The following is a 72089-nucleotide window of genomic DNA, read 5'->3' on the forward strand; positions in this document are numbered from 1 at the left end:
TTTATAAAAAAAACAAAAATTATAACTTGGTTAAGTTTCAAATACTTGATTAAATTTTTCTAGTGTTTAAAACTTAAAAAAAAATCTACTAATTTCTATAATATATTGTTGTTACAAATAAAAACACAAATCAGTTGAACGATTTAATTTTATTGTGTCAATGGTGTGAAGTGAGGTTGTGCCGTACAAATATAAAAATACAGTAGATTAAAATGAAGGTCAGTAACAGTGAAATGGTTAAAAATGTTTAAAATAGGTAAAAACAAACTTTCAGTAAACACATAAGCCATGGCAACGTCATTAATTTGTCACATAAGAAAAGGTAAAATCGAAATTTAGACACATTTATTTGAAGATGGAATTTTAAATATGAAACGAAACGAATTGATTATAAAAAATTAAATAATAAAACTAATAGTCATGAGTTTCTACCAAAAACTGGTAGACAAAAAAAAATTAAAGAAAATGACATGATATTGTTGTATAAAAGAGCAGTTGTTGTCATCGAAACTTTAAATAGATAATTAACTGTTCATCACTTTTACTAAAAGTTCATAAAACTTATTTAAATTTCAGAGCAGTTTCATTCAAACAAACTACTTAAAACAATCTTTACAGAGAATAAATTGACATACAAAAAAATAAACAAAATAACGACGCTAGTGTTCTTTTTTGTGAACGGTTTGCAGCACAGCCTTCTTGGCTATGAAGTCAACTTGCTTGAATACGTCGTCTGCCAGCTTGCTAGCGACATCCAGTGGCTGGAGCGTGGTGAAGTTCTTCATGCCGATGGAAGTGCAGGAGCAAATCTTCATTTTGGCACTTTGGCAGGAAATTTTGGTGTGAGGTTCGGCTGGTTGCTGATGCTCGAAGGCTTGCAAGAATGACGAGGTGGCGTTGATGGGCAGAATGTTGTTGCTCGGGTTGACAACGCGCAACTGTTTCAAAGTTTTAGTATTTTCAGTATGAAAAACTATAAATTTTTAAACTTAACTAACTTAAATGTTAAATCGTAAACTTTAACGTTTAAACTTGTTTAAACGTTCTAAACCTTATGCTCTGTCCAGAAATATTTTAGTTTCATAAAAACAATCTAAATTTGAAAGTTTTAACTTTTAATTATTGGTGACTCTTTGCCGCTCCATGATTGATAAAAGAACTGGCTGATTTTTTTAAGAACAAGTTGCTTTTGCACACATTGTTTAGAAAAAAGCCCTCGCGGGCAGCAGTAATAGATCAAAATGTAGTAATCAATATAAAAAAAAATTTCTAAACATAAAAATGATAAAGTACTAGTAATTACTAATTATTAAATGGAGAGCTTAATTGAAATCTTGAAAAAAGATTCTATTATCTTTAAAACTTTTAAACTTGTAAAATGTTCTATTTTGTTTAAAAATATTATTCATTTTTTCTATAATTTTGATACATAAACACTTTTATACAGAAAAAGTTATTTGAAATATACAAAATTTATAATTAAGCATTTATAAAAAGTTTTTCAAGGAATAAACTTTAAAGTATATTTAAAAAGATTTAATAATATATTTACTTCAAAAAAATCTGTAACTAATAAGAAACTCAGAGTAAAACGTAAAACGTTAAAGATACGAAAACAAATATGTTTTACACATGTGGGAACAAAGCTTACCGAATTTTAAGCGGGTTTAAATTGTTTCAAAAGTTATTTTTAGTCCAAAAAAATACTTCAACCGACAAAACAATTAGATCACGAAATAAGAATTCGGCGCATTTTTAAAACACGCGAAAGTATGTAACCTCTCTGCCGCTTTACAACAAAATAATACGGCGCAGTTGAAACACGCAAAGTACTTATATCCAGGGAAACACTAGACAGTTATTACGGCGTAAGGACAACAAAGGGTGCCGTGCTTCTATGTAGTTTCTCTGCTGTGGAGATGAAATAATCGCGAAAAGTCACCGATTTGCCGCTTGTTATTAAGATAACCGCGCCCAATTGGTGGTTAAATAAATTATGGATTTGTTATTTTTTAAAATTGTTAAATGACTAATATATTGAGTTGACGTAAAATATAACGCGTTTACAAAAAGCACTCAAAAACAGTAGCGAACACTTAACGACTTACTTGTTTTAACTTTACATTTCATTTTACTAAAAAACTAAAAAGTTTTAAAATTATTGCTTTATAATTACGTTTTTAGTAGGAATAACACAAAAATTAATTCAGGATTAAAAACACGCATGGTGAAAAAACAAGAAAATAATATATTTAAATCAATAAAAATAAAAAAATAAAAAACTCCCCACTTTAAACTAGCTAATAACTAAAAACCTTCAAAAATGCTAAGAGCATAACTGAGGCAAACTTAGATAAAATTATATACATCCGGTAAAGTTGCGACTGATAGTGAAATGAATTTTTAAGGTGGCGTATCATGAATTTGAAGTCGTTCAAACTCAGCTTGTTTGAAGTACATTACAAATTTTGTAGTAATTTTGTTAAAAACAAGCTTTTGTTCATTCGTAACAAACTTATGAAAATGCTGACCGTAAATATTATTGACACGGTTATAACTTGAGTTTAACATAAATGTTTTTTATCAAATACAGTAAAATTTTAAACTAATGGAAAGCAGTTAGTTTTTAAGTACATAAATTCTTGATTTAAACAGATAAAAAAGACTATTTGAAGACCAACAAAAAACAAAAAGTCAAAGGTTTCAGCAATAATAGCTGCAGCATAACAACTATTTTATTTTAGTTATACGTAACGTTAGTTTATAAACATTTTCTCCAAAAAATCAAATAGTAATCTTTACATATTTTAATTACATAGTGGTTAATAACAACAAAATAAATACATATATAAGTAGTTTAACTATAAACTTATTTTAAAACTTGCTTAGTTTTTAGCAAAAACATTTAATATTATACTTAAAACAACAAAATTTGAAATTATTGTTATTTATAATAAAAAATAAATAAATAAATAGTTACCAACAGACTTTAGAGTTTAAAAACTTAGTTCTATAAATAAATTTAAAATTTAACAATTACCTTGTAAAACAAAGTTTATTATAGTTTTTTGAAATGTCATAAAATATAGTTTAAATGTATTTTAAGTCTATAAAAACTTTATTAACATAAAAATATATATGTTATAAAAAGCATAACAAAAATTAATTAGTTTAAAAATATGTAGGTAACTTGCAAACTATCTATAAAATTTCATAAAGTTTTAGTTTTGAAAATGTTAGTACTATTTATTAATACAGTGCTCAGTATGTAAAAAACTAGAGTAAAACAAACTACATCAAACAAAAATAAATTTTGTTAAAGATTAAATAAGTTATGTAAAATTCAAAAAATATAAATAGTTTATATGCGAACAATAACTTTATAAACAACTTAATTGATCTTTTTGATTAATTTTTTGAAATAAGAAATGTACGGTCGAATCTTACCTAATTATTAGAAAAATAATAGGGGTATAGTAACAATTTAACAACTTACAATAAAGAAGAAAGGTGCAACAAAGATCATCAAGAACCAGAAAGGAAGAAATGCAGTCATCAGGTTTGTTATAACCGTTCCCGGGTCAACAACAATGCTAAAATGTAAAGAGTTGAAAAATACATATAACAGTTTTTAGATAAATTATAGAGATTTTTCATTAAATTTTTAGTTATAAAAAATTATTAAAACTAATGTTTAGTTTTTTATATGAGTTAATTATAATTTGTTTTTAAAAGCTAAAACTAAAAAATGTTATGAATTAAAAAAAATAAAACTAGTTCAATTAGATTTTTGTTTTGATTACAGTTGAGTATTGACTAGCAATACTTAAAGCATTATAAATATAATAACATGCGTTTATGCAAAATTAAGAAGAAAATAATTTGTATGTAAAACTAAAAAAATATTAAGATTATATGATTTTTTATAGAAAAAAAAGTAAAAGAGCTAAAATCAACATAACTATCTTGTATTATAATGTTTAAGAAAATATAGAATAGCTGGGTATAAAAAGTTTCAATAAAAACAAAGTGAAGTTACCTCACTAGGATCTTTTGTTAACAAAAGATTAAAACTATATTTTGAACAGTTATAAAAAGTTTCCACATTTTACTTAATAAAAGTAAAATTAACTTGGATGTCGAAAATATAACTGGAAATAAAAGAAAATATTTTTGATTAGTATTAGATAAAACACTAATATACTAGAGAGCGTATTAGGTATGCACATTGAACATTAGAAAAAATATAAAAGCTCAACTGTTGAAAAAAAAAGAGTTAAACTATTGTTAGGCCCCATTGTTGCCAATTTATTTCAATTAATAAAAATCGTTAGGAGTTAAAATTGATTCTTTTAAACATTAGTAAACAATTTTGTAGTAAAAAATATGATACTTTGCTTTTAGTAAAATAAGTTGGAATAAATTCAACTTTTAAGTTCTTGAAACTACAAATATTATACTTATAAACTTATTGACTAAAAATAATTTAAGGAGTGTAAACTTCCTATCTAGATTAGATTTATTAAGCTTCATTTGTTATGATTTTATTTCTATAAATTAGACATGTATTTTTTTTAACAAAAGATTACCAAAAATCATAAAAAAATGTTATATCATAATAAGAAAGATTAAAACATCTTAAATTTGAAACAAAAAATTCTAACTTTTGTTTACTTTTAACATATTTTTTTAAATTAATTTTTTGGGCTGAGGATATTTTATAGCTAAACAATTAACATTAATGCTGAAATATAAAAATGGTATAAGAAATTTTGATGAAGTGAAAAATATCTTTTAAGCTTTTTTTACTATTGAAACAAAGTATTAAATTTACTTAAAATTTGCTACTCTATTTTTTTAAAACTAAACAAAGCTGTATTTAGTACACGTTTATATATTTAGCTAAATTATTAATGGTGGTGGAATTAACTTGAGAAAAAAATATTTAAACTATAACTTATTTTTAAATTAACTATATTAAAGTTTTAAATAAAAACAATGTTTCCATGAAAAACTATATACCTTTTTCTAGTGTAAATAGGTCTACAAACCCATTATGAATGTGAAATGCACATGCACGACAAAAACTCAATTAAATAACAATCAGTAACCTATTTATAGAACTGTGATTGTTTCGATTTTCCTGCTTAATTATCTTGTTGTTCCATCCACAAGCAACTGCGTCAACCACGTATTTTGAGCTTGCATAAGGTTCAGAACTGAAAGTAAAATGTCAAATAAAAAGCTATCATTATAACTTTTTATAAATTTGCTAAAAACGAAAGCAAAGTTCATGAACTCAAGTAACATACTTGTGTTAAATATGTTTTAAACGTATGCTTCGGAGCGTAACCTTTTTTTAGCCATGACGTCTAGAGAAGTGAAGTATTTTTTGTTGGAACTCATGCTCGAGGTCCAAATAACTCTGGCTCGCTCTTCATTCACAGATCTGTTGACGAGAAGTTTTTCCAGCTGTCGTACCTGAACGAAAACACGCTTTGGTTTTTTTAAAGTTTTTTATAAAAAACAAGTTGAAACATCTAAAATTCACAAATAGACACCAAATAAAAATGAAACATGATTAAGGTTTGTAATAATAACAAAAAAGTCATCACCAAAGTAAAGTGTACTACAAAGTGATAAAATATAAGCGTATATGCTTGTGTTATCTAAATTTACAACTTTATCGTTTGAACAAACTGCAATATCATGATTTGTTTACTAAACATATACAATACAACTTTTTATTACCTTGAAGTTTATGTATTTTTATACAATAAAACAAAAACTTGTGAAAGAACATGTTTGAAACTAATTTTACATTTTAGAAAATAATCTGTTACATTACTTAAAATTTTTTTAATTTTATTTTTTGTTTGTCAAAGCTTTATAAACGTAATTTAAGTCATTACTACTTTTTATAATAAAAACAACTATCTTAAATAATTGTTTATTGAATTTAAATAAAAATTAAATTTTCTAACAAATAAAAATGATAGAAAGTTACTGTAATATTTGACACACAACACTAATAAGCCATTAAAACATTACATTCACATAAAATTCACATCATTAACATAAAATGCAACTTCTTTTAAAGATTGAACTAAATAAACACACTTTTTTACATAACTTTTCCTTTTATAGTTTACAAAAACAATTTTATTTGTAACTACAACCGTTTAGCTAACATTTAAGATTTTACACCAATTGTAATTTACAAACTTTTAATATTTTAAACATATTATGTTTTAGATTTCTTGAGTATGACCGCTTTAAATTTCTGCATTTAAGTAAAAATAATTTATTTTATTTAAGTTCATAATAAGCAGTGTACCTTTGAATAATTATTTAGCCTTTTTGAGCTTAAAAAAATATATGTCTATTGAAACTGAAAAAAGTAAATTGTTTGCTTTTAAATTTTAACTTTTGAAAGTTATAAAATTTTAAAGATTTAAATGTATTATTACATGAAATAGTACTGGTAAGCTACAGAGTATGCTAAAAACTACCTAGCTAACTTTTTAAACCTTGAACTTAAAATAATTAATAAGACTTAATACTATAAAATAAACAATAAATCAAGAAAATTAAAACAGCTATTTAGTTTAAATAATTTTCTATTATGTTAAATCAAGATTAGGGAAAGAAAAATTTTAATGACTTTGTTTAAACTAATAAAAACTTTTTAAATTTAACATAAACGAAAACTGTATATTTTCACAAATGTTTTACAATTCAACCATAAAAATTTGTTTTTGTTTTTAAATTAGTTCGTCCTGATTATTACAGATCAAAAATGAAAACATTTTGTGATTAATAAAAAAGCAAAAAATTTATAAAAAACAAAATTTACTAGTAAATGGTGTCCAAGAACATTAGTTGTAAAAATTATAGGTAAACCAGAGTCTTCAACAGCACAATCATTTAACTCAAATAATCCTTCGCCATTGTTCATAACTTTCAATATATCTCTAATAAAATTATAAAATATTTATATATATAGGGTTAGAATAGTTGAAAAAATCAAATAAAAGATGTAAGTATTATACACTAAACTTTTTGTCTTAAATTCTAAAAAAAAAAATTATCACTAGTTTCACTTAGGTAGAAAAAGAAAAAAAAAAAAACCTTAAATCAGTATGTTAAAAAACATAAAAAGTATTTCAATAAATATTCAAAACGATTATAATGATTACATTCTTTAAATTATAATATTTAAAGCTATGCCTTAGAATAACATTAGGTTAAAAATAACACTTTAAACATTGATTTTAAGAACAGAAAAATAGTTTAATAACAAGACTAATTTTTCCGGAGCAATTAAATTTAAATAATTACATCTAAATATATGTTAACTATTGATAATAAATTCTAAAAAATTCTAAATGTTAGTTTAGTGCAATAATATTTATTGAATTAGGAGACTCGTATTACAGATGTTACGGTGATTATTTAAAATATTCAAAATTAAAACTGTACATTAAAAAAAGTATTTAAAGTTTTGTTATAAAACTTTTATAACAAGCAAGACAATAAACTTACCCATTGAATAAGCCCTTCATTACATATGTCCATCTCAGACTAGATACTGGCATGATTCCAGCGTTTAAATAAATTGCATCAATTTTTGAAAACCTACATTAAATTAAAGATTGCTTTTTTGTTTGTCTTTCTTTTATTATTTGGTAAAAGTATCTTATTACAAATTATTGTATATTTTGTTTTTGATTAAATTTTATAGCTAGCTTCTTAGGCCATAAAACTCTTATAGTAATGCTTAGAAAAGACTAGCATTAAAATTCTAGTTTTGTTTTAAATAGACACTCTGTACTTACTTAAAAATAAATCTTAACTATTACACAAATATTAAAACAAAAAAAAATATTTATGTTGACTAACTGCTTTTTCATGTTTAGTTGTTTAAAAAATTATTGTTAATAAACGATCTTAGTAAATCTTAGGAGCAATATATATTTTAATAGAGGAATTAAAGTTTCTAATTAAAAATGATTAATTATAAATTTTATTTATTAAAATTAGTTAAAAGTTTTAATAAGAAAATAATGTGATTAAAAAGTTAGAAAAATATTTAAAAATTTAAAAAATGTTTACTGTTTAACTTAATAACTTGTTTATCAAGTTTATAACTATATTTATCAAACACTAAACTAAACTTCAAACTCATGTTGGAAAATATAGATTAAAAAATAATTATTTATTGATGACAAACTTTTTAAGTATTGTTTCTGAGCAACTCACAACCGAAGGAATGTCACCAAGATCAACATAAATTAGTGTGCACTCTATATTAGTAAAGCTTTTTAAAATAACTTGCTCCAGTTTGCCACCTCTTTTCATACATCGACACAGTATTATGAAATGCATAAAATACTTTTGTGCATATTTCCTTGCTAATTCCTGAATCATTGAATAGCCAATCCCACTGTTGACCAGTTATTTATTTCAGAACTACAAACATTAATTGGTACGTAAAAAGAAGAAAAATCTTTGAAAAAATTAAGTCATACCAAAGTATATTAAATTGAGTCTAAAAAACACTAAACTTAAGAATTGTATAACTTCAAATACTGATTATTTATCTTCTATTTAAAGAAAAAGTAAAAATATTTTAAAACTTTAGTGAAACTAAATACTTTTTTTATCATACTCACCTAGTAACTCCAGTGAAAACAACATACTTTTTAGGAAGAGCTGTATGCATTTTAACAATTAGTATATGTAAATCTAAAAAATATGTATATTTATTATGTAAAATCTATTTGAAATGAATTTATCAATGAAAAACTGACTAAAAAATTAATTATACAATTAAAGTCTAAAATTTAATGTAAAAAGTTTTAGTTTACATTTTGTAAATGTTTTTATAAATTTTTACAATTAAACAGAGTATTAAAAAAACATTATGTTTTCTATAGAAGGATAGATTGTAAAAACACATATAAGTTTTATTACATTATAAACTATTAATCAAACTTTATATTTTCACACGTATTTTGATAAAAACTTTGATAACAACTAGGAAAAAAAATCTTTCACTTTAAAAAATGTTAAAGATTTTTATTGTAACAAATACAATCAAACATGATGAATAAAATCTGTATAAAAGTAGTAAAGTTCACCTAAATTACAACAAATGTAACTAAAAAAATTAAAATAAAACTTGTCGTTTAATTAATTTGAAAGAATTTTAGTTCTTGTTTGTTAGCATTTATTTCTTAAGTAGAAACTTGGTAAAACAAAAAAATACATAGAATCACAAAAAAAAAGTTATATTTAGTTTTTGCTTCTGTGTTGTGGTTATCAGAGTGAAACAAAATATGACAGTATGTTTTGGATTAAATTTTATTTAAATAGTAAAACACATTTAAAAAATTAAAGTTTTAAGGTTCTCTAATTACTTTAATTTTATTAGATTAATTTTAGACCATGAAAAAGTATACTTAAACTTTTTGTTTAATTAGTGATTTACTTAACAAGCTGGATAATTGATATTTATAAATATTTTATTTTGTGTTTCAATTAGATATATTTTATATAAAATAATAAACAGTAAAGTAATTATTTTGTTTTTTTTTTCATTTAATACTTTGTATTTCAAAGGATGAACATTTTCGCTTAATTTATTTTGCATGAGTTTGTTTAATTTTTAAAATCATTACATGAAATTGATACTTAAAAGTTTTCTAAATAAACAAAAACTTTTTCAGAAAATCATTAAAGTTTTACTTTTACTTTCTTTAATCTTCTATAGAAAAAAAAACATATCAAAAAACCACTAAAGAATTTCAGACTAATATTTGAAAACATACCTAATAAAAAAAATTAACTACCGATGTCTGTAAAAAAACATAAAAATACAAATTAAAGTGTACATGATTTTTAAAAAATATTATCTTTACTTCCAAAAAGCTATTATTTTTGAGAAAAAAAGTCCTTATTATTTAATAATTATGAAATTAAAGCAAAAAAACAGTTTATAATTTAGAGCATTTGGTAACAACAACAGAATAATAATTAGTATCCTATCTTATCCCTGAACTTTTTATTATCTTATAAAAAAATGTATAGCTCATATGATAAAAAATATTTATATTCAATAAATTATTGTATTTATAACTACATGGTTGGTTGTAAACACAAAAAAAAATTATTAACTTATTGTTTAAATAAATCAATATAGCTTAATAATACTTTTTTGTTAATTAACAGTAGTGATATAATAGTATATAAGTCCCTAAATCGTCCTAGTATTATGAAAGTACTTCAAGCAAAAGTTATAAATATGTGATGATTCTTTTGAAGTATGATTTTTCTATGTTTAGTTAATGAACTAAAAACTGGGTCTAAAAGTATGCTCCTATCTAAAAAAAGATGATCGAAATGTCAACAATAAGTTAAATTACAAACATAATTGAGTTTCAGAGACTAGTAGTTTTTTTTTCTTAATTTACAGACATTTGTAACTTAATTGTAGATAATGTTATCTACTTCCTTTATGATTTACCATTTGAACTAATCATCAAAAAACATATGAATACTGACAAAAATGGTAAATAGATTGGTGTGGAGAAAGACCTTTAGGTAATTGAGCTGCACACCCATTGGCTTGTAAATTCTGTTTTGAGCTAACTTTAAAACAATAAAAATAAAAGTTTTATGATAAATTGTATATACATTTAAAATAATAAAAAATAAAGTAGTACAATTAAAATATGTTTTAAAGCATTTTTTTAAACCCATTATTGCCAACATTGGCCATAGAAACCATAGTCTACCATAAGAACTACACCTTCTCCTCCCTTAGACTTAGATTTTTTTGATCATTTACATTCAAACTTTTCTTGTTGTCCTTGCTTCAAGAGAAACCACAAAAATGCAAAAACAACTTGATAAAAAAGAAGAGAGAAATAATAATATCACTATAAAAAAAATTTAAATATAAAAATTTAAAAGCATAATGTAAGTCTTATAAAAAGTTTATAAAAAGTTACTATATGTGCTTGTAAGAAGATAAAAAAATATTAATTGCTTGCTTGGTTTTTATATTGAAATGTAAATAATTAAGTTTTAATTAATGAAAACTAATTCTAGCAACTGATTAAACTTGTTTGAACCTACACAAAGAATAAATACACTCACACTTATAAATGTACAACTAGACTTTAAAATTGACTTAACAAACAATCTGAAAATAGTGAGTTTAATAAAGCTCATACACATAGTAAATTAATAAATTAAGAAGACTAAATAAATAAAAAAAACAAAACAACTATAAAATTTGATGTTCTCACACCTTTATTTATGGTCTCTATCTCCTAAAATAAATATAAAACTTAAAATCCATTAAAATAAGGAACTAAATATGCCTACTCATTTGATCACACTGTCATTCAAGATGAAACAGCACTATTAAATTTAAATACCAACCAAGCTCTGCTCATACCCAGTCAATGAGACCACCAGCAATTATCCCAGAGAAAAAGAAAAGTACACAACTATTAAACATTGAAATATTTTTATCTAATAGTATGTAAAAATTAAACTTTAAGATTATCTAGTTTTTATTTAAGCAAAACATCTCAAGTCCAAAATTAAATACTTCAGACATTAAGCAAAATGAGTTAAAAAAATATAATTTAAAAATATATCCAAATAAAAATATTCTTCTATAGTTATTTGTAAAATAAATTTTCAAATCATGGAATTAGTATCTGATCAAAGAGAAAAGAATTGTAACTATTAGAAGTCATTACAGAAAAATATATCTTTTTAAAAAACAAATTTTAGAGCATTTTAAAACTCATTAGCAATAAGAATTATTTGCTATTAAATAAAAAACTTAATAAAAAGTTGAACAGAAAAACTAAATAAAATTTTTCAAACTATATGATTTTTAGATTAGTGTTTTATATATAAACTGTATAGTTTTGTCCTGGACATGACTTTAAACTGTATTCTGGTGTATGACTCGATAACCGAAAGGTTTTTTTTGTACACCAGGTCCTTTGACCAAATATTTGAGCGCTTTTTTTGTTCAATAAACAATCTATTTTTCTATATAATTACTTTTATTATTTATTTTTTTATAGTAGAAAAAACATCAGTCTTACTCTTCACTTTACAACAACAAACATTTCTTAAAGATCAAGTAAGTAAGTTACATCATGTGTTAAACTACCCCCCCCCCCCCCCCCTTTTAAATTAACATTAATCTAACAAAAATAGTATCTTAACTGAAAAAAATCCTTTTGTGACACACTATTTGGCAAACACTTGAGGTTAAAATCTCAACATTAAAATCTATTAAGTATAGGAAAGTCATGAAGCTCAAATCCCCAAGCAAGTATCTGCTGACTTTGCTATTAATGTATTATGTTTTAAGTATTTAAAACATAGCTATAAACTTGACTATTTTTATGTATATTAATAATTTATTATTTTTGAGAATAAACAATTACTCAGAGCGGATTTTCAAATTGTAAATCTGTAGTAAAATAATTAAAAACACGCTCTGTGGTGAAACTGAGTAATTGTTTATAAAAGTAATAAATTATTAATTATCAATCTCCAATTAGTGGATAGATTACTGTGTCCTCTTTATTTGATCTAAACTCTATAGTTATATTTTTATGTATATACATATTTTCATCAACATCATACAACAATCAGTCTCAATTTTCCTTTCATACTTATAACATATTAAAATCCCTTCAAAAGAAGTTCAGTGGTTTAAAGGGCTTTCAATTTTTCAAAAAGCCAAGTATAAAAATATACAAAAGCAAACAATATAAATATTTTGGTTTTATCTGAGACAATGTATTTTATATTTATTAGCATACTTAACATGTGTTTTTATATATTTCAAATTCTCCCCTAAAGCATAATTACATCACAACTTGTTCTAAAGTGGCACTTATTTTATTTTTAAGCAATACAAAAAACGTATTTCAAAGTTGTTCAAGTGCTAACTATTTCTGTAAATGTATGTTTGTTTGAAAGGAGTTTTCGATTATAAGTAACAAGTTTGCTAATTTAAAATACATTTGTTAAGCAAGCATATTGTTAAGATTTTTTAAATCTTCTTTAATTATTTAAAATTTCTAAATAAAAACATTATTTTATAAACAGTTTTATAATTTCAACACAAACAATAGTTTTTTTATAAACCTAATTTTTTTTTAGTTTCCAGAACAAGCTATTGTACTTTATATTTTTAAATTCAACTAATAAAGATTATATATATTTTTTTATAATTTTAGAATTCGTTTAATCGCATAGTACTTTTTGAGCTATTTGAAAACTATAGCAATATAAATATATTTAAGTTTTTTAGAAAGAAAGTTTTTTGTCTGTTTTCACCATAATAAATAAATTTACAATTGAATTTCTGATGTTTGTAGTTTTAGTTTTTTAAATAAAGTAATACAATTCTTGTACAAGATTTAAAATGGTAGCCGAATATTACTAACTTGCGATTATTTCAAGTTTGATTTTTTTAAACACTTAATTTTTTAGCTCGATCATGTTTTAAAACACTAAATTAAACTACTAATTCTAAATAGTTAATGAACAAATTTTTGGGGTTATGTTGGATAACCTTTTATCGTGTCTTACTTATAGTGTTAAAAAATTTTACTACCTATAAAATAAAAACATGATTGTAGAGAATGTGTAAAAAAATGTACTTATATGTTTGAAAAATGAATAACAAAGTTGTAAAAGTTCATTAACGTACGATTAAAGTTTATTTTGAAGCTGGAATTTCTTTAATATATTTATTTAAGCGCCTTGTAAGTACACCTAGCTACTTAAATGTCATTAATTTTTTTATTAAAAATATACTCTTAAAATATTTTAAACTTTTTAATCCAAAATAATCAAATCAAAATTATCTTTGAAGTTTAATATATAATTAAGTCTTTTTTTAGAAACATATATAAGGTTCTTTCTGAGACTAATAATTAATTTTAAGATGTATTGAATAAAGATTTAATTGTAATCGTTTGAACTATATCGAGTATTAAGGTTCAATTATTCCATTCTAAACTATTTAATGTCTTACAACAAATTATTACGAATAGCATGAAAGTTATAATTTTTTTTGTATATTCTTAACGTATTAAAGCTTCTAGAGCTAGACTATTGACAACATTGTTTGTATTTCTTTTTTAAGTTTCATTCCCTTTTTAATTACTGTATATTTTTTAAGTGTTTCTTCAGCTAATTAATTTTGCTTTCTCTTTCGCTTTCTCTTTCAGTTTTAATCATTTCAACACTGTTTGATTTCTTGTTTTTATCAACCTCTGTATCTAAAACTAGTTTGTAAAAGTTATAGTTTTCCGGAGACTGGCATTTCGAATCTTTAGCTTTGTAAACATATGCTGTGCAGAGCAGTGTGTTGTCCGTCGATTCATCTTTTATTGTCTAGAAATTGAGGTTTTTAAATAACAAAAACGAAATATCATACGAGATATGTTTTGTTTTTATAAATTTAGTTTTTGTAATTTTGTAATAAAACTACAGCTTTTACTAATATACAGAGTTTAGGCCTTTTGTTTTCTTATCGTACTTTAATAGAAATTACCTGTAAAATAGAAAAACCATTCAGTTTAAATTCATTTTCTTCATATTTTGGTCCCTGAAACAACAGCAAAAAACTGTTCCAATACTCTCCAATAATAGAGCTAGCTGGAAGGGGTTTTCTTGAACATTTTTCATGTTTTGATTCCTGAAAAAAGCTTGAAATAAAATTGTTCCAGTAGTCACTGAAAGTCCATGTAGTTTGAAGCTGCTCTTTTGAACATTCGTTATTGCACAGCTTATATCTGTACTTTTCATTCACTTTACAGCTTTGTAACACCTGTAAGTTTAAGTTTTAGAAGTTCTAGGTATGTCGTACTTTATTGGAAATATATTAACACCTTAATATAAAAAAAAAAGCTTTAATTTAGTTTTAATGCGGTATAAGTTACTTGTGTAAAGTTTTTTTTTGTAAGGTTTCTTTTACCTTATACTTAGTAATTAATTGTTTTAAAACTATTGTATATTAGCTATCATATTGCCATTTTCAATTTCACCTTTTTATTTAAGAAAACTTTAAAAGCACCAATTATTATTATTTTTTTAATACAAAGAAATTTTAAGTTTTTATAAATTACAAGACAAAGTATAACTATTTTGTTTTTAAAAATGTTTTGTAACAAACTAGTTTTGTATACTTTGATATTTATTAGAACGATTGAAATATATTACAGATTGTTTGTATATTTTTTATTAAATTTAAACTTTTACCTCGGTATTTTCTAGTTCTTTTATTCCAGACGAGTATATTTCAGTTGTAACTTTCAACGGCACGTCATTTGAACTTTCAAACTCACCTGCAAGTGTGTAGCTTTTGTCACACAAACATATTGACTCAATTGAATTTTCGTCAAGAACTCCCTTGATTATTTTAATGTAAAATTAATATTTCTTAGAATTCAAACAGTTAGAGATTAGCTAATACTTCTATGATATTAAATTACAAAAGTGGTCCTAATTATTTTTAATGACAAAGTTGTCTTTTTAAATCTAATCAAACAGCTTTAAATTTTCCTTATTTTGTTCTTGGAGAAATGTGGAACAATCTTTTTAGTATAGATACCCTAATACTAATTCTCCTTAATGTTTGGTGTCGTTTAAAGGTGTTTACTTTTTATCTTATGTTTTTTATAAGGTAAATCAAACAAGTCTTTCGGTGAAGCTTAATATAAGCGATATTTTTTTTAATGAAAATTTGTAGCGAACATTAAAATTTATTCGATTTTGGTAAAGTAAACAAGTTCATTTTTCCAATTTTGCGTTTATTCTTTTCTTTTTGTTTATAGTTCGAAAGATCAAAATCCGGAGCTATATGTTATTGTACGAGCAAAAGTAGAAGATCTCCCTGAACTTGCTTTGGAAATAGATATTTTTAGGCTTTCTACTTGAATGTAATTATAACAAGTTTAATAAAAAATTAGTACTTTAAATATTATGGAACATGTATACAACTCAAACCTGGAAATTAAACAAAAGCCTTTTGATTTTAGGGTATGTTTAAGATGGTAAGTTATAAATAATTCGTAATTATTGCAAAAACACTTTAGTATAAAGGATAAATTATAACTAAAATATGTAGTGAAAAAAAACTTTTTTAAATTGCCAGTAAATCACTTTTTTCTTTTTGTTTAGTGTCATAATAAATAGTACTTTTTGTATTTTTTTTTTAAAGTTTACTTTGTTACTATAAAATTTTCGTTACCTCAACTACAAAAAATGCATCATCTGGTCCTTTAGCAGCTAGCTCATTCAATCCCTCAAAATTTTCAACTATATTTGAAATAGGTAATTCCTTAAAATACGGCTTATTTTCTGCGTTTACATTTATCAAAACTTGATTTTTGTTCTGAAAATTTAATGCTGTTGTTAGATACTTCTAATTAACACTATTTTAGTTTCTACTGGTATACTTTAGATTTTTTGTTAGCAATCAAAGCAGTTTAATAATTAAAATAAACGAGTAAAAACTATTTTAGTTCATACTTTTTAAATTTTAAGTGCGTAGTTACTAAAAGTTAACAAAAAACTTATGCCTGAAAGGTGTATATTTTTATATAAATTTATTATCTTTACATTAAAAAAAAGTTTCAATTTAAATTAAATTTATTAAACTGTGTCCTCTTAATAAAGAATTAAGAGTTAGCATCAAACTTTAAAATAAGGAATTGTTTATAGTTATTTAGCAGAAACAGAGTGTATCTAAAATATCGTATCTATTTACTTTAAATCTAACGTTTTTTATTTGATTGTCATATTTTTAGACACAAATTTTGAAAATGCTCTTTTTATAATACAACTATCGAATATTTAAAAGGTGTAAACAAACAATAAAACAGCCAATACTTAATTAGTATCTTTGTATATAGTAAAGCTGAGTTTTTTAAACTCACACTGTCAAGTTTTTGAGAAGCTTTAAAATTGATAAGTTTAATCGAGTTACTTTCTATGAATTTGTCACGACTAAGTGGTGTTTCATCACATTCACAATCACATTCATCTTCTGTAAAAAGTATGAAAATTTTTATAAACAAAATGAAACTATTTAAACAACAGCAACTTACTTTTCAAAACTTTTGTACAATTGTTCCTGAAAAACTTAGAAATTATTCCATCTTTGTTTTCTTTCACTAAAATTACATCCTGTTAATTTTAAAATCATTTACTAAAGAATCTTTTTTATTTTAGTTTAGTTTTGTTTTATTATGTCTACTGTTCCTTGTAGGTTTAGTCTAACTGTCTTTATTCTATATTTTGTTTATGTTAAAGTTTCAGCTTTTCTTTTCAGTTAGAACATGGTCATCGTAAAAAGTTGAATATTTAAACCAAACTGCTATTTGAATAGTTTTATTTTTCTTAAATCAAATCCAAACATAACAATCGTTTTTAAACATAAGAAAGTAAAGGTTTTGTACGAAATTGTGGAATTCTTATAAATCTAACAAGTATAGTTTTTCTTCAACTATAAGAACTTACAAACGAACTCAGCCTACATATGGCAAAGTTATAGTAAAATTAAAAATACAATAACATCTGAAACATGCAATTGATTAAAAGTTTACTTACAAATCTTTGTTTTATAAATAAAACAATTTAGTTCAAATAAATAATTACGTCTATAACAAAAATTTTAAAACATTTTGTTGATATAATTTTTTTTTAAACACTTATTGTGAGAACTAATGACTTGAAATAACTTTGATTGTTAATATGATGTAATCCAATAGTAGATTTAAAAACTATAAGTATTTTTTTAAATTACTTAACTACTTTTTCTTAGTTTAGTAACATTTGGTCGAACAGAAAGTAAAGCATTTAAGTTTTTTTTGGCGACACAGATAAAACCGTTACGATAAAAATTACTAACTTTATAAGGTACTTTAAAATATCTTTCTAGATACAAATTACGTGTTTAAGTAAAGTTTTGATACAAATATAAACAAAACTATGACTTGCTTTCTAAAAAAGTAGTTTAGTACAATTTTAAATAAAAACTATTTGTTAAATTGTTTAGAAATTTATTAACAAGGTAATTAAAACTTGTCGCTAAACATCTACAAATTTATCTTAAAACGCAATACTTCTTTGGTTTTGTATCATGTTTGAAGAAAGTTAACAAATATTTGAATCGGAGAAGCACATTAGACATGTTTAATATTCTTTATAATGAAAGTTTAATATTTTTTTTGAATTTAGCTTAGTTATAAAGTGTTTCTGAACAGTAGTATCAAAGTTTGTTATGGACATCCATGTTTATCATTTTTGAACTGTCGTTTTAAAACTGTGTACCGTACATTGTGTAGATTAAATAAACTACACTAGTACTTTTAATTCGATAACCAAAAGGTTTTTTCGTTCACTAAGTCGTAGGATCAAATATTTTGAGTATTATTTTTTTGTGCATTTTTTTGTGCACAATAAACAATATTTTTAACATTAAAACAAAATAAGTAGGATATAAAATTTCTATTTTCAACTGAGAAGCAATATTTTTTTATACATCCACAAACATGTAAGAAAACTGGTATAAACTAGTTTAAAAGCTTGCTATACAAAACCTAAAAAATTACTATGCTTCTGAAATCAATTTATCTAGTGAATGACAAAAAAGGTGTCCATGGTTTTTTAATGATCGTTTTTTTGATGCTTGTAAAAAGCATATTTCAATTTCAAGTCTCTGAATCAATTTAAGTGACTATTAAAAAGTAAGTTTAAATCTAGTTATATCGATTATCTATTACCCTTATATGATTAAAGTTTTGTTTTTGTCTTATGTATTCGAGTTATAGCTTTTTCTTTACACTTGTTTTTGTTATTAGATAGCTTTATTATATTCTACTAAGCATTATTCTATATAGACAAGCGAATTTTGGTAGTTGTTTACCTGTATTGAAGTTGTTGGATATTGGTACAGAAAAAAAAAAACTTTTAAAATATTCAATGCAACTACAAAAAGCTTTTATTGGAAAATAAATAAAGATTTCTTGTAATTTTCAGTACTAAAGCCTTAAAATTTTTTATATCTGTCGCTTTGTAGTGTTTTAAATATATACATTTTGGGAAGCTAAAGTAAGTGTTACAAAGTTATAATAAAACATTACTCACCCCAAGAAAAATAAAACCCGCACAAAAAACTCCAGTAATAGTGCCTTCATTTTTAGCTTTGATAGCATCAAAAGTATTTAGATTGTAGTACGTGTATTGAGCTTTTGCTTTAGACGGAATTGTTTCGACATTTTTCCATTTAAAAAAACTGAAACCTGTTTGTAAATTTGGTTAGGCTTTTTAAACTATTTATTTAACTAAAGATAATCTAGTTGATTTTAATTTTTCTGAAAGTAAGTACGACATAAACTTCAAAAAATTGTGCGAAGTAGATTGCTTCAAGAGTATATTGCATATCAAAAAAAAATTACCAATAATTTGCAGTTTATTTTTTATCAATAAAACAAAAGTTTTAATGACTTTTTAGTCGTTAAGTAAAGAATAGATTAGTTATTAAACTTGTTTTTTTTTAATAATGTGCTGTTTGTGAATTAAAACTTAAATTTTGTGTTTTCTATGTACGTGTGATAATAACACTTTATAAAACATTTATTTTCAATTGAAAAAATATACTTTATCTACCAAAAAAGCTTATTATTCAATAAAAAAGTATTGTGTTAAAAAAAACTCTGGGCTCAATAGTCGTGCACAATTAAAAACCTATAAATAAAATTATCTTTTTCATAATTTAAAAATTTATCAAAGTTGTTCGGTTATTTGTAGTATTTTTTTAGGAATAAATTTCCCTTTGGTGTTTTGATTTTAAAAGTTTATTAACGGACAAAACAAAGTTTTCACCTTTAATACATTTAGCTTTGACACTTTATAATTTATTTATTTACTGTGGAATAAGAAATAAAAAATATTTCAACTTTACATAAATCAACAATAGTAAAACTACTTATCAATTACAAACTTACTTCTACAATTAGTAGCGTAACAAGACTTTCTAAAATTCTGATAAACTTTGACGAACGTTTTCATTTTACACATATATTACTAAGTTTATGTTTTAAAACTAATATTTGTTTAAATATGTAAAATCTGCATAGCAATATTCGTAGTACGTCATCTTAAAAACTTATTTATAAAAAGACTATAAAAAGCAACACAAAATAGCTCTATTGATTTTAGAACAACTAGTATATGTTCATTATACCTTCGTGAATATCTAACAAACTGTACGTACACTGGACAGTACGTATAATATTGTACTACTCATTTTTACAGATTTTCACTTAAGTTTTGTCACAACTATTTTTCATAGAATATATTGTTTTTTTATTTTTGTCAAAGAACTCACAAAGTTCGTACAATTCTATGAAAGCAGTCCAAACTTATTCTAATGACAGTTTATTTTTTATTTTTTGAACTTATTCTTTCAAGACTTTATAGACTTTAAGACTAAAAATCAAAGCATATAATATATTGTTTATAATAATTTCTTAGTTGCTTTCTATTTAAACCGGTTGTTTCCGACTATAACTGAAATGTTTTATTTTGATTTATAAACATTTTTACAAAAAAAGCACACCAAAATTTATATTTAAGACTTTTATAAAAAGACACAACGAAACTTTAAAGTAACGTAAAGTTTTATATAAGATTTTTTAACCATAAACGTTGATTTTTTTGATGCAATCTCTTAAAAAAATATTGTGGAGCTCTAATAGTAGCTGAATCACGTCGAAAATTTTATTTATTTGTTTATAAAAACTTAACAACCAATTTTTAATAATATAAAAAAGTATTAGTTTCAATTGAAAATTTTTGCTCTACTTTTTTATTGTAGCTTATCATAGTTATCAAAGAAAAAACAAATATATAAAGCAGTTATTTTTACTTTATTGTTTATATCTAAAACTGTTAAACATGTACTTTATCATCTATGTCTGTTTATTGGCTTTAAATGATCGTTTAAATTTATCGTTTGCAGAACTAGCCGAAAAAACATAAGGGTGAAGCAAACATTGAGAAAAATACTGACGACCCTTAAATACTGTTTTCTTCTGCAAGCGTCGTTTGAAATGTGGTAGTGCACCACTGTGCAGTTTTTATGAGATCTTTCGTACTCGTGTTGGTGCAAATTGCAAAAAACCACACAGCACACAACTCTGAATACGTACAAAAAGGCCAAAAAGCGAATTGTCCACGGGTATAAGGTCCAGTTGAGACATATTTTGAGAAATCTTAGAAGACAGCTTCTGGAAATGCAGATCATTTGGTTTTAATGCGGTTTCAATGAGAAACTGAAACAAAGCAGTGAAATGCTCAACATATCTTTTTTGACGCAGACTTTATTTTGGTTTCATCTAGACTTTTTAGTCCAACAGTTAAACTTACAACTTATTTTTCTACATAGCACCAAAATTTTATTTAAAAAAAAAGTTTACATGTTATCAAGAAAACCATGCCTATGACGTTTTTATTCAATTATTTGTACAATTTAATTTCAAAATGTAAAAAAATTATTTAAACTAGGATCGGCAGCGTTTTCTAAGTAAAGTCCAATTTATATAGAAAAAGTTGCTCACGGGCCGCACTGTTTAATATAAAAATATTCCTCGTGCCTAAGTAATTCAAAAAAATTGTAGTGATATAAATATTTTAAACCAAAAATGTAATGAAATAAGCAAAAGTGAAACAATAGTAACTAATCACTGCTAAACTAAACGTCTAAGTTCTATGTAAATAATCAAATAAGCTTTTGTTTTGATTGTTTTAGAAAATAATGTTTATAGCTGGAAAATATTTGCTTTGAGGGCCGCAGTTTGCCGATCCCTATTTATATACCAAGCTAAACAGTGTATTGAAACAAAATAAAAATAATAATTGGTTGTGAGCATTTTTGCCAATAAAAATAATTTTTATATAAAGAAAATCATAACTTGTTACTATTAAACGAAAAAAATTATAAAGTTAAAACAAATAACATTTGAATACTTTTGTAATTTCTTAAAATGGAAGTTTTAGCAATGCAATATTTTTTGTAACTATTCTTTATTTTGTTCAGAGTTACTGTTTAATATATTACCGTTTTTAGAGTTAAACTTTTAGTTTGAGGTAGCTGAGGACAAAAAGCTTAGTGTTAAATGAATCTTTAAACTGTATCTCAAATGAGTAAAAGTTAAAAAAAAACTATTAAAATGTATAAAATATGTGATTCTTTGAAAATTAAGCCTAAAGCGGAGTCTAATACAATTTAAATATTTAAGTTACTTTATAGTTTCGATGATAGTTCAAAACTGATTTAAAAAATGTAGTATGGCCCTTGAATAACAAAAGAATACAAAGTTTAGTGTAACAAATTATACAAGATATATCTCTGATATTTCAACGTGTAACGGAATGCCTTACTATCTAAGAAAACAATAACAGCACACAATTTAAACCTTTCAATAAGGATGAAAACAACGATTTTCAATAAAATTGTTTTCGTTTTTGATAGAAATACATACAAATAACTTCTTTTGTTTAGTCGTATGCTGGTAATATTTGTGCTTTTGATTTTGATCCAGTATGTGTTTTTCTTGTTCTCTTAAATTATTGCTAGCCAGAAGAAAGCTAAGAAAATCGAAAATGACGTATCGTAAAAAATTATTAAGTTATTTTAGAAATAATTTTATTAAAATCTAAAATAACTCTTCTACTAATTGTCATAAAGTGTTTTAAAATAAACTTATTTTAGCAAAATTGGTAAATGAAAAACAGCTTTGTTGAACACCTCGTTTGTTACAGCCATCGAAAACTATATTTATTCTCACGTTAAAACAATTCAAGCTTCTTACTAGATTTATTTTAAATCTCTATATACAAACTGCTGAAAATTTAATTTTTTAGCACATCTTATAAAAAGAAAATAGAAAAATCGAAATCAAAAAACTAATACTTTTTTATACTTATTTTTAAATTAGATAAATATTCTATTCAGTTTTTCAATATATTTTAATGTTTACTTCTATACAACTTTACTGTTTGAAACTTTTATTTAAGTACATTTTTATTGCTTTCTTAAAACTTTGTTTTTTAATTAAAATACACATAAAAACGTAAGATCTATTACGTAAAATTTGTGGTATAAGAAGCTGAAAGCTTAAATAATAATAAAAAATTAGTTGTTTAAAATAAAAATATTTAAAGTAATTTTTTAATTTGTACTTTATTACATTTTTTAAATATAAGCAAAATTTATAAACTATAGATACTTATCTTTTATTTAAAATATTTTACAGTATTCAAAATTGTCTACAATTTAGTTTAAAGTTTTTATAATTTTAGAAAAAAGTTATGCGATATGTTATTTACGAATTGTTACTAAAATACATTTAATTAGAATTGGTTAAAAAAAATATAAATATCAGTTATTATAATCCCTAAAAAGTTATAGTTTTTAATCTAAGTGCAAATAAAAATAACAATGCACTGTAATATGACGTATGTTTTAGCTTAATTATTTTTTTAAAGTGTATTAAGTTATTTTTTAAACTAGTTTAGTCAACAAGACTTTTCGTACAATTAAAAATTTGGCTAGATTTAATCTTTTTATGATATTTACGATAACTTGAGATATCATGTAGTCGAATTAAATGTATTTTTACTATAAAATTTGAGTATCTTAAACAAACTTCAAAATTTGTTCTTATGTTTGATTTGCAGTTCTTTTTTTTAATTGTTATCTGTTTATAAACGACTTCTTTTGTCATTTTCACAATTTTCTGGCACAGTTTGAAAAGGCTGTAGTGTTTACACACAAAAAGTAATAAAAAACAAAGTATCTTTTAAAGTTTAATTTTTTTTTTTTGTGTTTTTATGAAGAAATTTCTAATAAAACTACAAAATCTACAAAATACAGAAACTTTTATAAGGTAAATAAAACACAAGAAGTACAAACCAAGGTTTTTTTTTCAAGTATTTTCGTGGAGCATATGCCGGATGAAACCAAGATTTTATTTGTAATTTGAATGATTCCCCAGCATACTTCGATCAATAAAAAAATATTTTTGTTCAACACGTCGCTTATGACGTATGAGTAGTTCAAATGCTTTTCTTTACGTACGAAATTGTCGGTTTGTTGTTATATTTATGTTTTGTAACGCTTATTTTTATTGATTTTTCCTATATTTTCTAGATTTTACTTTTTTCTGTCATGATCTGTCGCTTCTGCGAAGTTAATGTTAGCAGACTGAAATTAATTTTTTAGAGCAGTACAGATCTCAGTTAGCTTACAACATTTTAAGTTAGTTTAAAAACAGTCTATAAAATTTAGCTGATTGAGAAACCTCAAAATCTATTGAAAGAGTAATCATTTATTCAAAAAAGTTAATCAAAAGTAAATAAATATTATCCAAACTAAGACTACAATTTTTTTGTGCTACATCTTTGTTTGAAGATGCTAAACTCTCTGCTTATTACTTAAATTTAGTGGAAGTTCAGATAAAGATTTAAGTTCAATTTTTCTTTGTTTAGAACTGTTAATTAACAACACCTTGCCAATAAAACTTAGCCTTTATCATACTTACAGAAACTTTTGTTTGATGTAATTAAATTATGTTAAATTTTTCGAAATGTCTAGTTGAAACTTTATTTTATTAAATACTTGTCAAACCGAACTTTAAAAAACGAACCCTTAACCATATATGGTAATTTACCTTAGTTTTTTAACTATTTACAACCTCATTCAAATTAAATTTGATTCAAAACAATTAAACTTATGTTACTTTTATGAAGTTACTTTTAAATATTAAATAAATTAGTATAAACAAATTTTTATGTAACAAAGTTAGTTTGATAAAAAAAGGGCATAACTGTTTTATAATATATTACAAGACATAAAATTTCTAAAACTGATATAAGTAGTTTTGATAATTAATTAAATTACAAAACTAAGTTTCTTGCTATAAGCAGTTGTAATTTTAGTTTAGTTCAACTGATACTTTCTATTAAGAACTTAAAAGTTTTAAGAAACTTTATATTTATTTCTTTATAGTGTAAAAATAAAATTATTTTCAGTAAAATTTTTTATTAAAATATTTTTTAAGTTTCTTTTAAATTATAATTTCTTTAAGCGTTTATACAATGCACTAACGATGTATAAGAGTTTTAACTTTTATTCACACTATGTTTTCGACTAAATGTTTTCTGAAGAGTTCTTCTAAAATACTTTTTACGATTATTTATCAACGTTGCTAGTATGAAAAAATTTAATACTGTTTTTTTTTTGATAACTTGTTATGCATAATTTTATCTATTTTTGTTAAACTTATTTTCTTTAACGTCTAAGTTTTAAAGTTAAGTAGGCCGATTATTATTTTTAATTAAATTTGTAATTTTAGTTTAACTTAGTAGCTTATTTGTTGTTTAGCTTTAATTAATTTACTAATATATTTTTTTAAACATATAGCAACATTTAAAAAAATACTCTTGAGCACAAACTGATAACTTTATTTGCTGCACCTAAAACCAAAAGTTTGCAAGTAGAAACCTACAAAACATATTTAATCAGGTATTAAATTTAAAAACTTTTTCACAAACTGAAAGCTTTGAAAAGTATTGAATTTAGAATCACGTTAGTTTTAACAAAATATTAAATAGTAATTTTTCGTAGGAGAACAGAAAACAATTACGCGTTTTAACTTAATCTAAATGAGCTCTAAAACTGGTACTTTATTTAGTTTTTTTTTTTCTTTCTCGATATAAACTAACTAGTTTTAAATGTTAGCCGATATAAAGAATGTTTTGTACCAAAAGCTTTGTTGTTTTATAGTAGTTTAACTTTTTTTTGTTTTAGGTAAGATAAAAATTTACATAAGTTGAAGCTTTTTTTTTTTCTTTTTTTATGTATCAGAAATATTTTTTAAGATCACTATTGTTATAATATAACCATTGCAACAAAGACATTAAAACAACAAATTGTTCCACATTTAATTGCAACTGAAAGATGTAAGTTTAACAAAGCTAACCATATAAAACTCATGACGTTCTTTTTATACTGTAACTTGTACATGAGCTAGATTATTAAACACGACAAATAAATCGAAGTCAAAAAATATTGTCAAGAGACCTGATACATGAAAGGACTTCACAGTCATCGAGCTACACACCACTTATTTACTTTTACTATTTTGACCTACATAAAAATAGTTTTTAATAATATGAAGTTGAACCTTTTTCAATTAAATAAAAAGAAAAAAAATCACTTGAAAACAAAGTACGACATTTATTATTTAATAGACAGATAATGTTCAATTATTCTTTTTTTAACAATGCAAACATTTGAAGTACAGTTAACTTTTAAACAGTGTATTATAAGAAAACTCAAAGCAAAAAAAAATTCAATTTTATTTCAGGATGTTCTCAAAAAGTTGTATATTTATATACCAAATTAACTGCTGTTGTGACAATAGCTATATCGGTCTAACAACAAGACAGCTTAAGAAAAGGGTCGAGTAATATACACTTGCTTCTGTTGAAAAGTTTTTAAGAATATTTAAGTATGATAAAAAAAAAAATATGTTATAATTATAAATGCAGTAAAAAGATCTGATACTGCTGAACATTTAGTGTTTGATCAAAGTTTTGCAGAAAATTTCATCTTGGATAGATTCAAAATAATTAAAAGTTATAGTAAAGTTTTTGACTTAATAAAAATGGAGGCTATACGTATATTAAATAGAAAACCTACTCTTTGTCGGCAAAAACTCTTTGCTTTGTTTACTTAATGCTTTTTTTTTCGTGTTTATAGTTAACTATTTTTTGTTCATAACTAGTTTTTAAATAATTTTGTTTAATTAACATTATTAGTAACTAAAATCTGTTTACTATGATCACTATTTTTACTATGTAAGTTTAAACTTGTCTTATATTTATTGATAAGTATCCACTGATGAAAATTGCTCAAAACATTTTTCTTCGTATTTTGTGTCTTTTACATACTTTTTAAAGGTATTCAATTAGTAAAAAATGCTTAGTAAAGTAACAAACTTAGGCGTTTTAACTTTTATTAAGTTAATAAAAAAAGATAGAATTTTAAGATATATGTAATCTATGTGCTTCTAAAAAAAGAATATTCTTTTTAGCTATTATGGTCCATTAAAATTTTACCAACTGTATACAAATTCAAATAAAATCAGATAAAATATCTGATAAACTATATAAATAGACACAAACGAAAAGTAAACAGTTAAGTTATTTACCATAATAGTTTAATTAAAAGAAGTAAATAATACAAATATTAGCTAATTTCCTATCAACTTTATAACTTAACAGTATATTCAGTTTTTATATTACTATTAATATTTTCTGTAAACAGTTATTTTAGTATATTTATTTATACAAAAGAAATGTATTCTTTTATTAATTATCTAAAATATAGTGTAATTGCTACTATTAAAACTGGACAAATGTCAAAACAATCAAATTAACATATTTAGTAAGGACAAAATTTGTTATTAATACTATCTATACTAACCGTAATTTACACTTTACATATTCAATTGGTCTTTTAGTAAGTTATATATCTCAGATCAACCTGGAACTTTCTAAGGTGTCCCTGGTCATTTAGTTTTAGGTTATTACGCATTTCCGTCCACAGTTTACTACCCTGATAAGTAAGAGTTTTTTTTCATGTCAGTTACTAAATCTTAACAAAAAAATATTTTTAGTATTTTGTAAAATTGTTTTTAAACGTAAGTTATATCAAGGCATTGCGTGTGAGATGTTCAAAACTTTCTACTAGCCATTTAAACTTGTTTATTTATTCTCATATTAGTAATAATCTACGTAAAATTTTTGGAGTATTTACTTACAAAATTTTTTTTTTTTTTTTTTCAACTTAAGTATTGTTTATTGAACGAAAAAAAAAGCGCTCAAATTTTTAATCCAAGGACCTGGTGTACGAAAAAAACTTTCGGTTATCATAATAAGTAAATAAGGAGTAAATAGTTATCATAATAAGGAATTAGTATATACTTAACACAAGTAGAACAACAACTGTAATCATAAAACAATGTAATGAAACAACAATTTTGTTACTCAGCTAAAAATATTATTTGCTATATCTGCAATAAAATGATCTTTTTAAGTTAAATTTATCTTTTTAACTTATTGGTATATAACATAAGGTTTTATTTATAATAAATCTTAGTATTGCGGTAAACTAGCTAACTATCATTAAATTCATTTTTAAATCAGCAGATCTATTTATAGTTCAAAAAAAGATGACTTAAACCTTATCTAAGTCTTATATATTAGTTTATGACATGACATGTTTTAAAATTATATTTTATGTTCTTAACTGTATTTATTCAATTTTATTTAAACAGTTTAAACTTTTGTTCAAAAGGCTGAGCACTAGGCTTCGTTTAAACTTTTTAATATTTTTTTAAAAGCTAAGATTTATTAATATCTTAGCCATTGTTAATTTTTGATTGTTGTAATATTTTCTATTTAGATATACTTTATAAAAACTAGAAATTAAAAAAATGACCTCATCAATGTTAGAAAAAGTAGGAAGTTCAAATGGAATGGTCATTGCAATTGTTTATTTGACTTTAATGATAGACAACATGATTCTCACTTCAGTAGGTTTGTTTTAAAATAATAGTAAATTTAAAACAATGACATTCAATAAGTAAAAAATACTTTTGCATAGATATGAAGATAGATTTTATAAAATTTACTTTAAGAAAGCTACAATGCATAAGAAATTAATAATTGATAGTAAACCTGCTTAAGTTCATTTGATACTATCAATACTATTAATGTTAAAGAAATTTCATTTAGTATTTTTGTAGTTGTTGAAAATTGAATGTAAAAAAGCTGTTTAACAAATTTTAGACTAGTGATTATATTTTTTCTAAAGGCCGAGTATCAGTAATCCAGTAAAAAAAAACGTACACTAGAACATTAAGTAAATATTTTTTTTACAGAAATTCTACAACTATTGTAATTTAGAACTTGCAAATATGCTGGATGTTTATACGTTCTGAGTACAATATTTTTTTTAATTAAGATAAGAAATACAAATATTTGTGAAGCACTAAGCTTGCTGTGCATAACACAATAGTTTCTCTCTACACTTTTCGAAACAGTGTTTTAATTGAAAGTTTTTACAAGAAAAAGCTTTAGGTTAACAAATTTTAATTTTAAGTTTTCTTTCCACTAGAAACTTTTAAACACTAGTTTTAAAATCTATAGTACGTTCTATATTGTTTTAAAATCGTTTTTTTTTAATGGTTGACGTACTTTTAAATTTTAGTTTCTATTTTACCGGAATACTTTTACGAACAACACGAAATGGAAAAAATGCACAGAATACAAAACTTTACTAAAAACAAAGATTTCAGTTAGTTGTTTTTTTGCATCTTTATCTTTTATTATTTTGAAGGAAAACTTTTTTTAAATCTGAAATTAAATATCGAGTAAATTGTGTATTGTCATAGTTTCAATAAGAAGAAACCTAAACAATCATTAGTAAAAGATAAAATTTATAAATTACGATAGCAGAAAAATTTAACTTAAAATTAGGAATCATGTTTATACTTTTTTTTTTTTATTTTAGCAAATATAGATGAGCTTTTAGAGCGAAACTTTACTTGCTAAAAAAAATGAAAACATATAACTACAATTTTCTCATTTTGTGAAATATAGACCTTTAATTGTTTTCTAACAAGGAAAACTGTAGTATATTTTTACTTTATAATTTTTTTCAAGTTTTACAACGGTTTTTTGCTTAAAGTAGACTTTCACGTTAAAAATAATACTTGAAATACGCCGATTATTTATAAGTACTTAACTTTTTTTATCAGAAACTCAAGTTTTGCAAAGTTATTCACTTGTTATTTATTAGTAGTAATATTAATTTATAATATAAACTATGTAGAAAAAACTAAAATTTGTCTAAAAAAACAGATTGAAATCATGTTTTATTTTTTCGTAAAGTAATTTTTTAATATTGTACTCAAATATATGGGCTTTTTTTTAATCTTAAACTAAAATTTTATCGATATAACAAAAATATTAAAATGCTTTCATTCTTGTTTATTTGTTATTATTATCAAAATTATTCTGCAAAAGTTTATAAGTACCTTAAATTTAAAAGTTGTAAACAAAATTTTACACTAACTTTCAAAAAAAATTACTTGTTTTTAATAAAATTTAAAACGGATACTAACATCTGTAAAAGGGTTAATTTTATTTTATTAAATAAAATTGAAAAACTAATATATATTTTCTAATTCATTCAAAATTACTTTTCCGAATTAGTCAGCGGTTTACTTACGATTTTCAGAGTGTATGGTTTTATAGACTTTACTTATTTTCTACTCTAAATATTTCAAAACTTGTTGACAAAAGTTCTTTCAATGTGCTATAGTATAAAATAAACAACTAATGTGAAATGATTAAAGTTAAAACATATTTTCAGTGTACAAAAAAGTACATAGAACTTAATAATTTCAAAAATAACACTGTCCACTTTTCTAGACTTATAAGGTTCTCATCCATTGTATATTAGTTTTTGAATTAAATTAATAAGCTTTGAAAAAAAATTTCAATGACAAAAGTGATAATAAAAGTTTTTAAAAAGCAGTTATGATTACACTTATCGACTATAATTTAACAGTTTTAGTAAAGCAGGCAACAAAGTTTACGTGATTATAAATAGAACCTCTCTTTGTCAATGATCTTATAACAACTAGTAAAACTTAAAAAATAAAAATTCTGATAACTTTTTTATATACTACTATAATATAACATCTTTTAATTTCCTTGATTTATTCAAAACAAAAAATGGAGTTTAGCTTTTATGTAAACACACAAAAATAAGTATGCTTTGTCCGTGAATAATTGATTTAGTTTAAAATTAAAAAAAAACTACCATAATAGTGTAAACAATTAGAATATATTTTACTTATTTTGATAAACTAGTCTAATACAAATAAAACAATACTTTTTACTTTTATAAAAATATGTTTCACAAATTATTTTAATTTGTTTTCATTCTAAGCTTAAACTTTTAAAGCTTTAGTAAATATAAACATTTTAGATCAAACGTAAAAATCAATTCAAGAAAAAAAAATAATTAAAAGTAAAACCACAACAAAAATTAAACAACTAAACAACAGTATTATTTATATTTTTTGTTTACCTTAAGTTTATAAATACAAACAAAATGACTGAAATTCTAATTTGGTTAAAAATTTTAGTATCTTTCTTAGAATCTAAAAGAGATTCTTTATAACTACTTCCACAATTTTTAATTTTCACTTGATGATCAGCTTTAGAAGATCTTTTTGTTGTATTCATAGTTGTAATACTAAAGCTTTCATTTGATTTTTAATATGGTTCTAAAAACAATTTGGAAAAGTGTTTTCTAATCTATATTCCAAATGACAAGAAGTCAGACCTATATAGCTGTTTACACAAAAGCATTTGAAAAAGAAAATTACCTAATATACTCGTTTGATACATGGTATTTCTTCTAGGATTAAAAACTGGATAAGAAGTAAAATCAAACAGCAAAATAGACTTTTCCCTTATTTATTTTATATTCCTTCCAAATAAAACTGATTTAGCTGTTACATACGGCAAAGTTTGTAATTATACAACACTTGAAACTTTTCAAACCAAAAACGTATTTATTTTTTTAGTCTTTTTAAGCCTGTTTTAAATAATTTTTGACCTAAAAAATAAGAACACCACTCTTTTAAAATAGCTCATTTATTACATTAGCTTTGTCTAAAAAGAGTGCAGGAGGACTAGTTTTTTTATAGCCTTTTAATATGATGTTCATCCTACTTTTTTTCTTTTACTAGAACAATAGTTGAATTTTAAGTATTTTCCAGTAAAATAAGGCTTTATTGAAACTGAAATAGTTATCATACTTTCGTATAATCATGGTATCTATAAACTAGAGTTTTTTTGTTAAATCTGATTCGTAAGATTTTTAAGTTTGATTTCTTGCTTTCTTTAGTAAATTGTAAAATTCTATGTACTTTATACATTCTCTCAAATAACAAAAGACTACCTTTTATAATGATAAAAAAATTGTTTGCATAATTGAAACTTTTGGAGTCTGATTATAACGTCTTTTTTAGTCCTGATGCAGATCCCATTTTTATACTGACAAGCTAACGATGTCACTAAAGATAAATTCAATTTATTCTGTGACTAATTTTCTTTTTAAGTTTTATTTAAACGATAACTATTGATTTTATTAAAGCTAAATAAGTTTAACATATATCATAAATATAAGTTAATGTATTTGCAGTTGTATATGAAATGAAAGAACTCTTTAAAGTTGTTTGGTTATTTATATAAAAACGTTGTTTGATTTTTATTAGTATAGTAAAAAGTAAATAATTAGATTAAATTTTTGAAATCTTAGAGATTTTGAGTTTTTTTTTAATTAAGTATAAGCATATAAAAATTATTTAAAAAAAAGCTTACTAATAAAAAAATGATAAATAACTTAACATTAAACACGTAAAAGTTTTTTTAAATAAACTCTACTTATGTGTTTTTTAAGCTAACTTGATTCTAATTTTTTTTTAAGTTCAACATAGTTTTTTTTTAACAACTTAACTTTTTACCAATTATAAATTTAAAATAAAGTTATAAGACACTGTTATAGAAGTTATAAATTTTATAATAAAGAAACTGTTTTAATTTTTAGTCATACAAAAATAAATATGATAAATAGATTTTTTAAGCATTTCTTAATTTTGTAATAAACAAGGACATTATAGTTCTAAATAGTTTAAAAACAAACATTGTATAATTTATAAAAAAACTATCTAGTATTAATATCTTAATTCTAGATTATTTAAGTAATCAAAAAAATCTTTCAATCAACTTTCAATGATATATTCTAAACAACATAAACGTTTTTACGACTTAAGAAATACTTAAACTAACTTAAAGCTTAATTTTAAGTTTATAAAACGTTTTTTTGGAAAGTTATCATTAATATTTTAATTAATGTATTAATTTTTATCATTACTTGTGTAAATTTTTTTCATATGTCGCTTGTAATTTTACTTCTAATATTTTCTATACTTTAATATAAAAAATTTAAATCATAAAAAGATATTTTGTATTCTAAGTGTAGTACACTGAACAGTTTAATTATTATTTTTTCGTTCAAAGTATTTTTAGTTTATTCTCAAACTTTTTTAATGAATTTAAACAATTTAAGATGGGAACGGGTCTAAATTGCGCGAAGACAAAAGTGCACGAGGTTACTAAATTGCACGCGGGGACTAAATTGCACAAGAACAAAATTGCACGAGTGTACTAAATTGCACGAAGATACTTTTGCACGAAGACTAGTTTGCACGCGGGCACAAAATTGCACGAGGGGACAAAATTGCACGAAGACTATTTTGCACGGAAGGTCAATTTTGCACGACAGACAGTTTTGCACGGAGGGTCAATTTTGCACAAAAAATATCAGCTTAAAATAACTAAATAAAAAGTATGTTAAAACCTTTATATTTTATAAAAAAATAATAATAAGCATGTGCTAGTGTAGTTCATTTTAATTTTATTAGGTTTGAATTAATTTTTTTTTTTTTTTTGATATATAGCCTTTTTTTAATTAAAATTAAATTAATGTGTTTAAAAACTAATATAAGTTAAAAAAAAATTTTAATAAAATAAAACAAGAATTATATTATATTTAAAATAATCCTTAATTAAAAATAGACATGTATTGATGTAAACTTCAATTATATTACAATTATACTAAACTTAAATATGAAATAATTCAAGATTTAAAAAAATAAATAAATAAAATTTTACATGGGTAGGTGTTAAAATTGCGCGAGCGTACAAAATTGCACGAGGGGACAAAATTGCACGTAGATACTTTTGCACAGAAAAAAACGAGCATGCGAAATAGTGAAACAATTAAATAAATTTAGAAAGGAGAAAACCCGTCTTATGAAATTTTTATTGTGCATTGTACAGAAAGTTCTGTAACGGCTTTGTACTTCCATAAATTATACTTAAAATTGTTTTTTTTTTTGTGTTATATAAAAGTTTTAAACCTAATTTACCTATCATGATTTTCTATTTGTCTAAACTTTATCTTAGTTGCATTACTATTTGCACGCGTTTTACTCTAATTAGCTCTTAAGTTTCTCCTGCTCTGTATTTTCTCTTTATCTAACCCAGACTAGCGAAAAAGCACCGTCAGAAGCAATTTTCATCTTACTTTTTTAGAAGAAAAAGGAGATATAAGCTTTTGACTAAAATGAAACAAACAAAATAATACAACAGCTACAATTACTTAATTTCTATTTTTAACAAAAAAAAAATAATATAAACAAAACACTTTTTAGTAATTATATATTGATGATGGTTAGAGTCCAATTTTATAATCTAGTTTTTATTTTTATTTATATAATTTTTTTTGATTGATTTTTGTTTATTATTTAAATTGTTCATTTTGAATTTTATAATTATTATAATTTCTTTAAAAATTTTTTAATCATTTATTTCATTTATTGAGACTCTTTTTACTAATTTTATAAATTTTTGTTTTGGACTTTTATTTAAAGTATTTATTGTTTTATTTATTAATTTTTAATTTTTATAAATCTTAATTATTTGTTGATTTTTAAAAAATTTTTATTATTTAGTTAATTGATTTTTTATATTCTGACTTTTTTATTGTTTATTGAAATCTAATTAACATTTAATTTTTAATACTTAAAAATATTTTTTTTACTTACTATATATGTATTTTTTTATTTACTTATTTTTTTCATTATTTGATTTTTTTATTTTTTATTTAATATTTATTTATTCATATTTTATATTTTTTATTGATTTGTTATTTTTTTATTTTTTTTTTGTTATTTAGTTATTAAATTTTATAATTTAGATTTTTTTTATTTTTTTGAATATTTTATAATTTTGTTTTGTATTTTTTATTATTAAGTTATAAATTTTTTAATTCTGATTTTTTTATTTTTCTTTATTTAGCTATTAGATTTTATAATTCATATTTTTTTATTTTTTTGAATTTTATATAATTTTGTTATAAATTTTTTAATTCTGATTTTTCTTTTTTTTTAAATATTATAAAAAAAATTCGTGCAAAATAGTCTTCTCGTGCAATTTTGTCCCCTCGTGCAAAAATGTCTAAGCGCAATTTTGACCCGTCCCTGGGAAGGAAACAAAACCCGTGCAAAATTGACCTTCCGTGCTAAATTGTCACTCGTGCAAAAATGACCCTTCGTGCAAAAGTGTCTGCGTGCAAAATTGTCTGCTCGTGCAAAAATATACCCTCGTGCAAAAGTGTCTTCGTGCAAAAGTGAGCCTTCGTGCAATTTTGTCTACGTGCAATTTTATCTTCGTGCAATTTTGTGCTCTCGTGCAAGTTAGTCTTCGTGCAAAAGTATCTTCGTGCAATTTTGTGTTTTCGTGCAATTTTATCCCTTCGTGCAATTTTGTACGCTCGCGCAATTTAGACACCTACCCATTTAAGATATTTAAAACTATTTGCATTTTGATAACTATAAGCACAAGACTTCTAAATTAAGAAAAAAGAGGTAAAGACACCTTTTTAAAGTCTTTTCATATTACACTGGAGAAATAGCACATCAATAAATGACCTTAATTTATATAGAAGCCCTTTTATTATAAGAGCTTTGTGCACAAAGTTGTTATAATAAAGTCTGCTTTTGGTCAATAATTTGCACAAAAAATCTAAGATAACCATAAATCATATGCTTTAAACAAAATGTTGAAAATAACATTAGCTTCCAGGTGTAAAACCTGAAACTATTCCAAATTTCCTTACCAAAAATTATAAGAATTTCTATATTCTTTTGTGACAAATTGTATCTACTAAGTTGTTGTACAAAAAGTTTCAAAGTTTAATTAAAGATTATTTATAATCCATAAACATTTCTTATAATATTTGTTTTTAAAACATGATGAATTTTGATGCAAGTTACTTGCTGGTAATAACTGTACATATATGTAGCTAAATAAAACAACATATTTCAAGGTATTATTGTTAAGCTGATGGTTTTTGAAAATTACTTTAAACTTGATATACTATTTTTTATTTATACAGGTTTTCAGAATTCAAGTTATTTAAAAAAGGAAAACGTTTATATTGGCATACTATTTGCATCGAAGCCTATTGTACAAATTCTTTTCAATATGTTTGTTGGACCTCTTGTTGACAGAATCGGCTTTGATGTTCCGATGTTTTGCGGATACATTGTTTTAACTTCTTCTTGTCTACGTAAGTTAAATACGATTAGTTTATAAATAAAAAAATTATCGTTTTTTAAGTATCAATAACACTTATAGCTAAAAATCCTAAGTTCAATACGACTAGTGGCAAAGTAAGGTTTTTAGAATTTTGTTTTGAGTCAATAATATTTAAACATTAAAAATGACTCTTAGTTGTACTCTTAAACTTTTCAATACTATTTGATTGTAAATACTTTAAAACTATTTTGTTTTAGGTGTTTAAAAGTAATCGATTATTAATTGAATTATGATTTTCAATTTAAAAAATCTACAAGTTGTTTAGGCACATAAAAAGTTTAATTACTCTCGTAATAAAAACATCACAAGACGCTCTAACTGTGCCCTGGACTGATTTTAGAAGTGTGCATTTTTTGCATACAAAAAGTTTGTTAAGTTTGTCAAAAAACATATAAACTTAGTGTTTGCGTTCGGCAAGAGCTACATAGTGCTTCTGGTGGCGAGGGCGATACAAGGAATTGGCTCCTCATTTGCCTCAACTGCCGGCATCAGCCTCCTAGCGGATAGATTTGTCGACGATTGCGAACGAGGCAAAGCGCTCGGGCACGCAATTGGCGGGCTGGCGATGGGCGTTCTTTGTGAGTGATTTTGACTAAAACAGCTATTTATTTTGTTAAGATATTATATTTTATTTTTTTCAAGTTGTAGTATTACTGTGTTCCTAAAAAAATTTGTCAAATTTTGAATAACACGGTGAATTTTTACCGAATATTATTTAAAATCTTACACAAAAAACTCACAATAGACTATGGCTACAGTTTTGCTTTAATCTTGAAAAGAGTATAAATTTAAATATTACATAAATATATTAATAAAGTATATATACGACTGATTACTGTGCTACTCTAAGCAAGTATTTTTAATGAGTGTCTTAAAATAGTCCCTAATAGTTTAAATTGGTTAGTTTTAAGTATATAAACAAATAAAAATAATGAAACTAATGTAGACAGGAGTTGTTATGTTATGTATTGTTATGTATTGTTCAAATTTACTAAACGGACAGATTTAACAATACGCAAAACTAAGTTTTTTTTGTGGTTGAAAAAAAAGCTTTTATTTAAAATAAAAAGCCATGAAATTACTTTTTTATGCAACTAAATTTTACTTTTAGTAGGACCAACGTTCGGAAGCATCATTTACTCGTTCGCTGGCAAGTCAGCTGTGTTTTTCGTCTTAAGCGGAATGACGCTTGTGGTGGCCATGATCCAAGTTTTAACGAGAAAGCTAAAAATTCAAACAATGGTTCGTTATATTTGTAAAAAAATATACTTTTTGGGGTTACAATAAAAAATAAAAACAGAAAGTAAAGCCACCTGCGCTACTCACGCTTCTGAAAGACCCTTATATTTTGTTAGCGGGTCTTTCATTGGTTGTCGCCAACTCGGTTATTTCAATGATAGAGACAGGGATGCCTATTTGGATGATAAAGACTATGAAAGCTGAAAAATGGCAGTTCGGTAGTTTGTTTGTCTATGAAAACAGTTTAAATAGTTTAAATCTACAAGTTGCTACTTCTACAGTTTTTATACGAAAATAAATGCTTGCGTTTTAATCAACTAATATCCTTATTACTATATGCAGCAGATTAAAAGTATCTTATGATGTTTTTAAAACCCTTTCCTAGCTAGCTTAGTGGATAAGCTAGCTCAATTAAAGGAAGCAAAACTATGTTTTATTTATCAAATTGTTTAATCTTAAAATGTTTAAATATTGAAAAAAGTGCTTTTTTTATCATAAGAACAAAATAGTGTATTGTGCAAGGTGTTAGAAAATACTAAAATCTAAAATTTGAAAAAAAATAAAAATAAAGTTGTAGTATCAAAAAATTAGTACTTTCACATAGTTAAAAACAAAACATTTCTTATATCATTAGTTTTAAAGTTTTAGATAATAACAGCTCAGTAAGGTTAAAAAAGACTCGAAACTATAATATAAAAATTTTCAAAAAGTAATAAGTACAAACTCTACTGTTTGTTGAAGCCAATTTAAAATTTGACACTCATAAAATAGTCCAACGACCTTATGTATAAAAACAACTATCATTTTTATTGTTTTAAAAGTTTTTAAGAACACAACATCTATGTAACTTAGGCTGTTTATTGAACGACAAAAAAGGTTTGGTCATAGGACTTAATGCACGTAAAAACTTTTCGGTTATTGAGACATACACCACTATGGATATAGTTTAACGTCATGTCCATGACTTGAATGTTTTGTTTCCATATAAGTCATAATAGGATTTAGTCTATGTATAATTAAAATCATTGTACACTTTTAACAGACCTTAATCAAAAATTACTACTAATAAAAATGTATAAAACATTGACTCTTGAACTTTTAAGACATGGTGAATACTAGAAAATTTTACTTCTACAACTTTACTGTCGATCAAGTATTAGTTTTCTTCGTCTATACTAGCATTTTGATTTTTACTGCTTTTATAGACTTATACTATTCGCTTGTAATTATTTAATATATATTCATTTATAATAAAACAATTATCTAAAGTACAAAACAGTTTAAAACCACTAACATTAATAGTTTTTAAAGTCTAGCTTTGTCTTAAAAAAGTTTATGCACTAACAAAGTAAAACCAGGAAATTATACGTAAAACAATGGTTTAAAAAAGTTGACAAGTAAGAAGTACCATAAGACAAAGATGAATAATTTTATTTGAGTGTATAAATTTTAGTTACCTACTTTAAATTTAACATACACATCTAATACAAACTTTAACTAAAAAGCGTTATTTTTAGAGTTTTTATATAAACAAGCTCTTGTTGCAAATAAATTATATTTTGTGATTTTTTTTCTCCTATTTTCTTTCTGAAGTTCTAAACTGTTAAACAAAATATAAACCTTAAATTTTACAATAAATCTTACTTCTGCAAATGAAGTTCTTATCAAAATGAATAAATTAAAAAACGGTCAAAATTTAGCTTTAAATAGACAAACGAAAACTATTAAAATTTTAATTAATTTACTGCTTTACCAATAATGACCAACTTATGATTTATGTATTATTTTTGTATTATTTTTTGTATCTGAGTTTATGATTTATTAACTGATGACATTTTTTTAAATAAGTTTAATGATTCTGTAAACATTATCGAAAGAAAAACTGTTGATATGTTTATAGATTTATACGCAAAAACATATTAGCTTTTAAAAAAATAATGATGTCTTTTTATACAAGCTTTAACTACATACTTATTTTAATAGTTATTCAAATTTGTATTGTGACAAATAAAAAAAATTATTTCAATTGACATTTGCTAACTGATTAATTCAGTGTAGATAAGCGGTAAAATAAAACTAAGTGATATTACTAAAACATAGTTTCAAATAAGTTACCTTGAAATTAATGAAATTATAACATTAGGAGTTGCTTTTCTACCCATGAGTATTTCTTACATGGTGACTACGTACATGTTAACTTGCAATGATCGAATAATAATAAGGTGGTCGTGTTGTATGATTGGAACATTGTCTATTGGGGTCGGTGTTCTAGGACTTTCTTTTGTTCGATCGTTAGTTTTTTTGTTCTTATATCTTGTGCTTACACTTTATCGTTCAAATATTACAAGTTGTATAAGATTAATACTACTAGTTTTTAAAGCGTACTTGTTTTAATGTTATTAAAGTAATAGTTATTGTGTTTACAATATGTTTACTACTTTGAAAACAATATACTATTTAGATTAATAGACAAGAAAATAATACATGTAAACTAGAATATATAAGTATCACTTATTTTAAATTTACTTTAGTATACTCATATTTGATCAAAGTTTATATACTTGAAATATTTGGCATACATATTATTTATATTTTGATTTAATTTTTTTTCAAATTATCGAGAAATTTAAACAAAACGATAAAATAACTTAGTATAGTTGTAATTATGTTAAGCTAAAATGTCAAAACTATACTTTTATTGAAAATGAACATAAGTAGTATACTTTAAGCTTTGTATATAGGTTATAGATTTAACTTTTCCATACTAAACATTTTAAAGTAGGCAAGATATCGAAAAAAATCGAATAACAGTATGTAGTAAAAGTCTTTTTTTCAAATTTAGGTATATTTATTTCATACCACAATTGTATAAAAAAACAAATACTTTATATAAAAAACATATTTCTTAGCAAAACGTGTTTTGCAAAATAAATTATTTTATAACTATACACGAAACTATGAAAAACTGTCAAGTAAAAGCCAAAAGTGTACATTGATTAAGCATATTTAGTGCATTTATTATTTATAACCGTAATATATAAAAAAGAAAAAAAAAGAAACTTAACGTTAAAAAGTATTACAAGACTGATTTAGCTGTTAACAGTTTACAAAGGTGTAACACTAGCTTTGACTATAACATTTTCTATGACTTACAACATAATATTATAATTAGGCCTAATTGCGAAATAGCTGACTTTATTGCATTTATTTTGTTCTATTTTTTTTTCCAAAAAAACTAATCACGTAAATCATTGTCAAGATCATATAAGAATTGACTAGTAAAACTTCGCCAACAGATTTTACTGGCTGTTTCCTCCCAACCTCATGATAGGCATGGGCGTCAGTTTGGTGGACAACATGGTTTTCCCGATTATGGGACTTTTAGTTGACACCCGTCACTTGCCCATATATGGAAGTGTGTTTGCGATAACGGATGCGGCTTTGTGCGCGGCTTTTGCTGTTGGTAAGTTTATGTAATATTTTATGAATTAGAAAAAAAAATAAAAAATAAACTTACAATATCAGTAGTAGATCATTTCAAATATACAATTAGGCCAATAAAATTCTGTTGCAAGTTGTAAATAATTTCCTGTATTTTTAAATTATTATAGGACCGCTTGCGGGAGGGGCGCTATCGAGCAAGATAGGGTTTCCCTGGATGATGAGAGTGATGTCGATAACCTGCTTCGTGTTCGCTCCGTTCATATACTTGCTACGAAAACCCACAACTGTTTTGCAAAGCGAAGAAAGTAAAGTCAGTTTAAAATATTAAATTTTGTGAGATTCATTTACGAATATGAAATAATATGTTAAAAAGAGGATGGTTACTTTACAAACCGTAATTCACAACCAAACTAAAAAACTAAACTTAAATTAAAAAGAAATCAAATTTTTATAACAAAATATATTTCGTGCTTAACTCTTCAGGTAACATATCTTGAGGCTATATGTATTTTATTAAGAAAACCTAAGTTGTGTAAACATTGAGATTTTGATAATTTTGTTTCTTTGATTTTATAAATAGTTTTATAAAATATTACGATGTGTTTTTTTTAGTTTCATTGCAATTAAAACTAGTTATGTATTGCTAATTACCTCATTATTATTACTTTTACATTTATTACCTTTTGAGTATATATATTGGAGTTGAAACTTTATTTTTATTGCTTAGTAAGCAACTTAAGAGTTAAGCACGAAATATATTTTCTTATGAAAATTTGAGTTATATGTATCTTTGAAATAAATTATTTGATATTAACAAAACAAGATATAAACAAAAATTAAAAGATTCTATATTTTTCAAAATATAAATATCACTGACCTTTTGATATTTGTTATATGTCATTTTTTTAGTATTTAAATTGTATAAAAACGTATTAAAACAAGTTTTTGAAAATCTATAACTAACTGTTTTTTTTTGTTAAATTACGCTTTGTTTTAAAATATGTTTTTCAATTTAAGCTGAACTTTTTTTTATTAACAGCCTATTCTAAACAAGAATTATCAAGTTTTGAAAAACGAAGACTCAGATGAAGTTGTTGAATAGTTTGTTAAAACATTTTCAATGGTGTTGATATAGAAATATGTGTTGAAAGTTCTCCGAAACATCACAGTACTAATTTTTTGACTGACCTCAAAAACTCAAAATACCTAAAATTTAAACTAGTAGTTTTTCCTTTTTTTTTATTGATAAGTTATTTTTGTTTACGTGTTTATTTTCGTACTTTTAATGATAATATATATTCTAATTTAGAACTTTGTATGATTCGATTCAAAATTTACTAGCGTTAATCAAAGCTGTTGGTAGTATGGTTTGTAAAATTTAATATTAAAGCTTTAAAACAAAATTGCAAACTAGTATCACAGTTAATTTTTTATATAAACTAATCAGTCTTTAATCAAATATAATTAGGAATATACCATAAACATTTTTATTTTTTTAATTCATATTAAGAAAGTAAAAGGACATAATATTAAAAAAACAGTACAGGAAGTTTTGCTGACGGTAAGAAAATTATTGTAATTGACAAAAATTTCGTAGTAAAATATATTACTATGACTTTTCTGTAGCGAACTAATTTCTCATTAGTTATGGTCAATACGTTAATAAACTACTATTTCAGCTTAAGGTAGGCAAAATAAAATAAAATTTAAATGTTTATATTAGGGTCGGAAGCTTTTTATGAAAAACGGGCGAGATTTACTGAAAATAGTTCTTTAAAAATCACATCAAATAAGAAAAAGTCCATTGCGGGTTACAGTATTAAAAAAATTATTTAAAAAATATATTTGATCAAATGTTTAAAGAAATAAATATACAGTAGGCATCAAATCACTAAAATTCAAAAAAAAGCTCATTTGTAAGTTTTTGTTTACATTGCTTTTATGGGGTTAGTAGTTCTTCAGCTTAAAACAACGAGGCGAAATGTATTTTTTTTCTTGTCGGGTAGATTTTTTTGCTTGTTTACTTTAAATAATTTAAACTAAAATTCTTGTTTAATTTTTTTTTTTCTACGATTAAACAAAATATTAATACATAGATTTTCTTTTACAAGCCCTTCAGCTTTTTCTCCAAACTACTTTTCTGATAAGTTCTTTGAGCTGCACAAAAAGTTATTTATATGATATACTTTTATTTAGTTTAAAAACTGGACTTGTATTAAAATAAACTACCTATACTTTTTTACTATTTTAACAGCGTTTAATTTTCTTTTAATATATAAAACTTTATTGTAAACGATACCATTCCGTAGTTTTGTCTAATGTTTAAAAAAGTTAAGTTTTTATAAACCTTTTGTTGCATATATTTTAAAGATAAAAAACTTAAACAAACAGACAATTTTGTATAAACCAGGGGTATCGCGTGGGGTGTTAGACTGCCGCAATTACACCACCTTAAAGTTTTGTAAGAAAAAATTAAGTAATTATAACGTTTTATTTATTTTTTAGAACAAAATCTCTTATAAAACTCCAATTTAGACAACGACCACTTTGCTCACTAAACTGCCGCAAACTCTTAGCTACTACCGCAAATGAACTCAAAAAAGCATAATTTCTTTAAGAATTACCGCAAAATTAATATCTTGCGGTAAGTAAGCCAAGTTAAAAATTTCCTAAAACAGTACAGGTTTAAGTATCATTCCACAAGCGATTGTATGAAAAAAATGAAAACAAAGCTAAGCAGAGCAGAGACAACTCGACCAGAGACCACTCGAGCAGGGACAATTTGAGCAGAGGCAACTCGAGCAGAGGCAACTCGAGCAGAACAACTTGAGCAGGGACAACTCGAGCAGAAGCAACTCGAGCAGGGACAACTGGAGTAGAAGCAATTAAAGCACCGGAAACTCGGTGTTATTTTTCTGCAAAACCTAAGAACAATACCACGCTACGCCACTGGTATAAACGATACTTAACCTTTTATTCAGGCAAATTTATTAAGTACTAAACTGCAGTATTAACTAATAAGTTTTTGTCAAAGTTTTCTTGGTTTTTATACATTGACTAATAACACTATTTTCTCAACCTAAATTGAAACAAAGTTATAAATTAGCGTATTTTTATAAGCGGAAACTGTGAATAACTATAATGCAATAACAAGTTTTTTTTATTATAACAAAAGTATTTCTTATGCTCAATTAACGCGTATAATTAGTTTGCAAAACACATTAACCAAATCAATTAATGATACAAATAACGTTATAGATGATTAAATTTAACAACTAAAGTTATATATGGTTTTATAAAAAACTACTTAAACTTTTCTCATCAAATTTGCAAATAAACAACTTTAAAATTCAAAAAACTACACAAGTACTTTTAAACTTTTCAAACTACCTAGTAAAAAAAATTATTTTTTTCTAATAAGTTATTTATAACTATTTTTTAATATTACAAGTAAGTAATTTTATTATTTACCAAACAAATAAGGTGATTTAGGTAATGAATGCAACTACATAGGAGTAACATATTTATAGAAGTAAATTTCTTATGTTTTCTAAAAAAATTTAAGGTTTAATAAATAATAACAATCAAAAGTTTTTTCTTTATTAAAAGTAATGTGGTTTATTTTTTTATAAAACATACTTAGCTTGTTTAATATTGTATTTTTACTTGTGTATCCAGAAAACTAGTTTTGATACAAAATTTTAGAGGAAAAGTTAGTTTTATAAATTAATGATTTAAAATTTACTAAATTTTTATCTAAGGTTACAATTGATGATAGTTTTGACTAGTCTTTTGAAGAACAAAATACTGATAAAGTCTAATTCATATCATTTTTAATTAAAGTGAACCATTTAAGTTTAAATATTGTGGTCAAATTTAATATTCTATAAGTTTTACTGTGCTTTAGCTTCTAGCAAAGATACTTTAAACTTTCGAGAATTATTTAAAGTTGATGATTTTGTTTAAAGTAAAGAATTTTGTTATAGTACCTGGTTTAAAAATACTGAAATGGAATAAGGACGGATTTTTACACGCTCTAGAAGTACTTTTTTTTTGAAAGAAAGAAAACTGTTAATAAAAGCGTTGATATCAAAAACAATAAGAAACCTTAGCTTTGCAAAACTGTTGCAAAATTTATGTTAATAATAATCAAAACAGTAGTCTACAATTTATACTGAATTTCTTATCTGGTATAAAAGTTTCGTACAACATATTTCAAAAAAATAAAATTAAAACATATTAAGCAGTCTATCTGCATTGAGTATGTTTTTTTATACTCAATAACTGCAATTTTTTTAAATTCTGATAACTTTGTGTCATATAAAAAATACCTAAACTCACTTTTGTTCTAATTAACTGAAACAAATTTTATAAAACTCATGTTAAACTAATTTTGTTATATTTTTTAGATGTGTCAACAACTGTGTTTTTTATGTAATAAAAAACTAGTTAAACCAAGTATTAGCTTTATTTCCATTTAACAGGTTTACAATGCTAGCATTTAAACTTATTAACGAAGTTGCTAAATAGAACTTTATAAAGAATTAATATGTATAAAAAAAATAGACTTCTGTAAAAAAAAATATTTTAGATTAAACAGGTTCAACACTTATACTAAAAAAAATCAATGATGTTACCAAGACATTATTTGCTAGTCTAAGTCTGACTAACCAGTTATTAATTTTTAATAGAATTTCTACATTACTATCGTCATTAATATGTTATTTAACATATAGTATATTATAAGTGTTCAAACAGTTTCATGTTATGACCATCAACCAAATAAGTTTTATTTCTTGTTTTCCAAGGACAATTTTGAAATAAGTCAATATTTACTGTATAGAAAGGAAACTTAGTGTACTTTTTTGTAAATGAAAATATATAAATCTTAAGTTTAAAAAAATACTTATTTTCAATCTGCAAAATACATTTTATAGAGCAAAACGTACATCTTGAAGTACTTTAATACTTTTTGGACAACTATTTCTAAGTAGTATTGCAATCATAGTTTAACAAATAAGTTTACATTTCTATTTTTTAACTTTTTGCTATAACAAAAACACATACTTTAAAGAATTTTAGACTAAATATAAAAAAGTATTTACACTATCTTTGTACTGAAATATTTGTTTTATTCTTTTTTTTCAACAGTTTAATTTAACTTAATTTCTTTTTTAAAGTTTATTAGTGATAACAAAACCTAGTCAAAAAATGTGAACCTAAATAGAACGAAGGTCTTATAAAATCATTAAAGTTTGTTATTAAGAGTTTGTAAAGACATAGTATTAGTTTTAAATATATGATTGAGTTCTAAGTAACATAATAATGATTTGAAGCCGACAATTTAAAATTCAAATTTATTAATATTCATTTTTGTATTACTAATATTTAAAAGCAAAAAAATTACTATCTAATACGTGTAAAATTTTACAAAAAATTATAAGTTTGCTTTTTAAGTTTAGACTTAAATTAATTAAAAAACTACATAACTTATTTTATGTTATTATTTAAATTTTCTGTAGTTGTTTTTTTAACTGTATTAATAATTTTAAACTAAAAGCTTCTGAATTTAAACTAAACAACAGTTTTTGTACGTAAAAACTTTATTTGACTAACAACGTTTCATTAAACAAAACAAATAATTATAAGAAATCTTTTGGAATATAGGCAATCTTAATATTTAAAATTCAATGAAATAATAAATATAAATTATTATATATTAAATATATAAATAATAAACTGATTCCGTTAATTATACATTATTGATAGACAAAAAAATAGTTTGTCTAATAAACAATTCGTGTACAAAAAACAGTCGCTTTTATTTTCCAACGGGCTTTACTTGGCTAAGTCTTTAGGATTGAAAGTTGTATTACGTTTTTTCTAAAACTTTTTAGCTAGTATTTTTTTACTACTAGTATTTTATTCATTTGTTTTGAACACGATAGGGTGTAACCTTTTTAAGCCGCGGGCCACATTCTGTAGAAAAATGTATTTTACGGGCCGCAGTTGTTTTATTACCATTGAATCAAGTAAAATAAAAACAATGTTCGAACAAAAAAAATTGAAAAAATAAGCAATAAAAAAGCCCTAGTAATGACAAGTTATTAATATAAGAGCCTAATTGTAATTTTTCATCATTAAAGCTTTTCTTTTAATTATTTTTTAAAGTTATATCTTTAGCTGAAAATCACTTTGCGGGCCGCATTTGGCCCACGGTCTGCAGTTTGCCGATCCCTAGTCTAGAATATGCTAAATAATTTTTTTCTAAATTATTAAAAGTAAAAATATGATTTATAATCCATTTTGTTTACATAAAAAGTAAAAAACTTATAATATTTTACCAATGAATGAGTATTTTTATCGTACTTATTCTTTTACGCTCAATTTTCAAAGCAAAGTAAAAATAAAACATTTTTTTGCAATTTTACTGTTTTATTATATTTAAAAAAAGTTACAATACTTACAAAAAACTCAAACCAGTCTATCAAAAAGTAAAAAAAAATATAAAAGCAACAAGGAATAGAAAAGTGTTATGATAGAAGCAATAGCACGTTTTTAAAAAGCTTAGCCAAAAGACTAATTAATGAATTATATCTCAAGTAAAAAGAATATAAAAAACCACAAATGAATAGTAGTCAAAAACACTAGAAATAAATGTTATTCTGAAAATTTGAGAAAACTTTTTAAATAATAGAAAATAGATAATAAAAAACTTTATCGTAATTTACAAAAACAGACTCTCCTAACTTTAATATTCTTACCATAACTGAGTTTTTAGCAGTCAAAACATATATTTCAATTATTAATATTTCAAATCATTAATATGAATCTTTTTATTAGTCTATTTATCTATAACGTAAGTTTATGCATTCTTAAATATTATTTTTAATTAAGTTTAAATAGTAGTTTGATAACAGTTTTAAGTATTAAATTACACTTCTTTAATTTGATCACTGTTATAGAAAATATAATTACTGTTAATGCCTTTTTGAAATAGAATTATTATATTATTCAAGGTTCTTTAAAATAAAGTACAGATATTGAAATAAAATTATCAAAATACTGACCAATGTATTGTTTTATTTCTAAAGATATTTATAACTATTAAGACTACCTGTAAAATAGACTTAAAAGATTTTACATCTCGCTAAGTTTATTTAAATTATTTTTAATAAAGGTCTTTCATTACGTTATTTGAAGCATAAAATTACAAAGTTTAATTAAAACTAACACGACTCATTAATTTAGTTTATTCAAACATATATCTAGTATATATTTAGTTTTCGTTATATCTTAAAAAAATTCATACAAAAATAATACTAACTGTTAAACTCTAGTGGAAATTTTTAAATTGGTTATTTATATAGCACAATTATTTATATTTGGTAACCTATTATGTTTGTAAGAATTTTCGTTATGCGTTCAAACTATTTGAGAATTTTCATGTAAGTTGTTTAACTACCGTCCTCAAAATTGGTCATCTAGATTTAAATTATTGCGACATTTTAATTTAACTTTTAGAAAACTAAACTTTGTGTATTAGCCTACTTAAACTATTATTTTTGTAAAGCAGTAGCTTTAAGAATTTTTAGAAAAATTTCACAGTTTATCGCTAAAAAATCCGCTATATCAAATTATTCAAAGCGCTTTATCTTTAAACAAAAAGAAAAACATTGGTTTAAGTTTACCTATAAATATCATTCTAATTAACAAAGCTAAATAGAAATTTAGCAAAAAGCATAAATATTTTGAAAATGTTTTGTTAATTGCTAAATCAACTTTTTACAGCTGGCCCGGAAGCCGTTTAGAGGTGACGGGTCCTACATAACAAAATAAAAGTCTTTTGCAAGCCTAATTATTAAAAAATTTGAGGGGCCACCGTAATTTTGATAATTGTGCTTATAACTTATTTCTTAGTTTCAGTATTATGTTTGTAGCATTTAGTTTTAAACCCAACTGTTTACTCTTTATTAAATCAGCACATTTGTATAAAAATTCTAAAATAGCTTGTTTTGCACAAGCTCAAAGCTATATAAATAATTGTTAGAATATTTATTATTGATCTTTTAAATAACATATATATTTAAAGTCGAATCTTTTTATTAAACTTTTCATCTATTTTATTTCATAAAGGGACGTAATATATACACTTTGCAGCATTTTACTTACAGTATAACTTTTTTTAGTATTAAAATAACAACCATAAACTAATGGAAGTTGGTATATTTTTTATCAAACTATTATTAACAAATTCAAATTTTTTACTTTATTAAGTTTAAAACTAACACATACTCCTTACAATATGTATTGAAAATGCAAAATAGTCGTATACTTTAACTCAAGTTAATTCATTTGATTTCATATTCAACAAACTATTAATAAAAGTGAATAAAATTTAAAAACTCTTTAAAAAATTAAGTAATACTAATCTATTTTACATAGTTCAAATACTTTTAAAATATTTAAGATTAATACAACAAATGACTGACTAAATATCATTAAAGATATTATACAGTTTTATATTATATTATAAATGGTCATAGTTTTAAAATAACGTTTTTTATGGTTCTTTTTTAGTTGTTTTTAATGAGATTTGTTTTATCTTTAAAATATATTTCTATGATGTGATCAAACACTATATATTTGTACTTTTATTAATTAACCAAAAGGTATATCATTCATACAGTTTATTAATATTTGAAAATTGGTGTATGTATCAATAAAAATAAAGCTTATTTATTAAAAAAAAACACTTTGAAGTTAAAACAGTGAATTTTAAATACTTTTCAATATAAACTTAAATTAAAGGTTATGTTTTTAACAAAACATACTTTGTTTTGAGTTTTATATTTGTACTACCAGTTTAGAAAAATTTATTAAAAATGCTTTAAATCTGTACAGAAACTACTCTTAAAATTAAAACGTTACAAAAACATGAACACAAAAAAATTAAAAAAAAAAAATTTCGTTACGAATGTTAAATATTATTATAAAGCCTATTGTAAATGTTTGTTACTTTCATCGTATAGAAATTTACAAAAGTCTCAGTTTTAGGTATTTTTGAACTATATAGTAAATTAAATTTTCAAATAGAGTTTTTTTTACCCATTTTAACTTTGATGACATGGAATAAAGAAGTATTTCACAACAAATGGACAAGGACATTCTTTAACTTTTGTAAGAAAACTTTACATTTTTGGTCACACACTACGAAATTGTAAAAATGTTAATGTTTAATGAGGCAAAAACAAAAACCACACCGCTTGATTTTTATTTTCTACTTTTTCAAACATACAATTCTTAATATAACTTTTATTGCTATCAGAAAATGTTTAAGTTATACACTTTAATTTTTCTTTAATTTGTATTAAAAGTATAATGACGTTGATTGTCTAAATTATTGTCAGAAACTTTTTAAATATAAAGCTCAATTGTATATTCCAAGCAAACAAAATCAACTAGATACTTATTATTTTTTTGTTTTTATAAAAATTAAATAAATAAATTTTAAAATAAAACGGATTAAGTCGCTAAATTATTTTCAATGAGAATTTTAATGTGATCATTTTTAACTGTGCTCTTTTTAATATTTGAAGTATAAACAAAACTTGAAAAATAGTTTTTCTGGTTTTTATTTTTCAAATATAGTAAAAATCTAAGTGTATTTTAATATCTATAAATTTTATTCAGTAGTGATAAGGAAAATAAAGGTATTTAGATACGTTTGCAAGAAAAACTACCTAAATGTTTATTAAATTTATCTGTTAAAATGGTAATGATTAATTCAAATACGTAAAATTTAAAAAAACAAACAATGGTTCCTGAAAAATATTATTATTCTATGCTTTTTACCTCTAAAAGTACTAAAAAAATAGCTAGTTTAAAAGTATCAAATTTTGTATAAACTTAAAGAAAAATAAAGAAAATAGTTATAAATATTTATTTTAAAATTAATTATTTACACAATGCTTTTATGTAGAATGTTTTGTTACCAATTTTGTTACCGCGAAAATTTTAAGATTTAAAGTTTTATTATTTTCATTTTTTTCGAAGATATTTTAGAAACTAATCTAATCAGCAGTACAAATTACTGTAATTTTTACTTTTAATATTTTACTATATTCTAGCAATATGCATATTTTTTGTAATTTTTAGAAGTATAAAAGTTTGTATTAAGTATATTTTTTTTTTATTAAAAACATGTTTTAAGAAATTATTCTTTTCTAAAATTAATTCTTTTAAGTTGAAAAAAACAGTAAATTGTATGTTTTATAAACTTAGGCTAGATTTTTTATTTAATTTTAAGACAGAGCTTACTTATTTTAAAGGTATAAACTTTTAAAGTTGTTTGTTCTTAGATAACTTCAATGCAAACATTTTGTCTTTGAAGATTTATCTATTCTGAACAATTTTTGTTTAAGTTTCTTATCAAACAAAAAACTTAATATAAAAACCAGATAATATTAAATAATCAAAACTAGGAAAAACTTTTTCAGATGAACTTGTTCAAGCTAAAAACTTTTTCACTTTTACAATATATTTTAGTTTACTGTTTGAAATAAAACTAAGTTACTAAAAAGGTTTATAAATCGTTTTTTATAAAAAGCTATCTTAATGTTTTTAAAATAAGTACCAAAAAAACTTAAAAGTCATAGTTATAACAAATAAGCACAATAATCAAAAACTAAAAAGTGTATTTCATTCTTTTTTAGCGCTTTATCCTAGAACAAGATTCCTTAAACTCATAACTAAATCTTCCAATTCAACATAAAAGACAAAAATTGCCCATCTAGTAAAGTGTATTTTAGCAGAATATCTAAAAAACAATATTGTATTTTTTTACGTACAAAATTTAAGTAGGTAGGAGCGGTAAAATGGTTTTAAAACTTCTTAGCAAAATTTAAAAGGGCCAGCAATACAGAGATGTAAACAATTTACTGTAAAAAGCTAACCTACTTATATTATGTATAAACACAATACATATAATAAATAATAAGTGGTAAATATAACAGAAAAAAAAAGATCCGTTAGTTGTAAGTTAAAGTTAAATTAACAACCAAACAAACTTTGCAAAAATTCAAAACTAATTTGTGCAAATAAAACTACGATCAAAGATATCTGAAAAAGTTAATACCCGTTGTATTACAACACTTTTAGAAATATTATGCTTATAAATTTACTTTATTGGCAAAAAAAATCATACTTTAGTATTTTTTTACTACAGCAAACTTTTTTTTATACTATAACTCATGAAATGAAAACCAATTAAGTAAGTTTAGGCTTTTATGTAATTAATCCAAAATCAAAATACGGCTGTAACCAAAAACTGCCCTCTCTTTTGCCCACTGTGTTTTATTATTTTTTGCCCACTGACCTCTTGAAATCGCCAAAAAAATGGCTATATAGCCCTTATTGAAAAAATATGCCCTAAACTATTTTTAAATTAGTTTTAGATTTTTAGTAAAGTAATTAAAAAATAACTCATAAGTTTGAAGCATAAACGTGGTATTAATTGTTACAATACTTTAAAACTGACTAAGATATCTTTAAATTTTATCATAACAAGTAAAAGTTATTTTTCTAGTAACACCATTTTCAGTAACAGAATCGCCGTTGGAAAAAAGACACTCGATAAATTCTGACACAATCTCAAACTATCAGCTGATGAAAACCAAACACTAACTGTTAATGATACAGATAAAAATAAACTAAGTGAACACTTTAAGATAGTTATGTTTATTTTTGCAGTATTAAATACCTATAATAATTATAACTACGAACAACTAAGTTTATTTTAAACAACAGCTTTAAGTTTTAAACATTTCAATAAGTAAAAAAGTTTTATTTTTTAAAAAATAAACTGCTATTGTAATATATATATAAGTATTTTCACTGAATTACAGTGCAGATGAGATCTTTAGACTTTTAGACTTTGATAGTAATTTTTTAATCAAAACAAACTAGAATGTTAGTTATTTATTTAACTTTTTTTATAAAAAACATAAAATCTATAAAAAAGTTGAAACAAATACTTTTTGACAGTGAAACATTTTACAAAGCCTAAATACTAATCGTTTAAATATCAAATGCTTAAAACTTTCATTTTGATGGTTGATATTTAAATTTCAATCATTTAAGGTCTAAGGACTTCTATATTTTACATTAAAAACTTAACATCATACATAAAATTTAAAGTTAGAAAATAATCTAGCTTAGCTTATTATTATTTTTGTAGTAAAATCTAGTTTTTGCAACACCATTACTTTTGTAAAAAAAAACTTTGGTCTTCTAACAAAAATCATTATAGAAAGAGAAAAGTTTGTTTGTTTGAATATGTTTTACAAAAATTTTTGTTGTACTTTAAAAAATTATTACAAACTTTATTAATTGTTAGAGTTAAAATAGTTAAACATTTTAGAAAAAGAGCTATTTATAAATGTTATATTTATGTACTCCCATAGATTTCAACATATTCATCATACACGGCGTTTAATTACGTTTTCTACAAATCATGAAAATGTATGCTCTAATTTTATTTATAAATATATATTTTTTGTTAATGAAAAACTAAAACATGTTATACAAAATTATGCATTAAAGAAGTTTATTTAATGTGTCTTTAAACTATGTTTTGTGTCTTAGAAACTTTAGTGAGTTACAAGACGAACTGTTTACACAAAGTTTTTAATTTGCGTGTAAAACTTTGCATGTAAGCGCATAAAACATTGCAGGGCGTGACTTTACAGCTTCTGCTTCTTTTTTTCCTTCGTGTTTTTCCAGCTTGTTGTGAAAGACACACAGCGTTGAAGAAAAGCATCAATAGAAGAGTGAAAAAAGAGGATCTTCGCTGGAGCACCTATTCTTTCTCTTGATTGAGCGTCCTCTTCTTTTGTGCTCCTCTTCTCTCACGGTCCACTGAGTACCTCTCTCTTTTTCCCTCTCTCTTACGTCATAATGTGATATTCTGTGGACTTGCTTACCTTAAACATACCGTAGTTTAGCTAGACTTTTATTTATCGGAATTTTTTAAATTCCTGTTTTTACTAAGGTTAGTTTAATTTTTTATAACATAAATATTTATAAGCTTTTTGTGTTTATTTTTTAATTTGAAAACAGAGTCTAATTAACACAAGTAAATAGTTTTTTTATTTTTGATGGTATTTCAAGTTGCATTATGTAGATTATGATGAGTTAACTAAGTTATTCTAGTTATTTTTGAACGAATTTTTCAGATAATTTAAATAGTTTAATTTCATTTGAAGTATATGTTTAGTTTATAGTTTGAATATTAATTAAAAAAACATAACACTATATAACAATTAATCTACAAGATCTAAAAAAAATAGCCCTTGCAGAAATATCATAATAGTATTTTTTTTACTAGGTATTTAAAAAACTAAGAACTTTTTAAACTTTTTTAAACTTAGTTTTATAGTTTTTAGAGAAATTAATGGGAACAACATATTTTTAAAACACTTTATTAATTGTGGTCGTACATTTTTAAGATACATAGTATATAATTTTTTATTAACAAATTTATCTATTTTAAAATTTTATGACGTTTTGACACTTTTTTCAGCAATTATTTTTAATGCATCATTTTGTATTTTTTATTTGAATTTTATATTTGACATTGATACAATTTAATTCTATCTAATTGCATTAAATAATACGCCTAAAAAAAAAGTTTATAAGTATAGTAAATAGTATAAAAGTTGAAAAATATATGTACAAGTAGATCTCTAACTTAATCTTAAGTAAACACATATTTTATTCATAAATTATTTATTTATTTTTAAATATTTTTTACAATTTGATTCTTAAAGCTTAATTTTATTACAATTTTAATACTTATGAAGAGCTTTTTAACTTAATGAAGTCATTTGTTGATTACAATTGTAAGTACTTATTTTATTGAAACAATTTTTTCTCAGACACTATAATTAAAGTTGTTATTTTTTAAACTAGTTTTACTTCTGTTTGTTTCATAAAAAAAGTTATTAACACCACTTTTTGCAACTATGCATAAAATCATAGTAAAAAAAATCTAAAAACAAACGAGAACAAACTTTGACTTATATTATATATTATAAAATTAATACAGCAAACAAATAAATAGATCACATTAATAACAATTAAGCGTTAGTTTGAACTGTTTTTTTTTTTGTAAAAAAGTAGTAACTTAATAGCTTTGATTGTTTTAAACATTTTTTAACCTGTTTTAATATTTAAACTAATATAAATGCAATATCAATATTAAATTCACAACAAGAACTATATGTTTACAATAATAATAAGTTGTCTTTTTTATTAGTATGATATAAATTATTTAAATAAAGTCTAGTTTTAACTTATATAGTTCACAAGTATATTTAAAAATAAATTCCAGGACAATTTGTAGCATTACAAGCTCTAAAATCTCAATTTGTTTGATAATTGTTTAAACCACCAACCTGGATAGCTACCAACCCGAATCTCCATCGAAGTTCACCGCGCAGCAGGAAGGAGCGGCCGAGGCGAGCAAGTCCGCCAACTTGAGTCAAAACTTCGCTGTCACGTCACAAAACCACCAGATAATCGCCCTGGCTACGGCGCAGGCCCACCAGCAGGGTTCTGAGGGACAACACCTGAACCAAAACCATCACTTGATGGCGCCCTCCTCTCACCAGCCGATCCCAATCGGAATGAACCTCAACCCAGGCAACCCGAACCCGTCGAGCTTCTTGCAGCAAAATTTTCAGCAGGCCAGCAACTCTCAGGGACCCTCGCCCTCGAGTGAAGATGCAAAGTTTGTATTCTATTCAATTTTTTTTAATAAAATTACTAATTTTGTTTATAGTAGATTTAATTAATAACAAATGAAAAAATCAAGTTTTAATTTTTAACGAGAAAGTTGTAAAGTGAAAATAAGATACGTGCATAACTACGTACGTAGTTTTTCCAATGCCGCTCTTATTTTTATTTAACCCAGAATTAAACGTAACAAATTTTCTAAATTCTTTTGCGACATGCTACTTACTATAACGTGGTTTTCGCTACTATGGAATTTATTTGAAGAACCACTATGCGCACGTTTGTAAACTAATTTTGTTAGCTTTTGCGATTAATAAAATTTCAAAACATGAGACAATGCTTTACAGGATTGTGAGAACTTAGCTATTCCCTGAAGATTAAAATTTTTTATATTACATTGTGAAAGAGTTAAAATTAATTTAATTCAAGTATATTTTATAATAAATAGTTATGATTTAAAAACAAAGTGTTATATATAATTAATTTTTGAATACCATGTTATTATTTTTTACCTTAAACTTTTATCGTAGATTACATAATTTTACTTAATACTATTTAGATCAATTTTTTTTTTCAGCAATTATTGCATGTTATTAAAAATCATCAACAAAAGTGTTAAAACTTTTTAACACTTAACAGTATTGCAAAGAACCAAGACAATATGATAGACAACGAAGCCGAAGGTGTTTGGAGTCCAGATATAGAAATCAGTTTTCAGGAAGCACTGACAATTTACCCACCCTGCGGAAGAAGAAAGATCATACTTTCAGATGAAGGAAAGATGTATGGTATGTTAAAGTAGAATTAATTCCGTGATGTCTTTAAATAAGTATCTTAGTTTTAAAATATTTCTACTTTTACACAGAAGACTTTCTTCTAGTTTTATACTTATTAGTTTTTGTTTAAAGGTCTTTTTTTTTATTTAAAATACCTTTTGTTATAATTATATAGATGTTTTAATTTGTTTTGATATTACAAAAACAGGGTTTTGTCGTATTAAGAACTAATCAGTGACTGTTTTATAGCAACCTTAGAGGTCTCAATTTGAGTAGTAGACGAAGTATAATTATCGAAATTGAGTTTTTTACATTGAGTTTAAAAAAACAATAAAAACTATTGGTTTTTTAACACTTATGTTGTAGTAAATTTTAAAAAAAACAATAAACTTTTTAACTTACGTAAAGAAGTTTTTTTTTCTCCTATAAGTACCTCTTTTTACCAATAAATAAAATAGAATAATCACATAGTATAATTATTGAAAACAACTATTTTATTTAAAATTTTAATACATAGTAAAAACCGAAACCAAATCTATGGCACACCACAAATTCTCTACGGAAAGTTAAATCTGTCAAATCTAAGTAACAAATATTTTATACATAAATCGAACATAGAAAGTGTAATACAAAAATTTGCTTTATTATTTTTTTAGTACCTAATAACTATTTGACTGAAACATAACAGGTTTAAACGAATACTTTCTGATAAAGCTTTATCAAAAAAGCTGGTTGACTTTAATAAAATAAAACCTTTCAAGTAAATTTGAAAATCTGTAAAAGTTATCAGTTTGAACTGAAATAAAAGATTTTAAATGTTTAACTTTTATTGTTTTATTTCTATCATTTTTCAGAAGCTTAAAAACAGTTTTAAACTTCTCATATTATATTTATTAGTTTGTTTTCAACTGAATAATTAATACAAAAACTCTTTGTTAATTTAGTAGCTTAATTAATTTTTTGTTCTTAATTTACATATAACACTTTAATCGAGTTTTAAAACTTTGTTTCCATTATTAAAAAAAACTAATGTTTTTTAGTTGAATTTGAAACTTTTAGGTATACTTGTTTCAAAAAAGTTTTCTTTTTTTTTTCTATTCAGTGAATAAATAAAAAATATTAGAAAAATATTTAAATATTTTAGACGCGTTTTAGTAGTTTTTTATAAAATTTCTCATTAGTATTATTTTTAAATATCGTTAATCTAAATAAGGTTACTTTCTGATTGAGTTTGTATGTTAAAGAATAATTAGTTAAACATATTAGAGTAATATGTTCGTAGTAGATATCTATCTCTACTTTGTTTCAATTTGTAATTGTGTACCAACAAAAAGGTAAAAATATCCATTAGAGAATATTTAAATCTTTAATAAAGCTAACAAACACTTTTAAGAGCTTTTATAAAACAAATAGAACAAGTTGTTAGCATAATTAATACTATTCAGTGTTAAAAAATTTACAAATATATAATTTTTCTGTAGGAAGAAACGAGCTCATTGCACGATACATTAAAATAAGGACTGGAAAAGTACGTACAAGAAAACAAGTATGTTTTTTATTAATTGAATCATAGTATAACTTTTACAAACTTTATTAAACCTTTTTTTAAATATAAACAGTTTCAAAATTTTTTTTTTACTTATATTCGTTTTTCAAGCTAAAAAATTTTAGAATAATTAACTAAAGCAACAAATTTAATAGGTTTCAAGTCATATACAAGTGTTAGCAAGAAGAAAATCACGAGAAATGCAATCACAGTTCAAAGCTAACCTAAACTCAAGAGTAGTAAGTTTATTAAAAATTTCTCATAAAAAATGACAATGTTGTTTTTAACATTTTGAAAAAAATAATTTTCATTCAAGATTTTATTCTTTTTTATTTAAAAATAGCTTAACAAGATTATTCTGCTTGTTAAACTATCTTTAGTAAGACTACCTTCATGTTATTAAGTTCTAAACAAGCTACCAAGAAACATAAAAGTTTATTTAACCTCGTTCAGGACCAGGCAACGAAGGACAAGGTTCTCCAGAGCATGGCATCGATGTCATCGGCGCAAATAGTGTCGGCAGGCGCGCTGTCTCAGCTACCCAACAACAGAATTGACATGAGCCAGCCGCTCACTTACAAGCACTCGGTTAGCAAGCACTTGTTAACTTTTAGCTCTCGAACGCTTAATCCTGCTTTAATTAAATTTGGTGCGTAGGACTGATAAGCTGCAAATTAATTTGCTGTTAAATAGAGACTTTGCACAGTTTATGTTTTATTTATTGCTGTTTACCATCGTTAAGGGAATTTTTTTTATAGCAAATTACTAAAAAACCTTAGAAATTTTTAAAACTGTTAATACGTTAAATTTTTAAGAAAAAAATAACCTTTATCTACTAAATTAGTATTAAGACTAAGATAGAAGGAAGAAAGCAGTAGTGCATAAATTAATTAACTTAAGAAGAAACGGCATGCTGCTAGCAAGTCATAATTTTATGCCAATAGGAAAAGGTGTGGTATTGTAAAGTTTATTTAATTTTAAACGATAAATAAAAGGTGTGCTCTAAGCACTACTACTTACAAACTAATTAAAAGTACAGTCTACAGCACAAGTACTAAAGCATCATTAATATTAATAAATAAGGGGATTACGGCTTTTTTGTAGAAGACAAACAGTACTAATTATGCGACACAACAGTTTGATTTTATGCTTTAGTTAAAAAATATATAACTGAACACAATAAATTTGAACTGCTTTGTTTTTTAAGTTTACATATAAAGTTTAGTTTTTAGTGCCTTACTTCAACGCATGAAGACAATAAATTAAACCAAGATACAAGGGTGTGGTTAATTTTAAGTTTTTTTTTACTGCTTCTAAGGCAGTTGTTCGTGAACTTTTGCAAACTGTATACCTTTTTTAACTGAAAAGCTTGTGCGCAATGCAATGTACTAATTTGAACTTTTAAAGCAAAAACTGTATATTTTTTTAGTTAATTTTCTTATTATATATATCTTATTTAAAAACGTTATATTGCTTAAACAAATTTAGTGATCAAGAAAAACTTTTTTTATTTACGCTGGTGAGTATTTTCAAATTTCATTTTAAAGAATCCATGTTTACAGCTGAGAACTAAAGAACTAGTTGTTTGGTAAAAATTATTTTATCGACTATTAAAACTAAATGTTCTGACTAAAACTTCAGACTTTTTCATATTATAATGATGATTTTTTTACTACAAATAATTTATTTTTCAAAAATTATAAATTCACAAAAATAAATAAACTTTTTCTTTAGATGTGGCCGAACGTGTCTAACCAAAACAACAATGAGTGAGTTTTATTTGAATCTACTCTTTTGTACTGAAATTTTATTTAAAGTTTTTGTTTACAAAAAATCCAAAAAGAATTAAATTTTTGAGTTTTTTAAAAGTATCATATTAGTTCAAGCTGCTTTTAATAATATCAATGAGTACGTTGTATTTTTCTCAAAGCTGTATCCCCGAGGCAATATTTTTCAAGCAAATTACACTGGTCACTTTAACTTTTACAAAGTCAGCAGCATTAAAATGGCTTTTCAATATGCTTTCGTTTGAAAACTCAAGTTACAAAGTTTTATTTTATACATCACCATTTAAAAAAAACAATTGCTCTTAAAACTTTGACCAATTACTTGACTCCTAAAAAAATATTATTATTTAACAGCTTAAACTTTTACAAAAAGATTTAAAACCATACACATTTTGTAGTATTGGTTGAAGAAAGTGTTAAAATTTTAAAATAGATAAATAAAAGAAATTGTGTTTTACAGACTAAAAGGTTTTACGCACGGAGTTCAGGGTTACATGGGAATGAACTCGCCATCTCAGCAGCACCAGATTCATCAGATACCATCAGCATCGTCCATAGCACCTTCCATTGTTTTGAAGCAGGACGCAATTCAAAACAACAGTGAGTTGTTCCAAACTAATTCTTATTTTAATTCCGAATGCAGTGTTGCAGGTACGCAGCTTGGACTATTCTGTAACAGTTTTCCTTTTTAAGCACTAAAAAATAAAAAACTGTTTTAAAATATAAATATTACGAAAACTGTGGTGTTGCAGAATCTTTTAAGCTAGTCGTTGTAGCAACTTTCTTGCAATTACATATGTTTTCAATTATCAACAAAACAGGTTCAAACCTGCTGCTGCAGCATCAAGCAAGTAACAAGCCAGACGATGTCGAAGGTTCAGGTTTTCTGAAGAACCAGCTGATAGCAGGCACCGACATGAAGCTAATTAACTTCACTGCATATCGCGAGCTCGAAAACGGAGCTGATAGTGTGAGTTGTTTTTTTTTTTTTTTAATTTACAAGCTCTTATTAAACAGTTCAAATATTAAACTCAATAACATTATGTACTTTATATATGAGGGAATATAAAAGTTTATTTTCAGTTTATTTTGAAGTGACGTAGCTTAGAATTCCACATATGTTACCAAAAATCAACAATTATTTTAATTAGAAAACCTTTTATTATTATAAATAGAAATAAACTCAACTGTTGTACTTAGTTATAAGAGTTATTTTTATCAAAAAATGTTGGAGTTTTTAATTCCTAGGGAAACGAACAACTACAATTTATTTCATTTTAACAAAAAAATTACTTCAGACAAATTACTGTCAATATTTACCTTTGTTTTAGTTTAACTTAACTACAGTTTAATAAAAACTATAACATATTTATAGTTCGAGATATGAATTTAATTAATCGATGTTATTACTAACAGTATTATCAATATTTAAGATTTTAAGGTTATACTATGTTTATTTGTAAAGTCTAAAGTATTTACATACAACTTTATATTGTAAAATTAAATTAACCCTTTGTTTTAATTTTGCTTAGGGAACTATGAATAAATGCTATGTAACTGTGGACAAAAGCTCATTAAATGCTTGAAATCAAAAATACTTCATAGTAAACAAAGTTTTTTAAACTAATTAAACCTTCAGGCTAATTTTATGTTTCAATTTTTAAGTATAGTTTAGTTTATTCTAATCTTTTTTATTTTTTATGTAAATTTTAGACACTTTTTGTAAAAAACAGATGACTACTAATAAAACAAATAATTATAGCTTAAAAATTATTTACTCTTATGAGCCAAAAAATATTTTTAAAGGACTTTATTATTTTTATTTTTTTGAAAAGCAATCGAAAGTAACTTTTGAATTTCTTATTCTCCTAAACGAACTTTTAGAACTATAAAAATGATATGTAAGTATAGCTCATATATACAATTTTTGTATTACATCATTTCCAGAAAACTAAGATTAAGAAAATATATTAAGGAAGTAAATATATATGTTATTTTTTAGCCAAGAGTATATTAAGTTTAAAAAAACATTAAAGCTTACAAAATTACTAAATACTTAAAAATAAAACTAGCTCTAAAGGAAATTAACTTTCAAAAAAACATGTGTTTTTCGAATAAATTTTCTCTAACAAATTTACGTAATTAAAATTGGTGTTTTAGGTTATACCACATTATACTAAAAATAATACATTGTTTTTTATTAAAAAACTACTTGAACAAAAAACTATATTTTGTATAAACTATGACGATAAATACAAATTAAAATTATTTTTTAAATGCAAGTTTTTTTTGTTGTGTTTAAATACACTTAACAAACATACGTATATAAACGTAAATTTCTTTTCATATTATTTTTAGAATATTATCTGAAAAACTAGCTCTAAATCATGCTTAACTAAAGTTTTTTATTTCCACTATTTATTGTTAAAGCATAGTCTATAACAATTAATAAAACTTTATAGTTGTCTTCGAAGCACTCATTTGTTAACATCGACCAATCGAACCAAGATGAACCTCCACCCAATATGGAAATAATTCAAATAAGCAAAATTGAAGACAAATTTCCGGGCTCAGATGAGAACCCAGGTCTAAAAGAAATGTTCTACAAACGATCGAATGAGCCCTTTTTCCTGATTAAATTTTGGGTAAATGCACTTTTAATCTTACAAACTGTGTACATACTTGACCATTTTTTCTATTTCGTTTAAAAATAAATTTAACATAAGTCTGTTCAAATTAACTACAGCTTTTTACCTATAAGTTTATTACAAGTGTTCAGTTTAATAAATGTTCCTTTTAGTAGTTTATTTTTAAAAAAATTTTAACTTTTAACTTATAAACTTCAAAATTTTTATTAAATGTAAAATAAAACTATGGTTAGTAAAACCTAAGTATTTGTTTACAAAGAGTTTTTTATCGTTTTTTGAGGTTTTGTGAAAAAAATTTGTCAGTTTTTTTTACTTTAGTTTTGTTTGTATAGCTTATAACTAAAAAATAGAAAACATTAGTGTAAATTTTTTTAATCTTTTTTCTGTATAAAACTGTTACAGTTAAGAAGTGTAATAAAAAAAAGTTTTTAAAGTAAATTGTTTTCCCAAATTACTTTGTGTAAAAAGCACGACCATCGTTATATTTGAATGGTTTTCAAGTTTTAAGCTAGAAGCAATTTTTTATGCTTCGCTAGCTATGTGAAACACAAACAAAGTATAATTCTCTCAATTGACCACGGAACTTCTTCAGGTTATATGCGGTTAAAAACCCAAGCCCAATAAAATAATGCGTTCGTTGTTTTGGTGTACAAACTAATTTCATATATTTTCTCTTTGAAGACTTAAGTTTTATTACATAAACCTTTAACAATTTAAACTGTCAAAACACAAATACGTTATCCCCTTTTAAAACTTGCAAAAATTTACAGTAGATAAATTTGAAAATAAAAAATAGATTAAGTTTGTTATTTGTAGCTTTAAGAAAATGTAACGATTTTTTATAGCTGTTTTTTGTTTTAAATTAACACTGTTCTATACAAACCCTTTTCACTGCTTAACGTACCATTTTCACACTAAGCAAACAATTGCAAATTTAAACTGCAAATTTTATTGCAAACTTAACTTGCAAGTTTTTCATTGCAGGCTGATCTCGGGTGTGAATGGGACGATGCGGTGGCGCAATCGTTCGTGTTTGCAAGCAAGTACGAAAGCAAGGAGAACCTGGAAATAAAAGTTTCGACTCAAGTGTGCTCCTTCGGCAAGCAAGTCGTCGAAAAAATCGAGGTTGTTTGAAAAATTGAGCTTTTTCTTGTGAATTTTAAACTTATATCTAGAATTTTATTTTTTGTCTAGCATAATAAATACTATTGGTTTTTGAATTTTAAAGTAAAATCATTATGTCGTGCTGTGTAACTTAATAATTAGAGATAAATTAAAAGTATTTCTTCCGTTTTATATAATTTTCGATTTTAAATATCCAAGCTAAAATTTTCCAAAAATTTCGTAATGGTTAAACATTTTAAAACAAAAAACAAAAGTTTCAATCGGCTCGATTCAGCAAAGACATTGCCAAAACTCGTAGAGTTCAAGTTGGCACACGGTTTGAACATTCTGCTGTGTGCTAAGTTGCGCGGTAAAACCGATGGAATTCGAAAAATTCAAAGATCGCCCCTCCCATGCGCGAGCCGGCGTCGAGTTGTTTGAACAAATCAAGCAGTTATGTCACAATTTTTTTTTTTGCTAACTTAACCGGGCTGCAAACGGGACAAATTTTTAAGTTTTTTATTTTAGAAAAATTATAACTTCTTTTTTTACATGAAAATTTAATCAAGTTGTGTGAAACAAGCAAAAATTGTCTAAAAAATTTTATTTTGTTGCGCTTTTGCAACCTTAAATTGTTATTATTTTTGGTATTAATCAAGGAACTACGTTTTCTTTTGTGGTAAAAGTTTTCTTACTCGGTGCTTTACTAGTTTTCTTAAAATTTATTCTTGACTGTCCTATTTTAAATGAAACCTCAATTTTTTTTAAACTAAATGCCTATTTGTGTTTTTAAATTTGTAAAAAAATTTTTAGGAAAACAAAAGTTAAACTCATTGTTAAATATTTTACATTGTATACTGTTCAATTTCAGGCTAGTTCTAAACTTTGAAGAAAAGCAGTAAAAATACTTATAGTTGGTTTATTGAGTAGCATTATATTATTTTTTTCTTTGATTTAATCAACTTTTAAAAACTATTAAATTAGTTTTAAGTTAATTAAAATGAACATAATCTTAAACAGAGATAAAATAACTGCTATATTCACTTAGATTAAGAAACTTTCAAAAAAAATGTGCTTTTTAATAGTTAATTGGTAAACAACTTTTTTAGAATGATTTTAGTTTAGAAAACACTGTAAAATATAATTTTAAAAATAAATTGTTGAAAGTATATCTTTCTATTTAAAGCTTTTGAAAACATTTAACGTATTACATGATATAAATCTTATATACGATGTTAGTACAGTCTTTAATTCAAAACCAATAAATATCAATATAATAAAAAAAACTTCAGTAAGTTATGATGAACATTTGATGTGTTTAATTACTACCTCTAACAGATTATAAAAAATTAAATAAATTGCTGTCAAAACTTTAAACTGAATGTTGAACAGACGTTGAAGGGCCGACTGGTGAACAACAGATACGTTTACAACTTCAACAAGTCCAAGATGTGCGAATACATGGTCAACTTCATTCTACGGCTCAAACTTTTACCAGAAAGAGAGATGAAAAACAACGTTTTGGAAAATTTTTCTATTCTTCATGTTAGCAAAACAAATCAAAATTGTACTTCTTTTAAAAATTATTATTAGCGGTTTTTTAGAATAAAGTTTGCTGCATTAAAACATGGCAACTTTTTATTTAAAGGACTTATAAGTTTAAATAGTGCTTTGGAAATGACATGTAGATTTTCAATTACCAGTCTATTACCGACTTTTTTTATTTTTTATTTTACTTAGTTAGTTCAACAAAAAATAAAGTCTACCAACAATCATATAGATAACATTTTTATACTTTTTGCTAACAAATACTTTTTTATAGGCGATTGTGAAAGTTAAAGCTGGTAGTTTTAATATACTGAATAGAATAAACAAGTTATATTTTTGATCTTGTAACTTTTTTTGTGTTTTTCATTAGTAGCTTTTTATCCAACTTCTTTTTGTTAACCGCACTTATGAAAGGTTCAAGTCAGTTCTATTTAGCAAAAAATCAGCACAAAATTTTAGATATAAAATGTTTCGCTTTTATAAATATACACCAGCGACTCATTTAATAAATCTATAAAAAATAACTAACTTAACAAAATTATGGGCATGACTTTGATCTTAGTTGTAAAAGGTTTAAATATTACTCTAAATAAAGTTAAACAGCCAAAAAAAATCTGTCATAAAGCTTTATTATTATCTACCGCAGCTAAACCAAGATAATTTAATTACAGACCGTCAAGAACGACAAAACCGGGGAGCTGCTCCTGTGCATAGCCTTCATATTTTCAATTTCCCAAGCCGGACCGCAGCACGTTGCGTACAAGCTCGTTGGAAACGATGCGAACCATCTGCAGTAGCTGCGGTGAGCGAATAATTTATATCCGAGGGAACGCGAAATGGAAAGCATCAAAATGAAAAGTAATAACATTGGGTATGCGGTAACTTCAACACGCTTTTAATTTCACATTGTACTCGAAAAAATCCTTTTGTTTTGTGGCGTTGAAAGTTATGTATTTATGTTTTAATTTGTGTTATAAGTATTCTATTCAAAAAGGCTTCTAGTAACCAAAGTGTAAGGTTTATTTGCAAATTAAAGTATGTATTTAATGCACGTCAAAAAGTTTTTCACTGCCTAATAAGTTTTCAAATTAAAAATAGTGTTGGTGGAATGTTGCGAAAACTTTTATGTATTGTCTGTTGATTTATTTTTATAAAAATAAGATTTTAATGTTAATATTTACTTTTATGCCTAAAATAGTAAGGTTATTATTATACTTTGAAAAATTGCTTTAAGTGGTTTCAAAATTTAAACATAAACCAACTAGTTTATACATTTATAATTAAAAATTATTAATGAGACATATAAGCAGTTTGTATGTGAGTAAGTGTTAAAACGAACAAAAAGTTTCAAAATAGCTCAGTTTTTTTCTATCCTTGTTTTTTCAATCCTTATATAAATTCATATTTCAAAAGTTTACATTGAATACCATATATTAAAATTTTTATTTAGAGTTTGCACATTTTTAAAAATGTTTTAAGTTCTAACTTCAAGAACATTTATTGGTTACCTCTTCTAAGTTGTTTTGATATAAACATTATACTTAATAATTAATGATTTTATGTTTACATCGCCTAATTATTTACTTACCTCTTTTTTATTAACCGAAAAAACTATATACAAGTTGTATTTACTATTACAAGCTTAATCCAAAAATCAAATTGTAAGCAGAAAATCTTTTCAATTTTGAAAATTTTTTAAAAGTCAAAACAAATAGACGACAATTATCTCTAGTGCCTCCAGTGTTCGCACATTAAAAGTGAAGTTACAAGATGAGAGCTTGTAAAAACAAGCTAAAAGTTTAAAAAAAATGCAAACTTCAAATTTTACTGTTTTAATATTCGTTCATTTTCGTCAATTTTCCCCTATAAATAGCCTTTTTTCGTGGCCACAACTTTAACACGGTTCAATGCCTTTTTTGCATTTTGAAAACTTTTGTGCCTTGACTTTTTTATTTTTTGCCTGGTTTAAAATATAAGCGTTCTAGAAGCTATATAGATAACACAAGTTTTATTACTTTTTGTTATAAAAATCCTTATAGTGCTAAAGTAAGTACTTTTTCAAAAAAAGTTTAACACTACAACAAGTACCAAAAACAAATTGAAAAAAGTTTAAACGATTTTACTATGCAATCATACTGTTTTAATGATTTAAATCTAAATTGTTCTTTTTACTAAATAGCTATATATAAAAAGTATGATAACCCTTGTTACGATTTATAACTACTTGTTTTCTATAACATTTTTTTAATAAACTGTAAAACTTCGCACTAATTAATGATTTGTAAATGCTTGTACTTCATTAAACTTGAGTCAATTATTTGTATACTTTTGTAAAAATACTTTTTTTTTTAAGTTTTAATAGTTAAGTTACTTTTTAATTAAACTGTACACTAAGAAAAATACTAAATGATGTTAAAATACGATAAACAACATAAACTAAAAGATAACCTTTTTTTTACTATCTTTTTCTTCTAGTTGCTTATGCTATTAGTCTCATTAAAAGTAGCTCAATAAAAGTGATTTATACTGGTATTGATTTTTTTATAGCTTATTTTTAAGCTTAATGTGAATATAAAATATTTTGAAACAAATGAAACTATATTTTAAAAGTTTATTTTTTGATAACATTAGACATAATTGATAAACATCCATACTGGTTTAAATTAAATTTCTTTGAATTATTTAACTGATAGTTTTTTTTTTATGATAACTAGTTTTACAAAATTAAGTACTATAAATGATTAGTTTATCACTTCAAGGTATAAGTATAAAAATAAGACTTAAAATATTAATTTTTACTGTTTTTTATTCTTTTAAACAACACATAACTTACTTCAAATCACTTGCATTGATTTACCGCTTAGGTTCTTATACATCTTTACACTCCGTTAGTAATTTTTTTTAGAAGGGACGGGTCAAATATGCACGAAGGCTCACTTTTACATGGAAAATTAATTTTGCACAAATGTAAAACCTAAAACAAAAAAAAATAACGATCAAGGGTTAGGGGTAACAGTGATGGTTAAAAATAAACATTAATAATTTGAAAAGTTATGATAAAAACAAAAACAAAGTTACCGACTACGAATAAGGGTTAGAGGTAACAATGAAAAAACAAAAAAAATAATAATGTTATATTAAAAACATAAAAAGTTTCAACCCAATAAAAGTGCCTTCGTGCAAAAGTTTCCCTTCGTGCATTTTTTGTTTTTGAATTTGTTCTAATCAAGTTAACATTTCGCTGAACTTTTTTTTATTTTATACTCAAAAAATGCAGCTTTATGAGAACAAAGCACTAGCTATTTTTATCAAAATTTGTAAAATTACTTTAATCTAAGTTTTTAAATTCAAACATCATTAAAATTAATAAAAATAAGTTAACTATAGTTTCAAATTATAACTTTAAGCGTTTGCTAATAAAGATCCTAACGAAAAATGTTCACTAGATAGTACTTTCACAAATTAAAACAGTACTCTTTTCTTTATTACACTTACATATGTTTCTGTTTTCTGTGAGCTTCAACGGAGCTCTGTAAAAAAATAAATACTCTAAAGAAAGAGTAAAAGATAAATTAGGTTAGTATATATATATATATAAAAAGGTTTATTTAAAGATGCAAAACTCGAGTCCTTTGAGTTTTGCATCTTTAAATAGACCTTTTTAATAATAAAGCCCTCAAGATGGGCTCAGTGTGAAAAATTTAATTTATTAAGTTAAATAATTTAATTCTAATTATATATATATATATATGTGTGTGTTTATTAAAAATAAAAATAAATGCTATAGAATATTGTAAGTTAATGATTAAAAAATAAAGTTAATAAAATATAGTTTACTCGGATTTAACATTATGTATTGTATCTATTATTAACTATTAATCTATAGTATTTATTTATGTTAAACAAATATAAATATAACTACTTTAGCTTTTATTCTTTTCTTACAGTACTTATTTTTTACAGAGTTCCGTTTAAAAACATGTATAAGTGTAATAAAGAAAAGAGTACTCTTTAAATTTGTTGTTATTTAAGATTAAGTTAACTTTTTTTTTTCTTTTAAGTTTTAACTTGTTTAAGTTTGTATCCTAAAAAACGCTTATACTATATTACTGAAGAATAACTCCTTGTTGGTTTAAGTGAATTTAATAACAGTGTGAAATATCTGAAACAAGTATAAACATACAAACTAAAATGAGGTAAAGCTTAACAATTCTACATCCCCTTCAGCTCATTCAATGAAAAATAAACTTAAGGTAAAACAAAGCTCTAATGAGGGAATCTAGATAAGTAACAAAAAGCATTTAAAATTGAAATAAATTGGATATACTAATAAAATTCAATTGGCTTTAACCAAAGAAAATGCTTTAACAAATTAACGATTAATAAATGTTTATTGTAACTGTAATACAACAAAACAAAAACATTACAACTAAATTCTACACTACTAAAGATATCCAACTTAACGTCAATCCATTATGTCTTTGTTAATATCACCAATTCGGACCTGGGACATTAAAGTCTTTTAACCTACGCAGAGCAAGTGGTACTTTCTTTTTTGTGGGAACCATAGGAGCAGTAGTGTGCTCTTCCTCAACATTCTTATGATCCCCATCAACTTCATTTGTCCCATTAGTTCTGGCATCATTCGAATCATAAGAAAACATTGAAGGCGAATCAGGAGATTGATGACTTACATTGTCCTCCTGTGAGCTAGGTTGATCTCGACGCCAACCATAAAATGCCCTTGCATCAATACTCGTTGAGATTGGGTTGTACGATCTCAAAAACTTTCTATTCCCTCGCGTCAATCTCCGTCAGCCATCAATTCTCACTAGAAAATTGCATCAACAATCATTTTTTTTGACTCATTAAATGCTTGGTTTAAATTTTCTGTCCAAATTTACTTGTGTTTTGGGCTAAGAAAGTCTCTAAAAGGTGCCATAACTTTACGAAGTTTGGCATAGTTGGATACTTGACTTATTTGGCCAAACCAGCTCCGTATATCTGCGGCAGACTTCGTTGTTGAGAATTTCCGAGTTGAGTCCAAGCACTTTGCTGAAGTTTCTATGCGTTCATTTGAAATTTTGAAACCTGCAAAATCAATTGACTTTGGAAGAATTGAAACTTCTTTGGATTAAGGATTATGCCAGCCTTTCCAAATTTTGACAAAAAATCTATTGTTCTCCACCAGTGACACTCTAATTCAGAATCACAAAACACAGTATCATCTACACACCTTTCCTTTCTATCAAAACCAGATAAGATAGCTGAAAAACAACGACTGTAACCATCACCAGAAGAAACAAAGCCTTGAGGTGCTCTAGTATAACGAAACCTACCAAACGGAGTGATAAATGTTGTGAGATACCTATCGCTTTCTCTCAAAGTAACTCCATGATACCCGTTTCAAGCATCTGTTACAGTTTTGAATGCTCCTTTTGGAATTCTGCGAGCCAACTTAAACGGAGTTTCTGAAGCACATATCTCTCTCTTGCAATACTTTCGGAGGGCCTGGTAGCTCCGACGAAACAGGTACTGCCTCAAAGTCACTTGCAACTCTAATAGTCGCAAGGCTCTGGCTAGTACCCTTCTCTTTACTTCGTGTACTTATGCGTCTCTCACTCATATCCAATAACAAATATTAATAACAATTATAAATTTCAATACGAATATCAATTTGAAAACCAATATAAATATCAAAATGAGTATCAATAACAAATATCAACAAAGGTATGAATATGAAAATAATTTATTAATTTTAAATAATAATATATAAATACAGAAAACTTAAACCATAATTATCACTAAAATACTAATAAAAATTACTAATGAATTATAAACAACTATAAAATTAATATACTTTATTATCAAACAAATTAAAAAGTAAAGTTGCAAATAAGGAATTACAAAAGTAAGGAGAGAATAAAGAACACTAACAAAATGTTTTCAAAAACAGTTCATCTTTTTTATAGGCTACATTCAGTTTCTCTCCACCAAATCATGTCTTCAAAAAACAACAAAAACTTATTTAATATTACGCCATATGTTTTGAATTTGGCGTACTTAGACTTATTAACTATTTTGTACTTTTTCGAATTTGAATTCTAATACAACGTTACAACTTGTTAATAGGTGAGAGATATTAATGAGTGACCCATTTTGTTTCCTTGTGATAATTATACGATGACACCAGATTACAGATTCCCCAAGTGGGACACATTCCAAAACACTTAACTTCTCTAACCCTTATGAGATCCGCTTCAACCTACTTTCCCAATGAATTGGTACGTGTGCCGGAGTATGAAAAGCACGAGGTTTAGCATTATCCTGCAAATGAAATTCAAGTGGGGGCACACTCATCTGATTAAGTAGTTTATGCGGACATATATGAAACGTAGAAGCTGCATACCTTTGCAGAAGCCACTCACGCATCTTACTTAATTTTCACTTGTAGCCTTGAATGGATGTTTGCATGGCTTATCTGGAACTTTGCTTCTCGTTGCACTTGAGTTTACTTTGATCTTTTATATTCAAATTTACAATTTAGAATGCTGATGAGGTAGCTGAGAACCAATAGTGGGAAAATCTCTATTTATGCCAAGAAGTTCAACCATAGTTTCATACGAGAGAAAAAACCCATTCACTAAGTCACTGACTTAAATAATACTATTGCAGCTGACTACCTCATTTTTTGGAGACATTCTACTATCAATAGCTCTTAAAGAGCCTAAAATATTTATTGGAATTTTGTTAGCAGCCCGAATTT

At 24.6% G+C, this 72089-nt stretch overlaps 3 protein-coding genes across 3 annotated transcripts; 2 read left to right on the forward strand and 1 right to left on the reverse strand.

The window, feature by feature from the left end:
- Positions 1–207: 207 nt before the first annotated feature.
- On the reverse strand, positions 208–8744 carry LOC145844389 (3-keto-steroid reductase/17-beta-hydroxysteroid dehydrogenase 7-like). Its single transcript, XM_082951786.1, has 8 exons — positions 8676–8744; positions 8234–8446; positions 7546–7638; positions 6857–6974; positions 5354–5481; positions 5112–5219; positions 3497–3593; positions 208–938 (listed from the first exon to the last, which is right to left on the reverse strand). Exons 1-8 carry the CDS (start codon positions 8723–8725, stop codon positions 660–662), a joined length of 1086 nt encoding a protein of 361 aa, XP_082807912.1. The 5' UTR covers positions 8726–8744; the 3' UTR covers positions 208–659.
- A 19893-nt stretch (positions 8745–28637) lies between these two features.
- On the forward strand, positions 28638–43948 carry LOC145844815 (synaptic vesicular amine transporter-like). The gene is made up of 11 exons (XM_082952235.1): positions 28638–28728; positions 29402–29450; positions 29952–29959; positions 36233–36406; positions 36837–37013; positions 37547–37677; positions 37736–37892; positions 39818–39965; positions 40971–41137; positions 41286–41428; positions 43823–43948. The coding sequence occupies exons 1-11, from the start codon at positions 28638–28640 to the stop codon at positions 43946–43948; spliced, it is 1371 nt and encodes a 456-aa protein (XP_082808361.1).
- An 11566-nt stretch (positions 43949–55514) lies between these two features.
- Positions 55515–67585, forward strand: LOC145844517 (transcriptional enhancer factor TEF-1-like). The gene is made up of 12 exons (XM_082951914.1): positions 55515–55909; positions 56554–56702; positions 58172–58236; positions 58392–58475; positions 58690–58824; positions 59971–60005; positions 60484–60623; positions 60845–60993; positions 62486–62668; positions 63656–63796; positions 65168–65320; positions 65995–67585. Exons 1-12 carry the CDS (start codon positions 55770–55772, stop codon positions 66118–66120), a joined length of 1500 nt encoding a protein of 499 aa, XP_082808040.1. The 5' UTR covers positions 55515–55769; the 3' UTR covers positions 66121–67585.
- The last annotated feature ends 4504 nt before the right edge of the window (positions 67586–72089 follow it).

The sequence above is a fragment of the Thalia democratica genome, chromosome 9 (genome assembly GCF_965202585.1).
Source record: "Thalia democratica chromosome 9, ktThaDemo2.hap1.1, whole genome shotgun sequence".
Classification (NCBI taxonomy): Eukaryota; Metazoa; Chordata; class Thaliacea; order Salpida; family Salpidae; genus Thalia; species Thalia democratica.

What these genes read in the sequence shown, in the direction of transcription:
- LOC145844389 (XM_082951786.1), bottom strand. Translation starts at nt 8,725, where the DNA reads ATGCATACAGCTCTTCCTAAAAAGTATGTTGTTTTCACTGGAGTTACT. An exon ending in TTCTTGGACACCATTTACTA is followed by an intron (nt 5,482 to 6,856) that starts GTAAATTTTGTT and finishes GTTTTCGTTCAG; the next exon opens with GTACGACAGCTGGAAAAACT. An exon ending in AATCACAGTTCTATAAATAG is followed by an intron (nt 3,594 to 5,111) that starts GTTACTGATTGT and finishes TTTACATTTTAG; the next exon opens with CATTGTTGTTGACCCGGGAA.
- LOC145844815 (XM_082952235.1), top strand. Translation starts at nt 28,638, where the DNA reads ATGTTAGAAAAAGTAGGAAGTTCAAATGGAATGGTCATTGCAATTGTT. An exon ending in CATGATTCTCACTTCAGTAG is followed by an intron (nt 28,729 to 29,401) that starts GTTTGTTTTAAA and finishes TTTAAATTTTAG; the next exon opens with TTTCTATTTTACCGGAATAC. An exon ending in GCTGGCGATGGGCGTTCTTT is followed by an intron (nt 37,014 to 37,546) that starts GTGAGTGATTTT and finishes TTTTACTTTTAG; the next exon opens with TAGGACCAACGTTCGGAAGC.
- LOC145844517 (XM_082951914.1), top strand. Translation starts at nt 55,770, where the DNA reads ATGGCGCCCTCCTCTCACCAGCCGATCCCAATCGGAATGAACCTCAAC. An exon ending in TCTAACCAAAACAACAATGA is followed by an intron (nt 60,006 to 60,483) that starts GTGAGTTTTATT and finishes TGTGTTTTACAG; the next exon opens with ACTAAAAGGTTTTACGCACG. An exon ending in AAGTCGTCGAAAAAATCGAG is followed by an intron (nt 63,797 to 65,167) that starts GTTGTTTGAAAA and finishes AATGTTGAACAG; the next exon opens with ACGTTGAAGGGCCGACTGGT.